The 66,365-nt window shown below is 36.8% G+C and overlaps 2 protein-coding genes and 1 pseudogene across 2 annotated transcripts; 2 read left to right on the plus strand and 1 right to left on the minus strand.

Annotated features, from left to right (window-relative positions):
• Positions 1 to 39,737: 39,737 nt before the first annotated feature.
• LOC123467651 lies at positions 39,738 to 41,225 on the plus strand. The gene has a single exon (XM_045167509.1). The coding sequence runs from the start codon at positions 39,738 to 39,740 to the stop codon at positions 41,223 to 41,225; it is 1,488 nt and encodes a 495-aa protein (XP_045023444.1).
• Positions 41,226 to 41,377: 152 nt separating this feature from the next.
• Positions 41,378 to 41,968, plus strand: LOC123467652 (secreted RxLR effector protein 161-like). Its single transcript, XM_045167510.1, has one exon. It carries the CDS (start codon positions 41,378 to 41,380, stop codon positions 41,966 to 41,968), a length of 591 nt encoding a protein of 196 aa, XP_045023445.1.
• Positions 41,969 to 63,806: 21,838 nt separating this feature from the next.
• Positions 63,807 to 64,439, minus strand: LOC123467653 (annotated as a pseudogene).
• Between the last annotated feature and the right edge of the window lie 1,926 nt (positions 64,440 to 66,365).

Raw genomic sequence — 66,365 nt, forward strand, 5'->3', positions numbered from 1 at the left:
AAAAGCCCGAATGAATTTTCTGTAGTAGCTGGCTAGACCTAAAAATGAACTCAATTCTTTTACGTTTTTGGGAGCGGGATATTTAATAATCGCATCTAACTTTTTTGTACTTGGTGTTATTCCTTTCCCGGATACGATGTATCCTAAATAATCTAATTCTTCTTTAAAAAATTCGCACTTCTTCCTTTTCAACTTTAAACCCGCTTGTTTAAGGAGTCTAAAAACTGCTTCCAAGTGTGTAACATGACCAGTAATTGAATTACTGAACACTATGATGTCATCTAGGTAAACCAATGCGAATTTGTACAATACCGTTTTCAAGATGTTATTCATTGCTCTTTGAAAAGTGCTGGGGGCATTTGTTAAACCAAATGGCATTCGATTAAATTCGTATGGGCCAAATTCACAAATAAAAGCTGTTTTGTGTTTATCACTTTCTTCTATTTCTATCTGCCAGTAGCCGCTCAGTAATTCCAATGTTGAAAAATAAACTGATCCGCACAACGCGTCAATTGTGTCATCTATCCTAGGTAGAGGGTACTTATCCTTAACAGTAATTTTGTTCAAAGCTCTGTAATCGATGCACATTCGCATCTCTCCATCTTTCTTAGGTACCATTACTATGGCTGCAGCAAAAGGACTGTGGCTTTCTCTTATTATTTTGTTACTTAGCATTACCTCTATTTTAGTCTTAACAACAAGTTTTAGGGATTCGGCTGTTCTTCGTAGTCTTTGATTAATGGGAGCGTTATGGCCTATGTTGATGTGATGTTTCACTTGTGTAGCTAGACCCAAGTCGGATTCTTGGTCTGCGAAAAGATCTTCGTGTTTCTTTAGTAAAATTTCAATTTTAGTTTGTATGTCGTCTGATACCTTGAGTGCTTGTTCTTCTTTTTCAACAATCTTAGCTATCTGCTTAGTTTTATTATTAAAGTCTAATTGAGTGAAGGATTGTAAATTACGATAATCTTGTTGTGTAAGATCTTCGTCTTCTCTATCAATCGGGATTAGTGGTATATGGATGCATGCTTTGGAAAATGTTACGCTATAAATGGGCATGGTATTACTTCCAAAATTATGTTCCACTCCAAAGTGATCATAACATATTTGACGATTTCTAGTGTTAATCTTCACATTATTGTTAGATAAGAAATCTAATCCTAAGATGCATTGTTCATTTAAGTTGTTCATAACATAAAAGTGATGGTTAATAATAAGATTATCATTGATAATAACTGAAAATTCAAATTTCCCTATCGATTTAAGTTCTTGTCCCGACACCGTTCTAAAAATAGGATGATTCGCATTTTCTACTTGTTTTAAGTTCTCATTACATTCTAGAGTATTGTCACGTGGTCAATGACCACGTTATGGGATCCGGTATGCAATGCTACCGGACGTGTGACGTCAGTGTTTCCCCCCCATATATAGTCCCCCGTGGTCGTGTATCGGGCCCCCAGTCTTAGTCTTGTGAACCGTCAATACAACTTACTGTTATATGGTGGAGATGCAGAACCTCTGGTAAGTCTCTTTTTTGGTTGTGTTTCTGTTCGATTCTGTGCTGCGGAGGCGGTGGCTGTCAAGGACCCCTGAGAGTCGACGACCCAACTGGTCTTAGCACCTTAAATTGTTGGGGTACGGGGTCACGGCTCCGACCGTAGGGCAATCGGGGGAAGCATAACGAAGGAGAGACGCCGGGGGTAAAACGGTGGAAAGGGCTAAGGCGGGGCAGACGGGTACATTGAGGGAACGTGGATAGCGGAAACCGTGAGCCGAAGTGGTCGGCAAGAATCGGGGCAGTGAACCGTGAGCCGAAGAATTCGGCAAGAAGCGGAGAAGTAACCGTGATCCGAAGTATTCGGCAAGAATCGGGGCAGTGAACCGTGAGCCGAAGAGTTCGGCAAGAAGCGGAGAAGTGACCGTGAGCCGAAGTGTTCGGCAAGAATCGGGGCAGTGAACCGTGAGCCGAAGAGTTCGGCAAGAAGCGGAGAAGTAACCGTGAGCCGAAGTGTTCGGCAAGAATCGGGGAAGTGAACCGTGAGCCGAAGTTTACGGCAAGAAGCGGGGAAGTGAACCGGGAGCCGAAAAGTTCGGCAAGAAACAAGCGGTGCGAGGATTGCGGGAAGTAGATGATAGGAGAGGAGGACGTAAGGAGCGGGGAGAGAATCCGAGACGCTCAGGGACGGTTCGTGGCACGTGGTAGTTGGGGGATACCCGAGATCGGGAGTGCATCCCAGGGGCGGGCGAGGACGCGCAGTCGACCGCTGAGGGAAAGCGGAACGGAAGAGCGAGGAGAAATAGAGGAAGGGGCTAACGAACCCCAACAGGGGCAGCGACCGGCATCCGTTCGGCAGGAGTATCATCTAACATTCAGTGAGGAGGAAACTGAGCGGTGGGAGGACGCCGAAGAGGAAGAAGGATCGGGAGAACACGAAGAAGAGCAGCCAGAGTGGGATTTCACGGATTTGAGAAGAAGATCATCGAATATCAGTAGCTACATCCGGGGATTCAGAGCAGCTCAACAGCAAGTGGGCGCAAGGCACGCGATGGCCGCACAGATAAAATTCCAATCCCCACCCACCTTCGGGGGGAAGGACGGGGAAGACGTCGTGCAGTGGATGCATCGATACGAAAGAATCGGGAGATATAATCGATGGGGAGATGAAGAACTTCGCGACCACGTGGAGCTGTCGCTGTCCGGGGCAGCGCAGAAGTGGTACTCATACAAAGAGGCCGCGGAACAACTAGCAGCCTAATGGGAGGATGTTGCAGGACCGCCAATTGAACCAGGAGTTAAAACACAGCTGTTGGAGCAATTCAAGCCAGTCAATCAGAATCGATTCAATGAAGCGAATCTGAGAGAACGCAAACAAGGAATCGAGGAATCCACGATCGAGTATTTTTACGACATCCTGGATTTATGCCGCAGAGTAGACCCGAATATGACCGAAGCTACGAAATTGGCGCACCTATGGAGAGGACTCAAGCCAAGTTTACTAGAGAAGCTCTGGAGTTTGAAACCCAACTCGTGTGACGAATTCCTTCAAGAAATTAAGCGGTATCAGGAAATGACGTCCCGAGCAAGACACGAGGAATGGGCGATGGGCGTGGTCGGAAAACAAACACCAACGACGGGAGATGAGAGAATGGATCGAATGGAAAAATTGCTAGAGGGACTAATGGGAGCCGTTGCATCAAGGAACGCATCAGGGGCAGCCGCACAGCAAGGAGAAAGAGCGGAGAGTCAACAGTATCGGTCGGATAACCGATCGATACTGAAATGGACTTCGGATGGGAAACCTATCTGCAGCAGATGTAAGACGGAGGGGCACATCGGGAGAGAGTGTCCAACAAGAGAAAACGGTCAGGGAGGCCTGAGGGGTCGGACGCAGGACGGAAAGGTCGTGTGCTACGGGTGTGAAGGGATAGGACACATACGTCGCGACTGCCCGAGCTCCCAGCGAGGAGGGGGGCACCACAACAAAAACAGCATCAGCAGGTGCGATTCGCTGGAGAGGGTAAGCAAGTAATTGGTCTAGTAGGGACAGAGCATGGAGACCCGGAGGTGCTAGCATGGCCAATTCTGAAGATCGACATCCAGAGGATGGTAGTACTGGATGTGTTGTGCTGGGGAAAACGGGTGGCTGCCGTGATAGACACAGGGGCGGTAGTGTCCGTGTGTTCGCCCAAATTAGTGAGGGAACTAGGGATAACAGTGACACCATGGCGCGCAAATCGTCTAGTATCAGTTGACGGCAAGGATATTCAACCGGGAGGAGCCGCAAGGCTGTTAGTATCGGATGGGAAGATGACCGTCGAGGGGGAGGCTTTGGTTCTGGACGGCGACATCGACTTACTTCTGGGGAAGGACATGTTGGAGAAACTTGGAACGCGGATGAAGATTGGGGCGCTACCGGAGATCTTCATTGGAGACATTGCTCTCGGAGCACTGGGGGAGGAGATGATGGAGGAAGCACCGAAACTAGTAGTCCAGAAAGGATGCTGGGTCCCACCCCGATCGATGAAAGTGGTCGCAACTCAACCACTAGATTTGAAAGGGTTTGGCGAAAGTGCACTGGTGGAACCATCCCAAGCATTGCAGAGGACGAAAAGGGTGTCGACGGGAAAGGTCCTGGTTAGCGGCATGGGAACAATCGGACAGATGGCGATAACCAACTTATCGGATCACCAACAATGGATCGAAGAGGGGACGGTGTTGGAATAATCGAGCCAGTGACCGAAATCAAGGAGGGAGACTCGCCAGTAGCCGTCGCGACAGCAGGGGCAGAGAAGAAAGCATTTCGGGAGCACGAATTTGAAAGCAGGATTGGAGAAGGGGTAACGCCGACAGACAGAGAAAAGATCCGAGAAATGTTAGTGGAATATGGCAACTGTTTTTCGTGGCCCGGAGACCAACTAGGACTGTGTACGGCAGCAGAGCATACAATAGATACCGGGGAAGCAAAACCAATTCGACAATCACCCCATGCTCGGGCATGGAAGGAGAGAATCATTATAGACGCTCAGTGCAAGGAAATGGAGAAAGCAGGAGTTATCGAACCCTCGAACAGCCCATGGGGAGCGGCAGTGGTCCTGGTCAGAAAGAAGGACGGGACGTGGAGATTTTGTGTTGATTACCGGCGCCTAAATGCAGTGACGATAAGTGATGTGTATCCGCTGCCGAGGATAGAGGAGACTCTGGCACGATTGGAGGGTGCGGCGTTCTTTTCAATCATGGATTTGCAGTCAGGATACTGGCAAGTGCCCATTAAGGAAGGTGACCGTCCGAAAACGGCGTTCGTCACAGCGGATGGGCTATACCAATTTAAGGTGATGGCAATGGGGCTGTGTTCAGCACCCGGAACTTTTCAAAGAATGATGGACGTGGTATTAAGTGGTCTCAGATGGACAACGTGTCTAGTTTATCTGGACGATATTGTAGTGTACTCTCGGTCGTTGGACGAACACGTGCAAGGACTGCGCGGGGTATTGGGACGTCTGAGAGGGGCAAATCTAAAAGTGAAGTTGGAAAAATGTACGTTCGCCCAGCCACAACTACGGGCGTTGGGACATATCGTGGATAAAAATGGGGTGTTACCGGATCCGAAGCAAGTGCAGGCAGTGAGAGACTTCCCGCACCCTCCGGTGGATGGTTCCAGAGCGGCAAAAGTGAAGAACATAAGGGCGTTCCTAGGCATGTGTTCGTACTATAGAAGATTTATCGACGGATTCGCGAAAATCGCCAGACCGCTACACGATCTTGTGGGCGAAAAAAAAACATTTGCCTGGGGAGCGAAGGCCATGGAAAGCTTCGAGGCTCTAAAGAACGCGCTAATGGGAGCTGCGCAGTTGGCGTACCCGGATAACACAAAGCCCTTCGAAATCCATCCCGACGCTTGCGAATACGGGATCGGGGCGGCCTTAGTACAGAAGGGGGAGACAGGGGAGAGGCCAGTTGCCTTTGCCAGCAGGCTATTATCCCGAACAGAGCAGAATTATTCCATTACGGAGAAGGAGTGCTTAGCCCTGGTTTGGGCGGTGAAGAAATTCCACAGCTACATCTGGGGGACAAAGGTGAAAGTGGTGACGGACCACCACGCCCTTTGTTGGTTAACAACAAAGAAAGATTTGGCGGGCAGATTTGCACGGTGGGCATTGTCCATACAGAACTATCAGCCCGAAATTGTGTATAAAAGTGGGCGGCTCCATGAGGACGATGATGCACTATCTCGGTATCCGATGGATGGGATAGAAGACAATGACGACGAAGAGGACCTGCTACCGGTATACACGACAGCATGGGAGGAGGAGCGTCGTTGGACGAGAGAAATGCAAGGGGCAGTCCCGGGATGGGTGGAGGTACGAAGGCAACTGGAAAGGAGTACAGCCGTGGCCTACAAAAATTTCGTGCTGATTGATGGACTACTGCATCGCCGAACCTTGGGTAAACAAGGAATGAGGTTGCGTCTATGCGTACCCCCGGATCAACGGTTGGAGATTTTAGACGCGTACCATGGCGATCGTTGGGCTGCGCACTTAGGAGTGAAGAGGACGCTAGGGCGGATAGAGGAAAGATACTACTGGCCACGCTTACGACAGCAGGTACTAAACTACGTGCGGGCATGTCCGCAGTGTCAGGCAAGAAAAAGTCCGCCAGTAGAACCTCAGGGACACATGGAAATCATCCGCGTGGAGAGACCTTTCGAAAAAGTTGGGATGGACATATTGGGGCCTTTTCCCGTGTCGGTGGGGGGCAAGAAGAATATCATCGTTGCGGTGGATTATCTCACCAAGTGGGCAGAGACGAGGGCTGTTCCAACTGCGACGGCCCGGGACGCAGCTGAGTTCTTCGTCGAGGAGATTGTCTTACGGCATGGGGCGTCGGAGGGTGTGGTTACCGACTGTGGAAAGTGTTTCGTCGCGGAGTTCACGAAGGAAGTCATGCGTCTAATGGAGGTGGACCATAGAACGACAACTCCTTATCATCCCCAGGCCAACGGCCTGGTAGAAAGACTAAACCACAGGCTGGGGGACATGCTATCGATGTATATAAACAGCACACACACTAACTGGGATGACATTCTGCCCTATATTACATTCGCGTACAACTCTAGTGTTCAGGAATCGACCGGAAAGACACCTTTTTACCTTCTCTACGGCAGAGAAGCGCGGTTGCCGGCGGATGTAGTGATGGGAGTACGCGTGACGCCTCTTGCAGAGGATCCTGATGCACTGGCCCGGAATTTGGAAGCCGCGAGAAAGATGGTGAAAGATCGATTGGTACAGGTACAAGAACGACAGAAGCGGTACTATGACGCGACTCGAAGAGCTACACCGCAATTCAGCCCAGGGGAAGAAGTACTGGTGTACAAGCCGTTCCGGAAGGTGGGGAGAGCCGAGAAGTTACTTCACCGGTGGCTGGGACCATTCGTGGTGGTACACCGGGCGTCGGCATTAAATTACGAAGTAAAGAGACCAAGTGGTCGACAGACAGAACTGGTGCAAGTGGTGAAAATGAAAAAATTCGTCAGAGGGGCCGAATGGACAGTGGTAGACAAAGAAAGTACGGGAGCAGAACCGAGAAGAATAAAGCCGCAATGCAGCAACCTAATTGCCGGGGGAAAGGACATCCGTGACCGAGAGGCCGAAACTAGAGAGACTACACCCCGGTACGAGGAGGTGCGAGAAGCCCGAAATGAAAGGATTGACGATCAGGTGCGGCGATCGACACGAGCCCGGATGCCACCGGTACGATACGGACAAATGCCGCAGGAGGCAGTGGGGGCTCTTCTCCTTCTGCTAGGACTACTGGGACCGCTGATGGGGGTACAACCCAGTCAAGGACATTCCCAAGAGGCTTTTGTGAGGGATGGAGTAATATTCCAATTACAAGGGGAGGTCTTCTTTAGTGACTCGGAGTGGGTAGTAGTAACCGATGTCTCGTTCAGTCCCATAGAAAACGCCCTGAACAAACTGCACCTTTGGTTCAAAGACTCGGCCAAGAAGAAAGAATCGCAGGCGGAGGAAACAAGATGGAGTGCACGGTTACGGGCGCAGATGGTGGAAAGGGCGACGGACGGGTTGGAGCTATTGGGACTTGTACGTGAACGGTACGACACGCTGCGGGAGGCGGTGGTAGGAGGGCCCAGGAGGGCCAAGAGAGGTATTATCGACGTCGGCGGTACCGCACTGCACTGGCTGTTTGGGGTGGCGACAAGTCAAGATCTAGAAGGACTTATTGGACAGCTGCAGGCCTTGGGAGGAGAAACGTCGGGGATAGTGAGTGCGGTGGCTCATCAAGCAACGTTAGTGAATGAGACATTACGAGAACTCGGGGAACATGTACTGGCCATGCAGCAGCTGGACAGAGCGCACCAATCACTGGAGAAGGAATTCAACAAATGGAGACAGAATGTGGTGAGTGCCGTGAACGCCCTAGAAAGTCAAGTGATTATGACGGCGAGGATGGACGAAGCCTTTCGAGCTGCTCAGAGAGTTCTAGACTGGGCCAGCATGACATTGGAGGACATCGGCATTGGTCTCGCCCTGTTGGCAACCGGCAACTTACCCCCGGAACTTTTCCCAACTACTCAACTGCGATCGGTTCTTAAAGAAATTCGAGCTTCTTTGGCGAGGGGTTGGGCACTGACACCTGCTTTGCAGAATGGTGACCTGTGGAGGGCATACCAGGAAGCCCGGGTCGTCGTAGCGGCCACAACAAACGGGCTTCGGCTATTCATTCATCTGCCAATAATTGAGATTACTAAGACATTTGAGTTATATCGAACATTTGTGTTGCCAGTGTTTAGTGCTGCAGGTAACGTGGGTCTTCATTACGCACCCATTCCCGCATTTCTGGCGGTAGGGCGGGATCGGCAAACATTTATTGAACTGACGGAAGCCGAGGTACGCTCTTGCCAGGGAAAGGCGAGTTCGGTATGTCCGCCCAGTAAAGCTATCTACCGAAAAAATTTTAAGAAGACTTGTGTGATGGCGCTGTTCCTGCAGGACACTGACAAAAGAAAACGGAGTGCGATCATGTTGTAGTAGAATGGAGAGGACCTGAAGCCATTTACCTGGGCCACCGGAGATGGGCAGTATCAATGAATAATCCCCGCTCTCTGGTAATGGAGTGTCCCCAACAGACAGATTCGAGGGATTCTTCGAGAGCAGAGCTGCCGTTGGTCGGTATTGTCAAAATCCCGCACGGTTGCTCCATTCAAACTGATGAGTGGATTTTGCAGGCCAGTAGGCAACACTCGTTATCATCCACTAGGAAGGGGAACGACTTTGTGCCACGTCTGAAAGGGGTGAGCTGGGCTGTAGCTACAGATGCCCAACAACAAGGAAGCATGACGAGCGGGAAATCTACGAACTCATCGCTGCAGGCTTCATTAGAAGCGTCCTTGAAACGGATCGGCGGCAGTCTGACGAACGCAGCTAGTTTTGGTAAAACTATCCGTGCTTTGGAAGTAGACGATTCGGAAAGGGGAAAACGAGCGGCGGAACATCATACATATCCATTCGAGCTATGGGGTGTGGGAGCAGCGTTGTTTATGGCCAGTGTGGCTGTGTGCAGCATCCAGTGGTGCCGAGGGAGAAAAGGAGACGTTAATATGGCCGACCTTCGGGAACGCCTACGAGTGGTGGAGGAGTTCGTCGAGGAAGAAGCTAAGAAGCGACGTGCGCGGCGGTGGAGTACCATGCATTGCCTTACGGAAATAGACAACCGTATGGCAGCGCATGAAGAGACTTGCTTGACGACGCTGCGCGAGCTGGAGTCGTCCATTGAGCATCTGGCATAGGGATGATGTTTTTTTTTTTTGGGGGGGGTATGTCATGTGGACTGTATCATGTAGCAATGTTCCCGGTTTTCTTTCGGTTTATATTTTTTTGTGTTGTTTGTTTTAGTAATGCATTCGGGGACGAATGCAGCTAGAGGGGGGGATGTCACGTGGTCAATGACCACGTTATGTGATCCGGTATGCAATGCTACCGGACGTGTGACGTCAGTGTTTCCCCCATATATAGTCCCCCGTGGTCGTGTATCGGGCCCCCAGTCTTAGTCTTGTGAACCGTCAATACAACTTACTGTTACAGTATCTAATATTTTACTGGATACTAAACTAGCGGCTGCGCCTGTGTCCACTAAAGCTATGATTTCCTTATTAAAAATTCTAACGGGAATACGTATCAGTTTTGGAATTTCTACTTCTACATCTGATCCTAAATTGTATGTTAGTTGGGAGTTACTGATTGGTTTTATAGTGTTTATCGGGGACCTTGGTTGTTGGTACGTGCCATATCTGTCCAACATTCTCTTGCAATATGTCCTCTTCGGTTACACTTGTAGCAGGTTATTTCTCGATTTTCAGTGGTTCGAGGGTTGTTGCTAGTGTGTTGTTGCTGCTGTGGATGTTGGTTGCTGTTATAACGTGCTTGTTGTCTGTAGTTGTTTGGTCCGCTGTAGTTTCCTTGTCGGTTGGGGTAGTCGTTCCGATATGAGGGACGTTGGTGAGATGGAAATCTGGTTTGCCTGTATCCTGAAGGATTATAATTTCTTCGTCCTGACGAATTGTAATCTCTGCGGTAGGGGCTGTTGTCTCTGTTTCTACTTAGACTTCTTTCTCGACTTGATTCTCGGCTGTTATGACCGTCAGCAAATCGCACTCGCGAATCACGTGATCTTGAGTAACGTTCACTTGGACGTAATCTTCTGTTTTCGTATTGGTCAGTTGCATCTATGGTAACGTCGTTTTCCTGTGAGGATTTACGTTTCGTATTAGTACATTTTAATTCTGACAGAGCTTCTGATAATTTTTGCTCAAGTAGTTGGATTTTATCGTCTTGTTGTTTTTCGTGATGCGTTATCCCTGCTATAACAGCTGACATCTCCTTGTCGTCTTTACTTTCTTTTGTGTGTAGAATTTTTTCAGAAATGAAAAGTTGTTTACATAATGCGTCAAAGTCTTCTGTGTTTTCTGGCATTCGTAGATAAAGTTCTGCTTTATACTTTGGTAGTAATCCTTGTAGCAGGATTTTGCTTTTTCTGTGATCCCTCATCTTTTTCACTTTGTTTAGTAATTGTCCTTCAATAATAGTTTGGTTATGGTCAGCCCTTTTTTCTTTACCAGCGATGGTATCGTAAAGATTATTTAACCTTGACACAAAAGCTCTGCAGTTTTCTTCTGGTTTTTGAGTTAATTTTGAAAGTTTTTTCTCCAGCGTAGCTAAGTCGTAGGTGTCTTGAAATCTTGTTATTAGTGCTTCTTTCCAATCCTGGTAATTTAGATCATCGCCTTCTTCCTCAGCGTAGTTTTCATGCCATTCGAAGGCTTCGCCTTTCAATCGATCAGAAAAGAAACGTATCTTTTGATTGTAGTCCCATTCATTGTTTCGTGCTACGTGTTCGGCGCCACGTAGCCACTCTGATATTAATTTATCAGTGCTTTTTCCTTTAAAGATTGGAATTGCCTTTTTGTCTTCTCTGGAGAATAGCTCTCCTAAGGCCTTCACTATTGGCTGAGTGAAGTACCTGTTCACTTTCTTTGCGTCTTCGTCGTCCTGCTCAGTTGCTGGAATATCGTCATCCTTGGGATTTTTCTTGCGGGTATTCGCAAACGTTTTTTCCGAAGTGTCCTCGTCGTCGTGTGTTACGCCCATGTCAACCTTCTTTTTAAGCTGTTGATTTTCTTGCTCCAAATAGATGATTGTTTTGTTTAAGTGTTCTATTTGTGTTTTGAGGTTTTCTATTGTTTGTTCAAAATCGTTCGTTTGTTCTATTTCCAGCTCGTAGTAGAGTGATTTGTCTCCACTGTCTGTCGGCAAGGTCAGTTCGTTTATATCTCCCACTAGTTTGGTTATTTCTCCTAGTTCGTCCTCGTCTAGCCTTGAGTCGTTGGAGTCTTCAGTCTCGATGAATTTAACTTGAAATTTTTTGTATTCTTTCACCCGGGTTTCTAGAAATATTATTTGATTTTATTGTCCTCGTACCCGATCTTGTAGTTCTTGAAGGTCTTTTTCAAGGTTCTTGTTCATCGAAGTAAAATCTAGCAAGTTTTTCTTTAAATTGATTTTCTCTGTTAAAGCCTTGTCGAGTCTGTCTGCCAAAACTTTTATCTCTTTCTGGAGCTGCTCTGCTGTTTCTGATACTTGTTTTATCTGGTTTCCCGCACTGCTGAGTTTCTGGATTAGTCTGGTCTTCTCACCTTCAAGTTTGTTAATTATTTCTTGCCCTTCAGTCTCGACAGCTGCATTGTTTTCCTCTTTTCTTTTGAGAAGATTCTGCAATTGGCTCTTGGTTGCTAAGGTGGCTTCAAGGTTTTGTTCTAGGTCGGCGATTCGGGAATTGGCTTTTTCAAGGGAGTTTTTCAGAGCCTCGTTGTTTTCTTGAAGTTGCTCTAACGAACTGCTTAAAGTGTATTTGGAACTCTTTGTCTTCTTTTTGTTACTCTCCAATTGTTTTTGGCGTTTGAAAGTTCAAATTTTAGCGTAGATATCTGCTTCTTATCTTCAATTAGTGCAATTACTGACTCTTTCTGCAATACACTGATGGTACCGAACAAAAATTCTTTTTCTTTTCCGTGCAATGTGTGTAGCTGTTGGAGTAAACTATCGAGTGTTCTGGTGTTCCCACCTTGTGCGACTATATCGTCTTTGAGTGTTTTAGTAGCATTAGCAATGGTTTCTGCTGTTACACCATCTGTTACTTTTAAAGTTTGTTCTAGAAGGTAAAAAGAGTAAAAATGCAGCGAATTTTGCGTCGCCTGACTTGCTTCTTGTTTCTGTGTTTGTAACTGTTGGATATTTTCAGTTGTTGAGGTTGTCTGGTATGCTTTACTTCTTTCTAAGTCTTGCTTAAATTCTAAGTCTATTAAGGTCTTCCAATGGTCCAAAAATTGTTCTCGATGGTGACTTAGGTTTGGGTCTTGGTCGGTTAAATCAGATTCTTGTAGTACGGGGTATAAAGGTAGTAGTGTGTTCTCGTTGAGAGCAGTCTTTTGTACAGGTAAATCAAACGGCATTCGCTTACCTCGATGATGTTCCGATGTCGGTTGCTTGAAGACTTGGTGATAGAAGTGTTGAATACTTGCAGCTAGCAAATGAAGCACAGATCAGAAACTTTTCTTCCAGAGTCTCGTTGTTATTCTTGCTGTCTCGTTGGGACCTCCAAATGTAATAGTTTCTAGACTGTGTATTTGCCAGTAAACTAACTCTACTTAAGACGATACAACCATGCGCTTATATACCAAAAGATTGAAGGTTAAGAAGGGAGGGGTTTACAATAAATTTTACTTTTATCATTAACTATTATCCACAGGGAAGGTTACATTCGTAACGACCTTCTTGCTGGGTGGGGCTGCTGTTGCTGGGAGGAGCGCTGCATTACACAGTGTATTCACATTGAATACAAGTATATTTGATGCTGTTTACATATAGAAGTAAAAACTCATGGTATAACAGTGTATTCACATTGAATACAAGTATATTCCATGCAGTTTACATATAGAAGTAAAAAATCATGGTATAACAGTGTATTCACATTGAATACAAGTATATTTGATGCTGTTTACATATAGAAGTAAAAACTCATGGTATAACAGTGTATTCACATTGAATACAAGTATATTCCATGCAGTTTACATATAGAAGTAAAAACTCATGGTATAACAGTGTATTCACATTGAATACAAGTATATTTGATGCTGTTTACATATAGAAGTAAAAACTCATGGTATAACAGTGTATTCACATTGAATACAAGTATATTTGATGCTGTTTACATATAGAAGTAAAAACTCATGGTATAACAGTGTATTCACATTGAATACAAGTATATTTGATGCTGTTTACATATGAGAGTAAAAACTAATGGTATAACAGTGTATTCACATTGAATACAAGTATATTCCATGCAGTTTACATATTGAATTAAAAACCCATGGTATAACAGTGTATTCACATTGAATACAAGTATATTCCATGCAGTTTACATATAGAAGTAAAAACTCATGGTATAAAAGTGTATTCACATTGAATACAAGTATATTTGATGCTGTTTACATATAGAAGTAAAAACTCATGGTATAACAGTGTATTCACATTGAATACAAGTATATTCCATGCAAGTTACATATAGAAGTAAAAACTCATGGTATAACAGAGTATTCACATTGAATACAAGTATATTCCATGCAGTTTACATATAGAAGTAAAAACTCATGGTATAACAGTGTATTCACATTGAATACAAGTATATTTGATGCTGTTTACATATCGAAGTAAAAACTCATACTATAACCATGTATTCACATCGAATACAAGTATATTTGATGCTGTTTACATATAGAAGTAAAAACTCATGGTATAACAGTGTATTCACATTGAATACAAGTATATTCCATGCAGTTTACATATAGAAGTAAAAACTCATGGTATAACAGTGTATTCACATTGAATACAAGTATATTTAATGCTGTTTACATATAGAAGTAAAAACTCATGGTATAACAGTGTATTCACATTGAATACAAGTATATTTGATGCTGTTTAAATATAGAAGTAAAAACTCATGGTATAACAGTGTATTCACATTGAATGCATGTATATTCCATGCAGTTTACATATAGAAGTAAAAACTCATGGTATAACAGTGTATTCATATTGAATACAAGTATATTTGATGCTGTTTACATATAGAAGTAAAAACTCATGGTATAACAGTGTATTCACATTGAATACAAGAATATTCCATGCAGTTTACATATAGAAGTAAAAATTCATGGTATAACAGTGTATTCACATTGAATACAAGTATATTCCATGCAGTTTACATATAGAAGTAAAAACTCATGGTATAACAGAGTATTCACATTGAATACAAGTATATTTGATGCTGTTTACATATAGAAGTAAAAACGAATGGTATAACAGTGTATTCACATTGAATACAAGAATATTCCATGCAGTTTACATATAGAAGTAAAAACTCATGGTATAACCGAGTATTCACATTGAATACAAGTATATTTGATACTGTTTACATATAGAAGTAAAAACTCATGGTATAACAGTGTATTCACATTGAATACAAGTATATTCCATGCAGTTTACATATAGAAGTAAAAACTCATGGTATAACAGTGTATTCACATTGAATACAAGAATATTTGATGCTGTTTACATATCGAAGTAAAAACTCATGGTATAACCATGTATTCACATGGAATACAAGTATATTTGATGCTGTTTACATATAGAAGTAAAAAGTCATGGTACAACAGTGTATTCACATTGAATACAAGTATATTCCATGCAGTTTACATATAGAAGTAAAAACTCATGGTATAACAGTGTATTCACATTGAATTCAAGTATATTTAATGCTGTTTACATATAGAAGTAAAAACTCATGGTAGAACAGTTTATTCACATTGAATACAAGTATATTCCATGCAGTTTACATATAGAAGTAAAAACTCATGGTATAACAGAGTATTCACATTGAATACAAGTATATTTGATGCTGTTTACATATAGAAGTAAAAACTCATGGTATAACAGTGTATTCACATTGAATGCAAGTATATTCCATGCAGTTTACATATAGAAGTAAAAACTCATGGTATAACAGTGTATTCACATTGAATACAAGTATATTTGATGCTGTTTACATATAGAAGTAAAAACTCATGGTATAACAGTGTATTCACATTGAATACAAGTATATTCCATGCAGTTTACATATAGAAGTAAAAATTCATGGTATAACAGTGTATTCACATTGAATACAAGTATATTTGATGCTGTTTACATATAGAAGTAAAAACTCATGGTATAACAGTGTATTCACATTGAATACAAGAATATTCCATGCAGTTTACATATAGAAGTAAAACCTCATGGTATAACAGTGTATTCACATTGAATACAAGTATATTCCATGCAGTTTACATATAGAAGTAAAAACTCATGGTATAACAGAGTATTAACATTGAATACAAGTATATTTGATGCTGTTTACATATAGAAGTAAAAACTCATGGTATAACAGTGTATTCACATTGAATACAAGTATATTCCATGCAGTTTACATATAGAAGTAAAAACTCATGGTATAACAGTGTATTCACATTGAATACAAGTATATTTGATGCTGTTTACATATCGAAGTAAAAACTCATGGTATAACCATGTATTCACATCGAATACAAGTATATTTGATGCTGTTTACATATAGAAGTAAAAACTCGTGGTATAACAGTGTATTCACATTGAATACAAGTATATTCCATGCAGTTTACATATAGAAGTAAAAACTCATGGTATAACAGAGTATTCACATTGAATACAAGTATATTTGATGCTGTTTACATATAGAAGTAAAAACTCATGGTATAACAGTGTATTCACATTGAATACAAGTATATTCCATGCAGTTTACATATAGAAGTAAAAACTCATGGTATAACAGTGTATTCACATTGAATACAAGTATATTTAATTCTGTTTACATATTGAAGTAAAAACTCATGGTATAACAGTGTATTCACATTGAATACAAGTATATTTGATGCTGTTTACATATAGAAGTAAAAACTCATGGTATAACAGTGTATTCACATTGAATACAAGTATATTTGATGCTGTTTACATATAGAAGTAAAAACTCATGGTATAACAGTGTATTCACATTGAATACAAGTATATTCCATGCAGTTTACATATAGAAGTAAAAACTCATGGTATAACAGTGTATTCACATTGAATACAAGTATATTCCATGCAGTTTACATATAGAAGTAAAAACTCATGGTATAACAGTGCATTCACATTGAATACAAGTATATTTGATGCTCTTTACATATAGAAGTAAAAACTCATGGTATAACAGTGTATTCACATTGAATACAAGTATATTCCATGCAGTTTACATATAGAAGTAAAAACTCATGGTATAACAGTGTATTCACATTGAATACAAGAATATTCCATGCAGTTTACATATAGAAGTAAAAACTCATGGTATAACAGTGTATTCACATTGAATACAAGTATATTTGATGCTGTTTACATATTGATGTAAAAACTCATGGTATAACAGTGTATTCACATTGAATACAAGTATATTCCATGCAGTTTACATATAGAAGTAAAAACTCATGGTATAACAGTGTATTCACATTGAATACAAGTATATTTAATTCTGTTTACATATTTAAGTAAAAACTCATGGTATAACAGTGTATTCACATTGAATGCAAGTATATTCCATGCAGTTTACATATAGAAGTAAAAACTCATGGTATAACAGTGTATTCACATTGAATACAAGTATATTTGATGCTGTTTACATATAGAAGTAAAAACTCATGGTATAACAGTGTATTCACATTGAATGCAAGTATATTCCATGCAGTTTACATATAGAAGTAAAAACTCATGGTATAACAGTGTATTCACATTGAATACAAGTATATTTGATGCTGTTTACATATAGAAGTAAAAACTCATGGTATAACAGTGTATTCACATTGAATACAAGAATATTCCATGCAGTTTACATATAGAAGTAAAAACTCATGGTATAACAGTGTATTCACATTGAATACAAGTATATTCCATGCAGTTTACATATAGAAGTAAAAACTCATGGTATAACAGAGTATTAACATTGAATACAAGTATATTTGATGCTGTTTACATATAGAAGTAAAAACTCATGGTATAACAGTGTATTCACATTGAATACAAGTATATTTGATGCTGTTTACATATAGAAGTAAAAACTCATGGTATAACAGTGTATTCACATTGAATACAAGAATATTCCATGCAGTTTACATATAGAAGTAAAAACTCATGGTATAACAGTGTATTCACATTGAATACAAGTATATTCCATGCAGTTTACATATAGAAGTAAAAACTCATGGTATAACAGAGTATTAACATTGAATACAAGTATATTTGATGCTGTTTACATATAGAAGTAAAAACTCATGGTATAACAGTGTATTCACATTGAATACAAGTATATTCCATGCAGTTTACTTATAGAAGTAAAAACTCATGGTATAACAGTGTATTCACATTGAATACAAGTATATTTGATGCTGTTTACATATAGAAGTAAAAACTCATGGTATAACAGTGTATTCACATTGAATACAAGAATATTCCATGCAGTTTACATATAGAAGTAAAAACTCATGGTATAACAGTGTATTCACATTGAATACAAGTATATTCCATGCAGTTTACATATAGAAGTAAAAACTCATGGTATAACAGTGTATTCACATTGAATACAAGTATATTTGATGCTGTTTACATATAGAAGTAAAAACTCATGGTATAACAGTGTATTCACATTGAATACAAGTATATTCCATGCAGTTTACATATAGAAGTAAAAACTCATGGTATAACAGTGTATTCACATTGAATACAAGTATATTTAATGCTGTTTACATATCGAAGTAAACACTCATGGTATAACCATGTATTCACATCGAATACAAGTATATTTGATGCTGTTTACATATAGAAGTAAAAACTCGTGGTATAACAGTGTATTCACATTGAATACAAGTATATTCCATGCAGTTTACATATAGAAGTAAAAACTCATGGTATAACAGAGTATTCACATTGAATACAAGTATATTTGATGCTGTTTACATATAGAAGTAAAAACTCATGGTATAACAGTGTATTCACATTGAATAGAAGTATATTCCATGCAGTTTACATATAGAAGTAAAAACACATGGTATAACAGTGTATTCACATTGAATACAAGTATATTTAATTCTGTTTACATATTGAAGTAAAAACTCATGGTATAACAGTGTATTCACATTGAATACAAGTATATTTGATGCTGTTTACATATAGAAGTAAAAACTCATGGTATAACAGTGTATTCACATTGAATACAAGTATATTTGATGCTGTTTACATATAGAAGTAAAAACTCATGGTATAACAGTGTATTCACATTGAATACAAGTATATTCCATGCAGTTTACATATAGAAGTAAAAACTCATGGTATAACAGTGTATTCACATTGAATACAAGTATATTCCATGCAGTTTACATATAGAAGTAAAAACTCATGGTATAACAGTGTATTCACATTGAATACAAGTATATTTGATGCTCTTTACATATAGAAGTAAAAACTCATGGTATAACAGTGTATTCACATTGAATACAAGTATATTCCATGCAGTTTACATATAGAAGTAAAAACTCATGGTATAACAGTGTATTCACATTGAATACAAGTATATTTGATGCTGTTTACATATCGAAGTAAAAACTCATGGTATAACCATGTATTCACATGGAATACAAGTATATTTGATGCTGTTTACATATAGAAGTAAAACGTCATGGTACAACAGTGTATTCACATTGAATACAAGTATATTCCATGCAGTTTACATATAGAAGTAAAAACTCATGGTATAACAGTGTATTCACATTGAATTCAAGTATATTTAATGCTGTTTACATATAGAAGTAAAAACTCATGGTAGAACAGTGTATTCACATTGAATACAAGTATATTCCATGCAGTTTACATATAGAAGTAAAAACTCATGGTATAACAGAGTATTCACATTGAATACAAGTATATTTGATGCTGTTTACATATAGAAGTAAAAACTCATGGTATAACAGTGTATTCACATTGAATGCAAGTATATTCCATGCAGTTTACATATAGAAGTAAAAACTCATGGTATAACAGTGTATTCACATTGAATACAAGTATATTTGATGCTGTTTACATATAGAAGTAAAAACTCATGGTATAACAGTGTATTCACATTGAATACAAGTATATTCCATGCAGTTTACATATAGAAGTAAAAACTCATGGTATAACAGTGTATTCACATTGAATACAAGTATATTTGATGCTGTTTACATATAGAAGTAAAAACTCATGGTATAACAGTGTATTCACATTGAATACAAGAATATTCCATGCAGTTTACATATAGAAGTAAAAACTCATGGTATAACAGTGTATTCACATTGAATACAAGTATATTCCATGCAGTTTACATATAGAAGTAAAAACTCATGGTATAACAGAGTATTAACATTGAATACAAGTATATTTGATGCTGTTTACATATAGAAGTAAAAACTCATGGTATAACAGTGTATTCACATTGAATACAAGTATATTCCATGCAGTTTACATATAGAAGTAAAAACTCATGGTATAACAGTGTATTCACATTGAATACAAGTATATTTGATGCTGTTTACATATCGAAGTAAAAACTCATGGTATAACCATGTATTCACATCGAATACAAGTATATTTGATGCTGTTTACATATAGAAGTAAAAACTCGTGGTATAACAGTGTATTCACATTGAATACAAGTATATTCCATGCAGTTTACATATAAGTAAAAACTCATGGTATAACAGTGTATTCACATTGAATACAAGAATATTCCATGCAGTTTACATATAGAAGTAAAAACTCATGGTATAACAGTGTATTCACATTGAATACAAGTATATTTAATTCTGTTTACATATTGAAGTAAAAACTCATGGTATAACAGTGTATTCACATTGAATGCAAGTATATTCCATGCAGTTTACATATAGAAGTAAAAACTCATGGTATAACAGTGTATTCACATTGAATACAAGTATATTTGATGCTGTTTACATATAGAAGTAAAAACTCATGGTATAACAGTGTATTCACATTGAATACAAGAATATTCCATGCAGTTTACATATAGAAGTAAAAACTCATGGTATAACAGTGTATTCACATTGAATACAAGTATATTCCATGCAGTTTACATATAGAAGTAAAAACTCATGGTATAACATAGTATTAACATTGAATACAAGTATATTTGATGCTGTTTACATATAGAAGTAAAAACTCATGGTATAACAGTGTATTCACATTGAATACAAGTATATTCCATGCAGTTTACATATAGAAGTAAAAACTCATGGTATAACAGTGTATTCACATTGAATACAAGTATATTTGATGCTGTTTACATATCGAAGTAAAAACTCATGGTATAACCATGTATTCACCTCGAATACAAGTATATTTGATGCTGTTTACATATAGAAGTAAAAACTCGTGGTATAACAGTGTATTCACATTGAATACAATTATATTCCATGCAGTTTACATATAGAAGTAAAAACTCATGGTATAACAGAGTATTCACATTGAATACAAGTATATTTGATGCTGTTTACATATAGAAGTAAAAACTCATGGTATAACAGTGTATTCACATTGAATACAAGTATATTCCATGCAGTTTACATATAGAAGTAAAAACACATGGTATAACAGTGTATTCACATTGAATACAAGTATATTCCATGCAGTTTACATATAGAAGTAAAAACTCATGGTATAACAGTGTATTCACATTGAATACAAGTATATTTGATGCTGTTTACATATAGAAGTAAAAACTCATGGTATAACAGTGTATTCACATTGAATACAAGTATATTTGATGCTGTTTACATATAGAAGTAAAAACTCATGGTATAACAGTGTATTCACATTGAATACAAGTATATTCCATGCAGTTTACATATAGAAGTAAAAACTCATGGTATAACAGTGTATTCACATTGAATACAAGTATATTCCATGCAGTTTACATATAGAAGTAAAAACTCATGGTATAACAGTGTATTCACATTGAATACAAGTATATTTGATGCTCTTTACATATAGAAGTAAAAACTCATGGTATAACAGTGTATTCACATTGAATACAAGTATATTCCATGCAGTTTACATATAGAAGTAAAAACTCATGGTATAACAGTGTATTCACATTGAATACAAGAATATTCCATGCAGTTTACATATAGAAGTAAAAACTCATGGTATAACAGTGTATTCACATTGAATACAAGTATATTTGATGCTGTTTACATATTGATGTAAAAACTCATGGTATAACAGTGTATTCACATTGAATACAAGTATATTCCATGCAGTTTACATATAGAAGTAAAAACTCATGGTATAACAGTGTATTCACATTGAATACAAGTATATTTAATTCTGTTTACATATTGAAGTAAAAACTCATGGTATAACAGTGTATTCACATTGAATGCAAGTATATTCCATGCAGTTTACATATAGAAGTAAAAACTCATGGTATAACAGTGTATTCACATTGAATACAAGTATATTTGATGCTGTTTACATATAGAAGTAAAAACTCATGGTATAACAGTGTATTCACATTGAATACAAGAATATTCCATGCAGTTTACATATAGAAGTAAAAACTCATGGTATAACAGTGTATTCACATTGAATACAAGTATATTCCATGCAGTTTACATATAGAAGTAAAAACTCATGGTATAACAGAGTATTAACATTGAATACAAGTATATTTGATGCTGTTTACATATAGAAGTAAAAACTCATGGTATAACAGTGTATTCACATTGAATACAAGTATATTCCATGCAGTTTACATATAGAAGTAAAAACTCATGGTATAACAGTGTATTCACATTGAATACAAGTATATTTGATGCTGTTTACATATAGAAGTAAAAACTCATGGTATAACAGTGTATTCACATTGAATACAAGTATATTCCATGCAGTTTACATATAGAAGTAAAAACTCATGATATAACAGTGTATTCACATTGAATACAAGTATATTCCATGCAGTTTACATATAGAAGTAAAAAGTCATGGTATAACAGTGTATTCACATTGAATACAAGTATTTTTGATGCTGTTTTTATATAGAAGTAAAAACTAATGGTATAACAGTGTATTCACATTGAATACAAGAATATTCCATGCAGTTTACATATAGAAGTAAAAACCCATGGTATAACAGTGTATTCACATTGAATACAAGTATATTCCATGCAGTTTACATATAGAAGTAAAAACTCATGGTATAACAGTGTATTCACATTGAATACAAGTATATTCCATGCAGTTTACATATAGAAGAAAAAACTCATGGTATAACAGTGTATTCACATTGAATACAAGTATATTTAATGCTGTTTACATATAGAAGTAAAAACTCATGGTATAACAGTGTATTCACATTGAATACAAGTATATTCCATGCAGTTTACATATTGAAGTAAAAACTCATGGTATAACAGTGTATTCACATTGAATACAAGTATATTTGATGCTGTTTACATATGGAAGTAAAAACTAATGGTATAACAGTGTATTCACATTGAATACAAGTATATTTGATGCTGTTTACATATAGAAGTAAAAACTCATGGTATAACAGTGTGTTCACATTGAATACAAGTATATTCCATGCAGTTTACATATAGAAGTAAAAACTCATGGTATAACAGTGTATTCACATTGAATACAAGTATTTTTAATGCTGTTTATATGTAGAAGTTAAAACTCATGGTATAACAGTGTATTCACATTGAATACAAGAATATTCCATGCAGTTTACATATAGAAGTAAAAACTCATGGTATAACAGAGTATTTACATTGAATACAAGTATATTTGATGCTGTTTACATATAGAAGTAAAAACTCATGGTATAACAGTGTATTCACATTGAATACAAGTATATTCCATGCAGTTAACATTTAGAAGTAAAAACTCATGGTATAACAGAGTATTTACATCGAATACAAGTATATTTGATGCTGTTTACATATAGAAGTAAAAACTCATGGTATAACAGTGTATTCACATTGAATACAAGTATATTCCATGCAGTTACATATAGAAGTAAAAACTCATGGTATAACAGTGTATTTACATCGAATACAAGTATATTTGATGCTGTTTACATATAGAAGTAAAAACTCATGGTATAACAGTGTATTCACATTGAATCCAAGTATATTTGATGCTGTTTACATATAGAAGTAAAAATTCATGGTATAACAGTGTATTCACATTGAATACAAGTATATTTGATGCTGTTTACATATAGAAGTAAAAACTCATGGTATAACAGTGTATTCAAATTGAATACAAGTATATTCCATGCAGTTTACATATAGAAGTAAAAACTCATGGTATAACAGTGTATTCACATTGAATACAAGTATATTTGATGCTGTTTACATATAGAAGTAAAAACTCATGGTATAACAGTGTATTCACATTGAATACAAGAATATTCCATGCAGTTTACATATAGAAGTAAAAGCTCATGGTATAACAGTGTATTCACATCGAATACAAGTATATTTGATGCTGTTTACATATAGAAGTAAAAACTCATGGTATAACAGTGTATTCACATTGAATACAAGTATATTTGATGCTGTTTACATATAGAAGTAAAAATTCATGGTATAACAGTGTATTCACATTGAATACAAGTATATTTGATGCTGTTTACATATAGAAGTATAAACTCATGGTATAACAGTGTATTCAAATTGAATACAAGTATATTCCATGCAGTTTACATATAGAAGTAAAAACTCATGGTATAACAGTGTATTCACATTGAATACAAGTATATTTGATGCTGTTTACATATAGAAGTACAAACTCATGGTATAACAGTGTATTCACATTGAATACAAGAATATTCCATGCAGTTTACATATAGAAGTAAAAGCTCATGGTATAACAGTGTATTCACATTGAATACAAGTATATTCCATGCAGTTTACATATAGAAGTAAAAACTCATGGTATAACAGTGTATTCACATTGAATACAAGTATATTTGATCCTGTTTACATATAGAAGTAAAAAGTTATGGTATCACAATGTATTCACATTGAATACAAGTATATTTGATTCTGTTTACATGTAGAAGTATAAACTCATAATATAACACAGTATTCACATTGAATACAAGTATATTTGATTCTGTTTACATGTAGAAGTATAAACTCATAATATAAAAGTGTATTCACATTGAATACAAGTATATTTGATCCTGTTTACATAAAGAAGTAAAAACTCATGGTATCACAGTGTATTAACATTGGATACAAGTATATTTGATTCGGTTTACATGTAGAAGTATAAACTGAAGATATAACAGTGTATTCACATTGAATACAAGTATATTTGAACCTGGTTACATATAGAAGTAAAAACCCATAATATAACAGTGTATTCACATTGAATACAAGTATATTTGATCCTGTTTACATATAGAAGTAAAAAGTTATGGTATCACAATGTATTCACATTGAATACAAGTATATTTGATTCTGTTTACATGTAGAAGTATAAACTCATAATATAACAGGGTATTCACATTGAATACAAGTATATTTGATTCTGTTTACATGTAGAAGTATAAACTCATAATATAAAAGTGTATTCACATTGAATACAAGTATATTTGATCCTGTTTACATATAGAAGTAAAAACTCATGGTATCACAGTGTATTCACATTGGATACAAGTATATTTGATTCTGTTTACATGTAGAAGTATAAACTCATAATATAACAGGGTATTCACATTGAATACAAGTATATTTGATTCTGTTTACATATAGAAGTTAAAACTCATGGTGTCACAGTGTATTTACATTGAATACAAGTATATTTGATTCTGTTTACATGTAGATGTATAAACTCAAAATTCATAACAGGGTTTTCACATTAAATACAAGTATATTTGATTATGTTTACATGTAGAAGTATAAACTAATAATATAGCAGTGTATTAACATTGAATACAAGTCTATTTGATCCTGTTTACATATAGAAGTCAAAACTTATAATATAACAGTGTATTCACATTGAATACAAGTATATTTGAACCTGTTTACATATAGAAGTAAAAACCCATAATATAACAGTGTATTCACATTGAATACAAGTATATTTGATCCTGTTTACATATAGAAGTTAAAAGTTATGGTATCACAATGTATTCACATTGAATACAAGTATATTTGATTCTGTTTACATGTAGAAGTATATACTCATAATATAACAGTGTATTCACATTGAGTACAAGTATATTTGATCCTGTTTACATATAGAAGTAAAAACTCATGGTATCACAGTGTATTCACATTGGATACAAGTATATTTGATTCTGTTTACATGTAGAAGTATAAACTCATAATATAACAGTGTATTCACATTGAATAAAAGTATATTTGATTCTGTTTACATGTAGAAGTATAAACTTATAATATAACAGTGTATTCACATTGAATACAAGTATATTTGATCCTGTTTACATTTAGCAGTATAAAGGCATGGTATCACAGTGTATTCACATTTATTACAAGTATATTTGATTCTGTTTACATGTAGAAGTATAAACTTATAATATAACAGTGTATTCACATTGAATACAAATATATTTGATTCTGTTTACATATAGAAGTAAACATTCATGGAATCACAGTGTATTAACATTGAATACCAGTATATTTGATTCGGTTTAAATGTAGAAGTATAAACTCATAATATAACAGTGTATTCACATTGAATACAAGTATATTTGATTCTGTTTACATGTTGAAGTATAAACTAAAAATCTAACAGTGTATTCACATTGAATACAAGTATATTTGATCCTGTTTAAATATAGAAGTAAAAACTCATGGTATCACAGTGTATTCACAATTAATACTAGTATATTTGATTCTGTTTACATGTAGAAGTATAAACTCAAAATCTAACAGTGTATTCACATTGAATACAAGTATATTTGATTCTGTTTACATGTAGAAGTATAAACTCATAATATAACAGTGTATTCACATTGAATACAAGTATATTTCATCCTGTTTACATATAGAAGTAAAAACTCATGGTATCACAGTGTATTTACATTGAATACAAGTATATTTGATCCTGTTCACATATAAAAGTAAAAACTCATGGTATCACAGTGTATTCACATTGAATACAAGTATATTTGATCCTGTTTACATATAGAAGTAAAAACTCATGGTATCACAGTGTAGTCACATTGAATACAATTATATTTGATCCTGTTCACATATAAAAGTAAAAACTCATTTTATCACAGTGTATTCACATTGAATACAAGTATATTTGATTATGTTTATATGTTGAATTATAAACTCATAATATAACAGTGTATTCACATTGTATACAATTATATTTGATCTTGTTTACATATAGAAGTAAAAACTCATTTTATCACAGTGTATTCACATTGAATACAAGTATATTTGATTATGTTTATATGTTGAATTATAAACTCATAATATAACAGTGTATTCACATTGTATACAAGTACATTTCATTCTGTTTAAAAGTAGAAGTATAAACACATAATATAACAGTGTATTCACATTGAATACAAGTATATTTGATCCTGTTTACATATAGAAGTAAAAACTCATGGTATCACAGTGTATTCAAATTGAATACAAGTATATTTGATCCTGTTTACATATAGAAGTAAAAACTCATGGTATGACAGTGTATTCACATTGAATACAAGTACATTTGATCCTGTTTACATATAGAAGTAAAAACTCATGGTATCACAGTGTATTCACATTGAATACAAGTATATTTGATTCTGTTTACATGGATAAGTATAAACTCATAATATAACAGTGTATTCACATTGAATACAAGAATATTTGATCCAGTTTATATATAGAAGTTAAAACTCATGGTATCACAGTGTATTCACATTGAATACAAGTATATTTGATCCTGTTTACATATAGAAGTAAAAACTCATGGTATCACAGTGTATTCACATTGAATACAAGTATATTTGAACCTGTTTACATATAGAAGTAAAAACTCATGGTATCACAGTGTATTCACATTGAATACAAGTATATTTGATCCTGTTTACATATAGAAGTAAAAACTCATGGTATCACAGTGTATTCACATTGGATACAAGTATATTTGATTCTGTTTACATGTAGAAGTATAAACTTATAATGTAACAATGTATTCACATTGAATACAAGTATATTTGATTCTGTTTACATGTAGAAGTATAAACTAAAAATCTAACAGTGTATTCACATTGAATACAAGTATATTTGATCCTATTTAAATATAGAAGTTAAAACTCATGGTGTCACAGTGTATTCACATTGAATACAAGTATATTTACCCCTGTTTACATATAGAAGTTAAAACTCATGGTATCACAGTGTATTCACATTGAATACAAGTATATTTGATTCTCTTTACATATAGAAGTATAAACTCATAATATAACAGTGTATTCACATTGTTTACAAGTATATTTGATTCTGTTTAAAAGTAGAAGTATAAATACATAATATAACAGTGTATTACATTGAATACAAGTATATTTGATTCTGTTTACATGTAGAAGTATAAACTCATAATATAACAGTGTATTCACATTGAATACAAGTATATTTGATCCTGTTTACATATAGAAGTAAAAACTCATGGTGTCACAGTGTATTCACATTGAATACAAGTATATTTGGTTCTGCTTACATGTAGAAGTATAAACTCATAATATAACAGTGTATTGACATTGAATACAAGAATATTTGATCCTGTTTACATATAGAAGTAAAAACTCATGGTATCACAATTTATTCACATTGAATACAAGTATATTTGATTCTCTTTTCATGTAGAAGTATAAACTCATAATATAACAGTGTATTCACATTGAATACAAAAATATTTGATTCTGTTTACATGTAGAAGTTTAAACTCATAATATAACAGTGTATTCACATTGAATACAAGTATATTTGATTCTGTTTACATGGATAAGTATAAACTCATAATATAACAGTGTATTCACATTGAATAAAAGTATACTTGATCCTGTTTACATATAGAAGTAAAAACTCATGGTATCACAGTGTATTCACATTGAATACAAGTATATTTGATCCTGTTTACATATGGAAGTAAAAACTCATGGTATCACAGTGTATTCCCATTGAATACAAGTATATTTGATGCTGTTTACATGTAGAAGTATAAACTCATAATATAACAGTGTATTTACATTGTGTACAAGTATATTTGATTCTGTTTAAAAGTAGAATTATAAACACATAATATAACAGTGTATTCACATTGAATACAAGTATATTTGATTCTGTTTACATGTAGAAGTATAAACTCATAATATAACAGTGTATTCACATTGAATACAAGTATAATTGATTCTGTTTACATGTAGAAGTATAAACTCATAATATAACTGTGTATTCACATTGTATACAAGTATATTTGATCCTCTTTACATATAGAAGTTAAAACTCATGGTATCACAGTGTATTCACATTGAATACAAGTATATTTGATTCTGTTTACATGTAGAAGTATAAACTTATGGTATCACAGTGTATTCACATTGAATACAAGTATATTTGATTCTGTTTACATGTAGAAGTATAAACTTATAATATAACAGTGTATTCACATTGAATACAAGTATATTTGATCCTGTTTACATATGGAAGTAAAAACTCATGGTATCACAGTGTATTCCCATTGAATACAAGTATATTTGATGCTGTTTACATGTAGAAGTATAAACTCATAATATAACAGTGTATTTACATTGTATACAAGTATATTTGATTCTGTTTAAAAGTAGAATTATAAACACATAATATAACAGTGTATTCACATTGAATAGAAGTATAATTGATTCTGTTTACATGTAGAAGTATAAACTCATAATATAACTGTGTATTCACATTGTATACAAGTATATTTGATCCTCTTTACATTTAGAAGTTAAGACTCATGGTATCACAGTGTATTCACATTGAATACAAGTATATTTGATTCTGCTTACATGTAGAAATATAAACTCATTATATAACAGTGTATTCACATTGAATACAAGTATATTTGGTTCTGTTTACATATAGAAGTAAAAACTCATGGTATCACAGTGTATTCACATTGAATACAAGTATATTTGGTTCTGTTTACATGTAGAAGTATAAACTCATAATATAACAGTGTATTCACATTGAACACAAGTATATTTGATTCTGTTTACATGTAGAAGTATAAACTCATAATTTTACAGTGTATTCACATTGAATACAAGTATATTTGATCCTGTTTACATATAGAAGTAAAAACTCACGGTATCGCAGTGTATTCACATTGAATACAATTATATTTGATTTTGTTTAAATGTAGAAGTATAAACTCATAATATAACAGTGTATTCACATTGAATACAAGTATATTTGATCCTGTTTACATATAGAAGTATAAATTCATAATTTAACAGTGTATTAACATTGAATATCAGTATATTTGATCCTGTTTACATATAGATGTAAAAACTCATGTTATCACAGTGTATTCACATTGAATACAAGTATATTTGATTCTGTTTACATATAGAAGTATAAACTCAAAATCTAACAGTGTATTCACATTGAATACAAGTATATTTGATTCTGTTTACATGGATAAGTATAAACTCATAATATAACAGTGTATTCACATTGAATACAAGTATATTTGATCCTGTTTACATATAGAAGTAAAAACTCACGGTATCGCAGTGTATTCACATTGAATACAATATATTTGATCCTGTTTACATATAGAAGTAAAAGCTCATGGTATCACAGTGTATTCACATTGAATACAAGTATATTTGATTTTGTTTAAATGTAGAAGTATAAACTCATAATATAACAGTGTATTGACATTGAATACAAGTATATTTGATCCTGTTTACATATAGAAGTAAAAACTTATGGTATCACAGTGTATTCACATTGAATACAAGTATATTTGATCCTGTTTACATATAGAAGTAAAAACTCATGGTATCACAGTGTATTCACATTGAATACAAGAATATTTGATTCTGTTTACATGTAGAAGTATAAACTCATAATATGACAGTGTATTCAAATTGAATACAAGTATATTTGATTCTGTTTACATGTAGAAGTATAAACTCATAATATAACAGTGTATTCACATTGAATACAAGTATATTTGGTTCTGTTTACATGTAGAAGTATAAACTCATAATATAACATTGTATTCACATTGAATACAAGTAAATTTGATTCTGTTTACATGTAGAAGTATAAACTCATAATTTAACAGTGTATCCACATTGAATACAAGTATATTTGATCTTGTTTACATATTGAAGTAAAATCTCATGGTATCACAGTGTATTCACATTGAATACAAGTATAATTGATCCTGTTTAAATATAGTAGTAAAAACTCATGGTATCAAAGTGTATTCACATTGAATACAAGTATATTTTATTCTGTTAACATGTAGAAGTATAAACTCATAATATAACAGTGTATTCACATTAAATACAAGTATATTTGGTTCTGTTTACATGTAGAAGTATAAATTCATAATTTAACAGTGTTTTTTACATTGAATACTAGTATATTTGATCCCGTTTGCATATAGAAGTAAAAACTTATGGTATTGTAGTGTACTCACATTGAATACAAGTATATTTGATCCTGTTTACATATAGAAGTAAAAGCTCATGGTATCACAGTGTATTCACATTTCATATAAGTATATTTGATTTTGTTTAAATGTAGAAGTATAAACTCATAATATAACAGTGTATTCACATTGAATACAAGTATATTTGATCCTGTTTACATATAGAAGTAAAAACTTATGGTATCAAAGTGTATTCACATAGAATACAAATATATTTGATCCTGTTTACATATAGAAGTAAAAACTCATGGTATCACAGTGTATTCACATTGAATACAAGTATATTTGATTCTGTTTACATGTAGAAGTATAAACTCATAATATAACAGTGTATTCACATTGAATACAAGTATATTTGATTCTCTTTACATGTTGAAGTATAAACTCATAATATAACAGTGAATTCACATTGAATACAAGTATATTTGATCCTGTTTACATATAGAAGTAAAAACTCATGGTATCACAGTGTATTCCAATTGAATACAAGTATATTTGATTCTGTTTACATGTAGAAGTATAAACTCATAATATAACAGTGTATTCACATTGAATACAAGTATATTTGGTTCTGTTTACATGTAGAAGTATAAACTCATAATATAACAGTGTATTCACATTGAATACAAGTATATTTGATACTGTTTACATGTAGAAGTATAAACTCATAATTTAACAGTGTATCCACATTGAATAACAGTATATTTGATCCTGTTTACATATAGAAGTAAAAACTCATGGTATCACACTCTAGTGGAATTTTTTGGTGTGGATCTGGTGTGGTGTAAAACACTTATTTCAAACCCTTCATTTATGGTTCAAATTGGGTGTGTTTCACGCAACCAAGGAATTTCAAATGAAAAGCCTCGTTTAACGTATTTCTGAATTTGCGATGTGAAAGCTGCATTTGATACTCTTCGGATCCTCGTGTTACGAAACTATTTTGCCTAATTTTTACTTAGAGTAAAGGTAATTTTTGTAAACCAGATTCAAGAGCATTCCTAACGGGTGCAGGACACTCCTTAATGATATTTTCCCCTCTAGTTGATGGCATTTTTCGGAGGGTGTCTGACACCAATATGAACTTTAGGTAGAATTAGACTGAAGCACCATAAAAATTCATCTAGTTGGTGTTGGGGATTTATTCGGGGAATATTGGTTTCATAATAGTGTCACACACTTACATTTTTTTGTGGTTTCTGCGCCTTTTTAAGTGTGTGTGACACCAGTTTGAAACCGTGGGTAGGCTAGTTAACGAAACAGCATATTGGTTTACTTTTTCTGCGATAAGGACTTAGAAATATTCATCAAAGTGGTTGTATAGCATATAGCTTTTAAAATTACATCTATATGCATTTCATATTGGTTTGCCACACTCATATTTTTTATTTCAATTTGTTACCACAGTTTGTAAGGAACATATTGGTTTGACACTGCAATGAAACGCGTCTACATCTTGTTTCATAAATATAGTTTTCCATCCAATGTTTACTGCGTTTCAAACGCTCACTTTACAATATTGTAAAACACAAGTGGGAATGCAGACGACGACATATTGTGGTAGCCATGGATACCAGCAGTAAGAATGCTTTTGCTGTCGCTTATCAATCGTCTTTTGTTATTTGACTTTCCATACCTTTAGAATTCTCCAAGCTGCAAAAGAGCAGACGAACTTGGAAAAAAGACATATCGCGTGGTGATCGCATTTAGTGGTGAATAACGCCGATGGTAAAACTAAGCTTATTAATTTAATATTTTCCGACTAATGTTTAATTATTCCTCGTGCATGTCAGTTGGGAATTCCTGTTGGCGAGTTTGTGTGAATTTGTTACTTCAAGCATTAGTTAACTGTTTTAGTCTTTAATTTGGTTTGTCGTTGGTATACTAAGAAGATTCCAATGTTAGGTTTTTACATTGTGACAATTTTTATTTAACGTTTCATGGTTATTAGACCTTCTGGACTGCATCAGTCAATCAATTACTTGTTTTGTGCCCTAATGTCATGCTTTTTCATTCAGCAGTACAATAGAAATAAAATACGTGGCAGTAAAAAGCACTTGTCTGTTTACTGAAAATGTCTAGCTTGTTTGCACTCGTGAAAGAGACGGACCAAGATTGTAACTGTGAAAACTGGTATGTTTGAAGGGTTCAAAACCAGTGCGATGCACCAAAAAAATGCAATAGGGTAACACTAGTGTGATCTACCAACAAATTGCATGAGATTAAAACTGGAGAAAATCACCAGTACATGTAAAGGGTTTGATACGGGTTTATGCACCAACAAATATTTCAGCTGGAGAAGTGCACCAGTTACATATTAGTGTATTACACCGGTTAATATAGTAGGGATAATCAGAGAAGTACACTGGGACAAATTTGAGCTTTATACGGGAATATTTAACTAGAACAATTCCTTTGGAAAATAACTATACAATTTGCGGGTAAAGCTTTATAACTTACACCGGTGTTAAACCCGCCCTATCACGCGAACAAGAGGTGTAACACCAGTGTGTTTCACCAGTGTCACACTTCACACGGGTGAAGCACACTGGTTCAACACGGGATCCGACCCGACAAACTCCGCTAGGGCAGTGTATTCACATTGAATACAAGTATATTTGATCCTGTTTACATATACAAGTAAAAACTCATGGTATGACAGTGTATTCACATTGAATACAAGTATATTTGATTCTGTTTACATGTAGAAGTATAAAATCATAATATAACAGTGTATTCACATTGAATACAAGTATATTTGATTCTGTTTACATGTAGAAGTATAAACTCATAATTTAATAGTTTATTCACATTGAATACAAGTATATTTGATCCTGTTTACATATAGAAGTATAAACTCAAAATATAACTTTGTATTCTCACTCAATACAAGTATATTTGATCCTGTTTACATATACAAGTAAAAACTCAATTTTATCACGGTGTATTCACATTAAATACAAGTATATTTGATTCTGTTTACATGTAGAAGTATAAACTCATAATATAACAGTGTATTCACATTGAATACAAGTATATTGAATCCTGTTTACATGTAGAAGTATAAACTCATAATATAACAGTGTATTCCCATTCAATACAAGCATATTTGATCCTGTTTACATATAGAAGTAAAAACTCGTGGTATTACAGTGTATTCACATTGAATACAAGTATATTTGATCCTGTTTACATATAGAAGTAAAAACTCATGGTATCATAGTGTATTCACATTGAATACAAGTATATTTGATCCTGTTTACATGTAGAAGTATAAACTCATCGTATCACAGTGTATTTACATTGACTACAATGCAAAATCGTTTACCTAAATTGCAAAATCATGCGTTTTGTTGGCCTTTCATTTACCATGTGGCTAGAAAAGAAACACATCTGTACTGACTTCTGGGGTTGGAAAACTCCAAGCCAATCAAGGGTGCCATAAGAAGCCAATGCACACGAGGTTGAGAAGATGCGGAATTCCCGGTTATACCATGGCAAAAGTATGGACTAGTTAGAAAACATAAATTGGTCCATTTGAACGTATTCCAAACCTGCAGGGTACCAAGAAGTTACTTTAGAAACTAAATGCGCAAATTGCACGATAAGTTGATCCATCGACGAAATGCCAGGAGGAATAAACGGATCCATTTCTCACAACCTAGTGACCATTGTTTGGAAAGAATCGTTAAGAGAAGTGCAACAGTGTAAATTAAGACTTGAGGGAACAGGTATCGCTAAACGTTATTTGACAAATAATAGTGGAATAGAAATGATTCGACGTCGGACATCAACTGGACTTTGTTTACAAAACAACTTACAAGAAATATTGTAATTCATCAGAAAAAACCTACAAACAAGTAATCGGTATGGAAAAAGTTGTCTTACATTTACACTCATTAACGGATCACGATGCTCATCCGAGTAAACCATTGGAAGAAGACATCGAAAATTTCCAACATTATCCAAGCTGAAATCAGTAGAGCAGCACATTCACAGTACGCTTGAGACCGAACAATCGATGAAATAAATGGAGTGGCTCGAGAAATGCGTTCTCTACAGTGTGAAAATCGGGTGCTGGCTCACAAAACTGCTATCGTCATTTCACAACATAGTGGATGGCTTGCTGTTAGTTACCCTTATTTCCCCACATGTAGCAAATTGATTGCCAATGGTGAATCGATCAGCGTCTATCAATGCTTCCCACAAAATTGAAAAATCACCACTGAAATCACAAGCTTTGGTCCTCAGCTCAAACTCGGTGTCTACAATTTAGACCCTCAAGAATAAGATTTAACGCCTTACAACCCCTGTTACTGACATAAAAATTTCGCCAACATTAACGGCCGAGCACACTTCTACGAAAACAGTTCTTGGCATCCAATTTTCCCCGGTGTAATAATCCAAGAACATAGTTTGATCAACACCTTGCCGTACGAAATTGATAAGTTACTAGCAATAAGTTTACACCCCACGCTAACCCACCACCCGATAAGCACTGCAGCTGCAATCGCCGAGATATTTGCTGCTGCTAAAGAAGAACACAGCATCAACCTTGGAAATCCTTTTCACATGAGCACTCTTCTTTCCCCACTCTATAAAGAAAGGAACGTTTCCCTGTCGTCCCAAAATTATTAATTGGTCAAGTAGTATTTGTAGTCTTCTTGGAATGACATTCATCGGATTCATTATTTTTCGTTTTTGTGGAATAGGCTCCATTATAGCAAAACCCATTCCTTGTTGTTCTTTCCTAAGTGTAACCCTCTCACTCGTATCAGCAAACATTCTAACAATGATATAGAAGTTGGCCACCCTTCATTATTAAACTCTCCAAATCAATTTCCGCCCATTACTATTGTAAACTTACCCACCTCTAATCAACAACCCGCCACGGAATTTTTCGCCCCATCAGCCCTTTTTCTAAAAGGAGAGTCTTAACGGAACAAATTCCACCGGGACACAGTGAGAGAAGTACATCGACAATCCGCTGTTCTTTTGAGTTGATTAATGTTTTATTCTTTAGGCTTACTTTCTACTCCGTTTTTTTTTAACTTTGACCTTGATAGATTGCGAGACGCAATCTTTTGGAACCAAATAGCTATTTAAAGAACCAAAACAATTTTGTATATTTTTATTGTCCGGCATTCATTCTTATGCAACCATCGTTTTCTATACGCCCCACTTTTCTTTATAATTTTTTCTTTAGACTTTAACTTTCCCTAAAAACGTATTTACCCTTCAACGAACGTTTCACATATTTTTCATTGTAGTTGAACCTCAAGAACTAAGTATAAAAGTCTTTTTTCTTAAACACGTAGAGTTCAGTTGAGGGAATTCAGTTCAGTTGGATCTAAGATCAGTTCAGTCCTTTAATGTTGTTATCCCAAATTTTTTGTTTTGTTTGAAATACAAAATCTCACTCTAAACAAAAACACAAAGAAGGAAATTCTACTTAATTTATTAAGTAGCTTACAAAATGAAAAAGAATTGATACTGCTTGTAGATCTGATATATTAGATTTAGCTTATTGTGCACATGAAATTTGGTCCTCTTTCAATACAAAAGAATAAATACTGCTTGTAGACCTGGTATATTAGATGTAGCACATGGCGCACAGGAATTTCATATGAGATTCAAAATAAAAACACGTACATTTGATCCTGTTTCAATGCCAAAGAATAGATACTGCTTGTAGACCTGGTATGTAAGATGTAGCATATTCCATGATAAAAATCATGATATAGCGGTATATTCACATTGAAAACATGTATATTTGATCGTGTTTCAATCTAAATTATAGGTACTGCTTGTAGACCTGGTATTTCAGATGTAGCGCATTGCGCTCATGAAAATCATGTTAGATTCAGAATAAAAACACGTATATTTGACCCTTTTTTAATGAAAAAGTTTAGATACTGCTTTTAGACCTGGTATATTAGATACAGAATATTGTGCACAGGGAAATCATGATTATTTGGTATTTATATGTACATTGGAAATACGTATATTTTATCCTGTTTCAATGCAAAAGTATAGATACTGCTTGTAGACCTGGTATATTAGATGTAGCGCATTGGGCACATGATTAACATATTAAATTCAGATTAAAAACACGTATATTTGAACATGTTTGAATAAAAAAGAATAGACACGCCTTGTAAACCTGGTATTTTACATGTAGTGCATTTTATGATGAAAATCATAATATAGTGGTATATTCACATTTAAAACACGAATATTTGATTCTGTTTCAATACAAAAGTATAGATACTGCTTGTAAACCTGGTATATTAGATGTAACATATTATATATGTTGCGCCTTGCGCACATGAAAATCATGTTAGATTCAGAAAAAAATACGTATATAATATCCTGTTTCAATGCAAAAGAATAGATACGCCTTGTAAACCTGGTATTTTAGATGCAGCGCATTCCATCATCCAAATCTTGATAAAGCGGTATATTCACATTGAAAACACGTATATTTGATCCTGTTTTAATTCAAAGTATAGATACTGCTTGTAGATATGGTATATTAGATTTAGCTTATTGTGTTCTAATGAAACACTTTAACAGAATATTGGGTTAGAGCACTTGTATTGTACTGATGGTAAAAGTACACTCCTGCGCTGAGCATGGAATCGCAGCGCTTTAAAGGGCCATTCGTAGGCCACTGTATTTAGACATGGCTTTCTACTGGAGTAGAAAGTCTGATGTGAAACATACATAATTATAATGGGTACAATCCATTACACTCCTCACCCTTTAGAAGACTGCTGCTTATTACTAAAAAGGATAGTTAAACATATGTATGTTAATGGAATGAATATGATAAAGAATTATTGATAAAAATAGGTAAGTACCTTCACCATGTTGAGTACAAATTTTATGAACGTGTATGTATGGGTATTCCCTCCACCTTTACAAGAATAAGGAATCATGTATAACAATAATTAATGCATATATAGATATTCCCTCCACATGTAAAGAATATTGTATAGGGCTGTTTGACATATTTTTTCGCATTGGATTTTATCGCGCAACGCAGCATTCGAAAGTTGATTCTGTCTGCTATTACTGTATTTTGTTATTGTTGGAAATATGAAATAATTTAAAAGTTTCACTGAAAAGTTAGTGTTTCGTTTCACGTTATTCGTTATATTTTTTTTTGTGTTAGTGTAAAACTATGTCGTGTTCCGACTATGCCATTGGATTCGTAACTAAAATAGGCCTTTCAAAAAGGGCCCTTGGTGAAGGGCTTCCAAGTGGTTTTCATAACTTTTGGTTTCGACCAAATAGATGAATATGTCTGGGGGAGAAATTTTGGGAAATATTGGGCAATAATCTAATTCGTGTTTCTACATAGAATTGGGAATTGAATGGGGACACTCACTATTTAACAATTTTAACTTATCTAAGTAACGAGTTTTCGCATCACTTACAGGTCCATTTGCATAGTTGGAACACGATATAGTTTTATGCTAACACAAAAAAACAAAACGATGAATAACGTGAAACGAAACAATAACTTTTTCAGAGAAACATTTAAATTTATTCATATTTCGCACAATAACAAAATACAGTCAATACATGTGATAAAAAGTTTAATAGCTTGAACCTTCGGTGTTTTTTTTTGTTCTAGTAGACTGCTTTCCTCCTCGGCTTAAGGGTTTAATTGCTTTTACCTCTCTCAGTTTAGTCTGATCTTCTGTTATCTTCACAATGGCTTCGAAAGTCTTTTGTTTCATTCAGGATTTTGTTGATCCTTATTTTCTTTATGTTATACAAGACCATGTGTCTCAGTCCTCTATTCTATTCTCCATTGCTATTATACGCAACTCAAGCAAGTAATAATACGTGTCCGTGTCTCTAAACATTTCTTTATTATTAGAGTAACTTATAAGGTAACAGTTCGTATTTGTCATAATCATATACAAATTCCGCCTAGTATAAGGTACTAAGCTATAATGCCTTAACAGGTTATGGGCCCAGGTTTCACGTAATGTCTAATGCAATAGTTACAAACAGTTTTAAGGACGTGAGCCATTTACCAAAATTAAATGGCCTGAACTTCACGGAATGGAAATATGAATTTCAAAACATGATGGAACAACTCGGCCTTAAGGCCTTGCTTGAAGCACCTCCCGGTGGTGTACTAGATGCTATCCCTTTGGAGGTAAATTCATGATTTTTTTTCTTACGTGTGTTCACACTTTTTATACATTGATTCATAATTAGTGGATTATTTCGCAATTTGTTCAATCAAGAAACTTTAAAATCTGTACAAATTTGATAGTGATATCAGCATTTTAAATTCTTGATTGTGCATACATCATACCGTACTGTATATATATAACCCCAAACCACTCTATTGGAGGGGTGCTCCACTAACATGTGGGGATTAGTGTAATGAAAGTTATACATCATCGTAAAGATTTTGTTTCAAATGTCTACTACGCACCCAATATGCTGGTCAGCATAAATACTTGTGATTTATTATTATTATTTTTTTCCTTTGAAGTGTCATCACACTTTAACGAGAATTTTGCATCTCAATTAAAGGGTGTTCTCACACTCAGTTTATCCTCAAAAATCCAAATTCTCATTACTGTCTATTTTACTAGATAAGAGTTGATAACGCGGTTACTAATCAAGTGGACATCAACGCATGGAGAATGAGAGATATCACATGCAGAAACTAAATCTTGGCCACCACAGATCAAAGTCAGAAGATCTTTCTCTGTCCATGCGTTACCGCAAGAGAAATGTGGGTTAAATTGACCTCTCAGCATTCCGCTAGAGCAGATTACACCATTCATCAGAGATGGCAGGAACTCTACAATTTCAAGTACGATTCTGAAAAAAACGTTACATCCTACATTAACGGGATTTTGTCCATCGCCAACCAACTAAGAGAAATGAATGAGCCAGTTCCTGAGAGGCAAATTCTTAACAAAATCCTAGCCTCTCTTCCACCAAACTTTAGAATGGTGCGTTCCGCATCTACAGTCGTACCAGTCAACGAGAGAACTATCGATAATCTCACTCGGAGATTAGTGGCAGAAGAGAGTGTGATTGCATCATATGAGTCTGAATCAAAGAACGAGACGTCCAGGGCCTTCCGCGCTTATAACCATTCGTCCATCCGACGATCAAGAGGCGGTCACCAAGCTGGAAGAGGTGGATATCCCGGTCTTCGAGGAAACTTGCAAAATGCCAGGAGAGGAGCAGCTAATCGCTACAATACTGCATATCACCACGACCAAGGGGAGCGATCAAAATTTCAAAATCAAGAATTTGAATGTGATCTCTGTGAGGTAGACACCCACAAAACGGCAGACTGTTGGAAACTGGCAAGAGCACGAGCGATCCTAAAGGCAGGTAAGGGAGACAACTTCCCTAACATGAAAAATCAAGACTCAGCCTTTCCAGCCTCCACATCTAAAGATCAAGACCCACCACCCTCTGATCAAGAAATGTATGAAGAACAATCCAGCACCACAAAGTCATCGCATAATCAAGACTCAGCATTCCCGGCAGCAGCATCCTTTGCTGCTAGGAGCATCTTGGATTGGTTCGCTGACTCAGGAGCAACGCAATACATGACATACCACAAGTCACTATTGAAAAACTACAGGCCGGTTTCTCCAGGATCATGGACGGTGTCAGGTATTGGTGAAAAATTACTTGATGTACATGGAGTTGGAGACGCTGAAGTAATAGTAAGCGTAAATGGTGAAGAAAAAGTAGTGGTAATTCAGAAGATTTTATACTTGCCAAGGCTAGGCACCAACCTTTTCTCTATCGGGAATGCCACTGAAGATGGAATGGAGGCAGTGTTCATAGACAGCCAGGTCTATTTTTTCCGAAACGGTGAAGTAGAAATCACCGGTAAGCGCACCGGTAGGACCTTATATCATCTAAACATCAAGTCCCAACTTAATTCCAACGACACAGCCTACTCCGCTACCAAAGGAACACCTATAGATATATGGCACCAGAGGCTGGCCCATGTCAACACAAGAACCATCCGAAGAATGTTCTCTCATAATCTGGTCGATGGACTCGACCTGAATCAAAAGTGTGAAGTAAAGTCATCACCATGCTGGTGGTGTGCAAAAAGTAAAATGCACCGTGCCGTCTTCATAAGGATCCTTGTGTTTACTACCGTAACCAGCCTGGTGGTGAATTCACCATCGTCATTATATATGTTGACGATGGTCTTATCTGTAGCAATGTACCGGGCACGATAAATGGCATTTTGGAATACCTCAGCAGCCACTTTAGTGTCCGCTCACTCCCAGCCAACAGGTTCGTTGGATTAGACATATCAAGGGACAGAATCAACTGGAAAATAAACGTTAACCAGCCAGACTTCGTGAATAAAATCTTTCGACGATAAAACATGAGCGAAAGCAATCCAGTCAGCATCCCAAGCGATTCCAACTCGAGACTAACATCACAGGCTAGCAACTCAAATACCTTAGACGGGCCATATAGAGAAGCGGTAGGATCCCTGATGTACTTGATGGCCATGACTCGACCGGACATCTGCTTAGCAGTCAATCAAGTAGCACAATTTGTACAAAAACCAGAAGCAAGTCACTGGGAAGCTGTCAAGAGAATCTTCGCCTACCTCGTTAAAACTCCGAACCACGGCATATGTTTTGGAAAAGATGGAGGACCACAATTAAGTGGATACACAGACGCTGATTTTGCAGGAGACGTGACAACACGTATATCGACCACTGGATTTGTCTTTATGCTTCATGGAGGACCGGTTAGTTGGGCCAGCAGACGTCAGCGCTCAATAGCTCTATCGACAACAGATGCGGAATTCTTTGCCGTCTCAGAAGGTGCCAGAGAAGCGACATGGCTGAAACGTCTTCTAGAAGAAATAGGCATCGTAGTAAGCAAGGTGCCAATTCGGTTTGACAGCAAATGCGCGATCCAGTTGGTGTATAACCCGGAAAACACCAAAGAACTAAGCACATAGACGTAAAATATTTCTATGTGCGAGAACAACAAGAAAAGGGAGTTCTGGATATCTCCTACATTCGCACTGACGAACAACTCGTGGATATGTTCACTAAATCACTACCAAGACCACGTTTTGAAAAATTGAGAGACTTCATTGGTGTAACAATACCCATAAAATAATTATAATAAAAATCTTTTTTTTTGCCAGGCACTCAAAATTCTGTGTAGCGGTTTAATGCTTTTAGCAGTCAATCGATGCACTTAGAGCTAGAAGTTAATATTGAATCAGACCAGGCACCTTATCGACCGCATATTAGACAAGAAGATCCCACTCAATATTTCATTTATTTATTTGTTGTATTTCATCAATTCATTGTGTTTCGTCCTCTCTCTCTCCTTTTTGTGTGTGTGATTGCCAAAGTCGTTTTGTACTTATGATAAAGCTCAACCATCACTATTAGTTGTGACCAGGTGTCAAAGTGCGCTTCTCCTCAGCAACTAAAGTAAAGTTTGCGTAAACCTATACGTACATATTCATTCTTTTGTTTCATACAGGATTCTGTTTATCCTTATTTTCCTTATGTTATATAAGACCGTGTCAATGTGTCTCAGTCCTCTATTCTATTCTCATCTGCTATTACACGCAACTCAAGCAAGTAATAATACGTGTCCGTGTCTCTAAACATCTCTTTATTATTAGAGTAACTTATAAGGTAACAGTTCGTATTTGTCATAGTCATATACAAATTCCGCCTAGTATAAGGTACTAAGCTATAATGCCTTAACAGTGCCATCCTCAATTATTTTCTCAGCTGAGGAATGGTCTTATTTTAACGAGTATTTTTTTTTGTTTTACGTCACTTTTCTGTTTTATTTGCTTAATCTTTTAGGAAATATCCTGATATTGCGCGTTTCTGTCGAGCTTATTCTTGTCTCGATTCGCGTATTTTCTTGTTTGTTTCTACTGGTTTTGAAATATATTTTTCCTTCTGTTGGCATTGTGGATATTCGACCTGAAGTTCTTGCAAATACTTCTTATTTTCACCGTTCTTCACGTCGCCTTCAGTACCAATTATCAGCTGAAATCCGGTTGGCTGTTTATCTCGCTTAGGCATAATAGGCCTGATAAGACGTATTTGATGTAGTGGATCCATGACATTGTGTCCCACACGTTTGATTTTGTTTGCGTGTCGAGCATGATGTCTGAAAGGGATTCTCCGTTTGATTCTTGAATTTTCTTTATTATTTCAGCCAACACATTTAGTTGTTAGGTTTGGTTACAGGTTTTAGTTTGGTTAGGCTGCGACAAAATCTCATTCATTTTGTAGGATCTCATTAAATCTTTGATAATATGTAGCTTTTTCATGCGTAGTGCTTGGTAAACACTTGTTCTGCACGAATGAATAGGTGTTCCTGTTTATGTATACAAACTTTTCATTCAAAAGCATTCTGACAACGGGTGCAATGACCAGCCGTCTTTTCCTATGGTGTAGCTTTTATTGTCTTGTCCGGTTCGAAGGCACATCTTGTCTCTTTTGCTTCTACGGTGATTAGTTCTTCTTTACATTTTTGTAGAATTAGAGTTAGCCCGTAGCTCTCTATTCTGCTACATGGTCCCATTTCGAGTCTTCTGGCTTCAAGTAACCCGCTTGTTTGAGCAATAGGAATGCCTGTATTCTTGCTGGGTTAGTGACCTTACAAAAGACTTAACTAATTTCTTCTGCCAGTACATTAATTTGATCGTTCAATTTGTCGGTCACGTATTCCTTGTGTTCGGCTTTTAAGATTTCCAGTTTTTGACCTGTTATGTTCGTGGAAATGTGAAATTTATTCGTTTGGTTCTCTTTTTTCTCTGTCTGGGATTTTTCTATCTTCTGAACTGTTGCCACAAGGTTGTGTTGCTAGCCTTTTGTTGAAAGCATCATTCCAGTTTGTTAATTATTCTAATTGAAGAAGTTTTACGTCTGATATTGTTTTTTTCTCCCTTTATTTTCGTTGTGAACTCCCATTCTTGCGTTTTTTCTTTTGGTATACAAGGTTCCAGCGTTGTTTCGTGACTCGTTAAATTTCCCGCTAGGCAGTAATTATTGTGGTTTGGGTAAACTATATTCATTATGAGATAGTCGTATAGCGCGTTCTAGGTATCTTTAGTTATCCTTTATTAATGTAATAAAGTTCCGTTAGAGTTTCATTGATATAGAAATGGTTATACAGTTTTCGTATCGCTCATGTTTGTAATACTGTGAAGTCCTGTGTTCTGGTATCGGATGCAGATTCGTTAGTTCGCTGGTCTTCTGTAAAACATCAATGATATTCGGTCTGTTGCCGTATGTCATCAACCAATATTTTTAATTTGCTTTAAATTTAGATTGGCCTTAGTGGGTGATGGGTAAGAAGTCTACAGTGTGTCTGAAAGAGTTAAATTCTTCTGCTTGGATCGCCTCGGGGTTTTCTCTTTTCTTCTATTTCCAAAGTCCAGATGGACTTCAATTTCGATAAACGTGTCTTCCAGTCCCTGTATCCTGTAGTGTTATCTTCTGTTGCATAGTCTTCTTACAGTACCCACCAAACGATTAGGTACACCCCCGTTTTTTTAGTGCATTCTTATGGCGCTACGTGTCTTAGGAAAACTTAAATATATTTTTACTGGTAAGGACAAATTTTTTTTCTTTTTTCCTCTATCAGAAGAGAAAGGGCTTTAAAAGTTATTTATACATGACAAAATTGTAGGAGTTACACCCAGGGTGCTAAAGTATCGTTCAGATGATTAGGTACACCACCTTTCTCCCCATAAACGCCATATTAATACCGGCGTTTTCAAAAATATAAATAAAATACTTAAATTCATCCTTAAATTAATTTTTTTATGCCGAACGACGCGTTTTTCTTTACTCTTTTAGAATATAGTGCATGTTTTTGAATTACTTTAACTAAAAAAATAAGGTTGTATCTAGTTTGTTCATTGTATGCTTTGTTTTCCTTTTTCTTTTGTTTTGCTTTCTTTGGTCTTCCTCTCCTTTTTGTCTATTGCCTTCGGCATTTGCATTTTATTTTCGAATTTCTTTTCTTCTTCTGTCGTTTCCAATTTGTCTCTCTTTGTAGCTTGCGGCGTTTTTTCGTCTGGGATTTTCAATAGATCCTCCCCTTTTTCGCGTGTCGTTACAGGAGTGGGGATGGTGATCTCTCTTCCCCCTGTTTTCGTGGCGTGCTATCATTTTCTTTGGTTTCTTTGTTTTATTCGTTTTGCTGGCTTTTCTTTCTTGTGTCGTCTCATTCTTTTGTCGCCATCTTCCTAATTCTGTTTACGTGCACGACGAAACTGGTGTTGCCTGCTCCTTCCGTTCTAAGTAGTTTAAGTGTTATATTTTGTCTTTGACTACCAATGGGCCATCCCATCGCAAGTAGAATTTTCCTGTTTGTGGTTTCATTTCTTTTAACAGTACTTTGTCGTTAGTTTCAAATGCGCAGTGTTTAATGTTTTTATAATAATTTTCCTTGTATTTGTTTTGAGCTAGGATTAAGTGTGCTCTTGCTAGATCTTGCGCTTTGTGCCATTGCTGTGAAAAAAGGTTATTTTCATCCTCAAAGCTTCGGTAGAGCTTCGACGGGGTTACATCCGTTGGTTCCAATGGGTCTCTGCCTTTTAGGAAATAAAAAGGTGTTTCTTTCGTACTTATATGTTCCGATCGATAATAGCATACTGTGCAATAATCTAACTAGAGATCCCATTTTTGTGGCTCTTCGAAGACATGGGCTGTGAGCATGCCACCAAGAGTTTTGTTAAATTTTTCTACTGCTCTATCTGTTTGCGTGTGATATGCAGTGGTTCTTAATAGCTTAATTCCTAATTGAGTGCATAGTTCCTTTAAAGATCCTGATTGAAAGTTTTTACCTTGATCCGATAAGATCTCCGTTAGAACTACATGCTTAATAAATTTTCTCATGACAGTATTGGCTGTCATGTCTTTCATTGCTGTTGCAATTACCAATCTTGTGGAATATCCCATGATTACCAAAATGCATTTCTTTTGGTTATCACTTTCTGGCAATGGACCCATAATGTCCATAGCGACTCTTTTCCAAATTAAGTCGCTTACTGGAATCATTTTTAGTAGTGCCTTGCAGCTACCGTGCGTTTTTCGTTTTGCGCAAATTAGACCATTGGTATTGTATGTCCTTATATATCTAGTCATTTTGGGTAAATAGGATCTTGTTTTTATTTGAGACGTCGTCTTTGCCATTCCTAGATGACCTTTAAGTTTATGGCCGTGGTAGCGTAGTATGATTTCTTCTTGAAACTTTACCGGGACTACGGTAAGTCCCTTTTGCCGTGATCAACAGGTTTTGGTTTGAATTTTTGAAGTCATCCTCTTCTTCAATTTAGCATGTAGTGTTTTTGTTGTGTTCGGTGGCTTTCAACTCTATTAGGCCTAGCACTGTTTTACAGAAGGTATCTTCCTTTTCTGCTTGCTCCTAATCGTCTAAAAAAAACGCTCTAGTGTTTATCAGGTCTATTTCCCCTGCTAAGGCAGTCGGCATTTCGATTGTCTTTTCCGGGTCCATAGCAGATTTTTGCGTCGAAAAATTGTAAGAGCATCGTTCACCGTGCTATTGGGTTCTTTTTTGAAAATGAATGCTCCAGGGGACATCACGGTGGTCTGTCACCTTAGTGAATTTTTTTCCGTAGAGATAATGGTAAAAAGTTTAAATAGCGTGGATTATTGCATATGCTCAGTGATGCGAACGTCATTTAGTGACTTACGTCAAATTTTGACGTAACGTCGTACGTTACGTCTTTTTTGACGTTTACGTTGACTTGACGTATCTGTATTTTTTTTTTTTTACGTATACGTTTGACTCATACAATTTTTTCCTGCCTTTTCAAACACGCAATTTTTTATTTGGCAACTATGTTGTCCGAGGCTGAAAATTCGTCTGTAGACTTCAGTACTCATCAACACTGTCTATAGTGTGTTGTTTTACTACTCTACATCCTTTTTTCAAAACTAATTGCATTGAAGACTCAAAGAAAAAAGAACACGTCGTCACCAAGATGAAGCTGTTGTTAAGTGATGATGAGTCACCACTCTCTGAAAAAAGTGCCAGTTCCACCGAAGACTTTTTAAGCTTCGCAATAAAAAAATAAAACAATTAAACCAAATGAGGTAGATTATTTTTTAGCTGATAAAGATGTGAGCATGGAGATGCTTAATAGGTATCCCCAAATTAAAAATATTTTTATTAAATACAATACTGCCATACAAAATAGTGCTCCTGTGGAGCGTCTTTTCAGTCAAGCTGCTTCAATTCATACTGTTCAACGGAACAAACTGTCTGATAATTTTCTTGAAATTTTGATTCTTTTAAAAATTTCCCTTGGTGTATAGTTATGGGTATTTCGCTCGGTGCATAGTAAATCTGTTGTCAATAAAAGTTTTGATGTACAGTGCCGGTCCAGTTATAGAACCGGCCTGTGCGCGGTTCTATAACTGAACGGTTCTATAACCAAGCATCCGATCTTAGTGCCACCTATCGTTGGTTCTTTCATCCCTCAAACTTTGACGGTCTTAGAATGTAAGGGCACATAGCAGAGTGGTAATGCTGTTCGCCATGGATCTATAGTCCCGTGTTCGAACCGCTGCTATGACTAACTTAAAAAGATTTTTAATATATGTGTAATATAGTCTATGGCTATGAATGGTGAGATACTAGTGTATCTTCATTGGTGGGGGACCATCCACAGAGGAAGTGGTTTGATGAACTAGAAGAACTGTTGTCATACCAGAAGGAAAAAGAAATTAGAGTTGGTAGAAGGACTGGAATGGAACAAGGTGCTAGAAGATAAGAATGAATAGGGAAACTATTGTATTCTGTTGTATTTGGTATGAATAACTTTACCGCCTATTATTATTGTATTTGGTATGAATAACTTTACCGCCTATTATTATTAGTTGGGTCATTGAACCAATGTACAACATTGCCTAAAAAGATAAAACCCATTACAGTACTATTTTTTGCATGTTTTAAAAGGCAAAACCCATTCATTTCCGCCATAGAAAATCGATATAGTACATAATACGGCCAACGGTGGCGCTGAAACACGGCAAAGAAAAAATCAGTTCGATAACCGAGCCGGTTCCATAGCTAGGCGGTTCTATAACTGTATCACGTTTAATTGTTTTAAAGTGTTCGTGATTTACGATATACTATAATAATCACGATAAACCGAGGATTGTTTTCACATGGGTATCTTTTATCGGACTCCTCTGTGGCACTTTGGTTGGGCAACCTACTTTGCATCTGTGATATCATCGCGCCTACTCCGTATCCTGACGCATCCGTGTTAATGATGAATTTTCGCGAGGAATTTTTTAATGCCAGGGTTGTTGCAGCGGCGAGGCTTTTCTTTGTGCTTTCGAAAGCGCTTACTTCAGTTGCTCGCCATCGCCATGCTACATTCTTTTTGGTCAGGTGGGTAAGAGCAGAGGCTTTGTTGGCAAAGTTTTCAACAAAACGATGGTAATAGTTGGCTAATCCTAAAAATGATCTCACTTGCTTCATGTTTGCTGGTGTTGGAAATTTTAAACAGGTGTTGATGACCGGCAAAAACTGCTCTAATACATGAATTTTTATGGTCACCAAAGATCTCATTTTAGCGTTCACTGGGACGACTTTTTGCTCTATAAAAAAACCAACACTAAAAAAATTATTCTGTCATCGGATTCGAACACGGGTCTCCCGCTTGACAGTCGAGTAGTCTATCATCGGGTCCTGAAAGACTTTCTTACCCAACTGGACACGAAGTGTAGGAAGTTCCTAGGCCTTATTTGCAACCTTCCCAATCACGCAACGGTCCCGTTTTTCTACGCGGACCGGCGGGTTGGGGGCCTAGGAACATACCGCCTCACTGATGATGCCGATATCTGGACCATCACCAGGGCTGCTCAGCTCCTCACTTGTAGAGAACCTACAGTGAGGAACATATGCCGAGAGCAGCTCCATCACACCATCCGGCGAGGGTTCAGAAACGAGCATCCAGGATTGTTGCCAGTTGGGGAATATCTTTCGGGATCCGTGGATGGGGGGCTCTACAGACTGAGGTAAGCGGAGGTAGGGTCCAATCTTTGGACTCTTGCCCGCCAAGCTGTAAAACGAATGTGTGCGGATTGATGTATCCGGCGACGAAAATCTAAGAATTGTCGCCGATGACGTCTCCGTAAGCCCAGTCAAGGCAGTCCGTGGACTTCGGAAAGTAGCTCGGCAGAGCTATACCAGGGACCTAATTTCCGACAAGAGCCACCAGGGAGTAGTTGCAACTGGCCTCTCCCTGGAAGATAAGTCTAAAGACATGGCTCGCCTGGTATCCTGCCGTACGCCTCTCTCCTTCCGAGACTGGAGATATCTTCACAGGGCCCGGCTCGACATCCTTCTTCTTCGGGGGCACTCGTGGTTTTTCTCACAGGAGCAAGATACGAGTTTCCGCCGATGCGGAAAGGAAAACCAGACCGGGTTTCATGTGCTTAACCACTGTGAAGAAGGTCTCCAGCTCGCAACGAAGAGGCACAACACCATCCAAGATCCCTTGGAGTCGCTGCTAGTGAAGCAGGGACACGAGTCACGATCAACAATGCCATCCATGGGCAAAGGTTAAGACTGGATGTTGAATTTCAACTATCCGGTTCTCGGGTGATGGTCGACGTCTTGGTCTGCTATGACCAACCAGGGAGTATGGAGAATCCTACCAGCGGAAATATGATAAATATTCTTCGCGTGGGAGGATTCTCCCCCTGGTTGTCGGGTCTCTTGGATCATGGTACCCCAGAAACGACGAAATCCCTTCGATTCTTGGAATCAACGGAAGATCCTGGGGTGCCTTCTGATTCAAGGCCCGATTGGCAGCGATCCAGGGATCAATGGATATGGTGCGTGCCCATTTCCATCATGGTGCATCAAACCCCGAAGCTGAGGGTATCCCCCTCTTCCCGTAGAAACTCCATACCCAGCAGATTAGTAGACTCTTTCCTATTTATTTTATTTATGTTATTTTAGTAATATGTTTAAATGCACCCACCACATACATGTTTATTCCCCTTCCGGAAACCCCTCCATAAACTATCATTTACACAACATTCATTCATGTTATAGGTATTTTTAGACTGACAAAATTATACAGTGAAATTATTTTGGCTTCCATAATTAAGAAATGCATTTTTAAATAAAATTTGGTGTTTAATAAATCGACACTTCGCGCTCTTTGACCAAAATACCAGAAGAGAAACATAATTGTTATGAGTTTCGATCATTGGACTCCCGCATCATAGACTGAGCTTCTTCTTCTTAACCAATTACTACGTATTGAAAAAGCAATTCTAGATTATTATTTGATGTGGTGTACGTAATTCTTACAAATTTGAAACCCAACGCTACACTGTGAATTGTGGCAACGTGGCTTTTAAAGAAATTGATCAAAATACGACGTTTTCTGAGGGACGTGATTTATTTTTAAAAAGGGCCGTGGCTTAAGCACGTCTTTATAACGTCCTTTGGCGGTCCAGAACTGCACGTCCTAGTAAGACAGATTTAGGATGAGTTGCTGCATTAAATTGTTATGTGGGTTGTAGTATTGTTTAATGTTTTTGGTTATTCTAGGTTATTCTAATTTGTTTTTAGTCGTCTGTTGGCTGTTTTTCCCTTGGTAGTTCTTTTGGGTTGTTGTCTGCTGGTTTTAGTTTAGACGATGATTTTCTTTTAGGGATTCGTGTTCTCTAATTAGTTTTTCGATTGTCTTTTCTAGGTAGCCGGTGAAATAGGACCGAAACGAAATAGGACTGGAGAAATAGGACTGGGATAATTAGGGCAAATTTCTTAAAATCTTTGAAGAAGTCCTATTTATCCTTTTGCCAGTCCTCTTTCTCCTTAGAGTTAGGCCTAATTTCTTCATCCTACTCTTATATATCATCCTCCAGATATTTCTGGACAATGAGCCTCCAAACCGGTAGGCAAGATGGGAGGAAATGCAGGGAATAAGCGGATTGGCTTATATCCTTAAGTCCTTAAAAATTACCGTTGACAAAATTTCAGCGCTTAATTCACTTGCAGCTTAAGAACTCCGTGTTGGTTTCTCGCTTGGGTTTCTATTAGGTTTTTATTAAATGTTTGCTGGAGTTTTTCTATCGAGTGGTCTAGTGCACTAAATTGCGCTACTTGGTCTTAAAAACTTGTTATTTTGTTATCTGCTTCGTTGTTTTCATTTGTTACCCTTTCTACTTCATTGACGTACGATGATATCTTTGCCTATTCGGAGTTTGTTCTTTGTATTGCAACTTCTGAGTCTGCTTCAAGGTTTTGAATTTTCTTATTAGCCGAATCTATTTCCGATCTTAATTGTTGGATGTGTATGTCCGCTTGTTTTTTGCATCTTCGCAGTTTTTTAGTCTACGTTTTGTATTTTTGTTTTTAAATGGTAAACTTTTGTTTTCTTCACTTCGTTGATTGAAATCACTTGTGGAAGCATTTAAATTGTCTATTGTCTCTTGTTGTTATGCCTCTATTTGTCTAGTTAACTTTCTAATCTGGTCCTGTACCGAGCTTTAAAGCCGTACCAATGGCACCGCTGCGACGAGTTCATTCAGTTGATGTTCCAATCCAATCCCTTGAAAAAGAAGTACTTCTCTTTTTCCGCTTTATTTCGTTTGTCTCCCGTCGATGTCCGTAGACCGTTTCATTCCTTTTCTTTTGGCTCTCTATCAACTCTTAGAAAAGTTCGTTATTATCATGTATTTGTTCAGCGTGGGGAAATTTGCTCACTCCCTTTTACGACAGAGTTAACGTTTCACTAACTAGATGGCTAAATCAATAAATTTTGTAAGCAGTTTCTATTATTTTTTTGAATCATTTTTTATTTGCTATTTTTATTATCCTTCTTGCTGTAGATTTCTTATTGTTTATTGGTAATTTATAGAAATTTTTTTACTTGACTGTTCATCAAACAGTGCTTGGCAACGTTTACGCTCATTCCGGACTTGGATTTAGCGTCTGTGTTCTGTCTCGTGTGAGAAAGCTGGAAAAGAGTATCTCCAATTCTTGCTTCAGTTAATGGATATTTTTACTCAACAATGTATTATTTTTAAGTTTTAAAAACTAATCAGCGGGAGATGCTAGACATGCTAACTTCGCTGTTGAAAAACCGTGCTCCATCCCAACCGGACTTACCTTCCATTACGGAATTGTTTCAGTTGCCAATGAAGGATTTTGATGATGCGAGAAACTTGGAAAAGTTACTTCGAGTTCAAAAGAATAAATAAAAAATGGTGAATTATAAAAGTTCCTTTAACTAGTAATGTAACTCACCATCTTTTTTATTGTAGAGGACATTCGTCATTGGGATAGGGGGAACTACGAATACCATCGTTGGAAGGGTCATGAAATCAATCATGACCTATGAGTGTGGAAGTTGTTTCTGCTACGTAGGCCTCAATGAGGATAAAGTTGCTTTTAGAATTTCTACTATTTGTGATATTTTAATTGGTGAGTTAATTGCATGCTTCAAATGCATTTTTCTTTTAGCTTTCATTCGACCAAATTTCAACAGTTTTTATATTTTTACAATTTCTGAAGATTTGTGAAGTGCACAAATCCATGACAAGAAATGCAAAAATAAATGGGAAGACGAGCTCCGAAAAGATGATAGCGACTACTAATTGCTGACTAAATTATCATTTTCTACGCAAAGTGCGATTGTTAATGCACTGATTAAGTTCCCTATTTTGAGTTTCATATTGTACCTGATCAGTTAAACTATTTTGAGTTTCATATTGTAATTTATTAATTTGATTATTTTGAGTGTCTTATTGTACCTGAAGAAATAAAATAAATTTTAGTTTTTGGAGATAAATTACTGAGTCTCTTTATTTTATGGAAAATAGCGGGATTGCCGCCAATTCATCAATATATGCAGCGGAAAAATTGAGAACGAATGAGGATACTATTCGTATACAAGACGTTTATTACGCATATCACTTGTTCCATTGACATCCCAATTCCGTCCGAATGACGTCCAAGGTCTATCCAATGGAACGAGATAGGTACGAGTATGGGATCTCAGCGAAGCGGACATTTTCCATACGTAAAAGACGTCAAAGGAATGTAAACTTGGAAATCTGGTATGTTCCAAGTACATCTCAGACGTCTTAAAATGACGTGTTTGGGACGTCTCTGGGACGGCACTGTGTTATCTGGGTAGATTTATTACCGTTAAATTGGATTCGTAGTGTAACCTATTAAACGCTTCTTGATTTATCTCAAGGATTTGTGATTATTGTTTTATTTGAAATTTGTACTGGTTTTTTAGGTTAGTAATTGAGCCTTCGTCATGTTCAGTGTATGGCTTTTTGCTAGTTCTATTGTCACTTTGGCGGTTGCTTCTAATAGCTGCCCTCGATTTTAAAGGTCTGATAAGGCAAATTCTGCTCCTATTTGCTGTTTTTCTATTTTCTTTGTTCGTCTTCTTTCAGTCGGATTTTCTCTTTTAATTTTAAGATTTGGTCTTTTGTATCTTCGTTTTGTTGATACTTTTTTGGCGGTGGAATTCAGCTTTTTATTCTGCTAGTCTTGTTACTGTTGTTACTAGTGTGGTTTCTAGAAATTCTAAATGATCTGTAATTTGCCTCTTCTGTTCTTTGGATAGTTCTGATATTGTTGTGTCTAGGTCTAATTCATTTGCTAGCGTTGTTTCTGACGGCATTGATCTTTCTTTTCATTTTATTCAGACCGGCGTTGTGTCTTTGTGTATAACTGTTGGTCTTGTTATGTTCTCTTGCGTTTTACTTATTGTAATAACCTCTTAGCTACTGATTGCTACTACGTTGTAATCAGTTGGTTCTAGATTTCTTACTTCTGCTGCTTGGGCCAATGGTGCTGGTTTTGCTAATTTTGGTGGTTTTAAAATAGGTGGGTCATTTTCTTCTATTGCAAGTAACTCTTTAGATTTTACTTCATTTGCGTCTAATAAGGATTGTGACATTCAAGTTTCTTGCCTTGTTTGGTCGGAAGTTAGGGTTCCTCGTTTGATGTCGCTCTGCTTCTGATGTTTGGAGTGCGTTGCAGCTGCTGTTTATTCTCTGTTGTGTTTCACTGAAGTTCTTAATTAATGTTATCTGGCATGTTCACCAAATGTAATGGAATACTAAAACACATAATTGGGTTTAGAGCACTTGTATTGTACGGATGTTAAAACTACACTCGCAACTTGAGTCGCAGTGCTTTATAGGGCCATAATTAGGCCACTGTATTGAGACAAGACTTTCAACTAAGTCTGATGTGAAATATACGTAATTTTAATGGGTACAATTGATTGCAATGCACAGGAAAATCACGATATAATGGAATATTCACATTAAAAATACGTATATTTGAGCCTCTTTCAATGCAAAAGTATAAATACTGCTTGTAGACCTGGTATATAAGATGTAGCAAATTGTGCACATGAAAATCATGATATAGCGGTATATTCCCAACAAAAACACTGATATTTGATCCTTTTTCAATTCAAAAGTATAGTTACTCCCTGACTACCTTGTAAATTTCATGTAGCGCATTGCGCACATGAAAATCATGAAATAATGTTATATTGGTATATTCAAATTGAATATACGTATATTTGATCCTGTTTCATTGCAAATTTATGTTGCACAAGACTCCCGAATGACCGGGAAGACACGGCAGCACAACTGGCTGCTGGAGGAAACCCGGCTACGCCTGCAGTACCCGGTCTGCGTTCGGTGTTTTGAAAGAATTTCAGCCAGATAACTACGGTCTTTTTCAAGAAACCAGACTCAGAAGTAGAATCCAAGAAGTAGATGAGCCAACTATTAGGTACTACTACGAAATTCTTAACCTTTGCAGACTGGTCGACCCGAACATGTCAGAAACGCACCGATTGGAACATCTTTTTCGGAATTCGATCACGCTTTTCAGAAAAATTTATCTGCTAAAGCCAAAAATATGCGAAGAATTTTGGCGCTAGCAAAATCCTATATAAAGGCATCACTCATGTCAGACACACGATTATGAAATACGACAGCGGAGTCGCAGAAGCCTCACGAGAAGTTGCCAAACCTTTCTGTGGTCTATCCAGACCAGCAAGCCGATTTTATGAAGACAACGCGTGAATTAGTTCAAGAGACTTGCCAGAAGCAAATTTCAAAAGAGAAAAACGAGCAACTGAAATCAAACGGACCTTTTAAACCAAAAAGTCGCACTGTAAACGGTAATCCCTACCTGTAACCTGAATCCTACAAGATTAATCAAGGAAGCAGTGAAGTGTGGAAAAGTAACTGCAAACAGCACTAATCAGTACTGGAGCTGCAGTCACAGTAATTTCGCCCGAATTACTAGAGAAAACGGAATTTGTGAGAAAACCTCTTTTATTGACCAAAGATTCGTCTCGTAAACGGCCATATCTGTCACCACAGAGTACAGCAGATATATTAGTAACCGACAGAGGCAAAACTATAAAAGGAAACGCAATAGTTATGCCAATAACAGGTTTTGAACTACTGTTAAGAAATGATTTCCTACAACAATTTCGAGCTTTTCACATTGACTACGAATCAGAAGAGTCATCATTTACGACGGGGAAATCGCCGCTTGCAGAAATCACTTCTCTCCACGAAGAACAATCACAAGAAAGCCGGCTGGTTTCAAGAGATCGTCAAGAAATTCCAGCATACACGGTCAAGCGAATTCCAGCAATTATTTTCCACAAAATCAGAGGTTCGTGAATCGTGACACATCAGGTTCACTGTTAGCGACAACAAGCCTGTCTACTGGTCACGCGCTCGTACAAACCGATTTGGAAAGTATTCCAGTAGCCAATCTATTTCCGAACACAGTATGGCTAGAAAAAGGAGTACCATTGGGAATCCCTGAAAAAAACGCCGAAACTAGATAGATGGAAGAAACTTAACAAATTTTAACAATGAATGCTTCGGTGAACGACCAAGATTCAAACGCAGAAAAAAAGAATTGTTGAAACCTCTCGAAGGAAGATTTGGGGAAAAACTAACAGAAGAAGAAAAAGACGATAGCATATTCGGGCAATTCATTTATTGCTTTGCGTTAAACGAGGATGATTTGGGATACTATTCAGTAGTCAAACATAACATTAATACCGCTAATGCTCCCCGAATCCATCAACTTCCCTTACTAGAGTGCCTGGAAAGAACGAGCTGTTATTCAAAATCAAGTGGAAGGAATGCTGCGTCGAGGAGTCATCGAACCTTCTGATAGCCCTTGGTCTTCCCCAGTGGTTTAGTCAAGAGAAAAATGACACTTGGCGTTTTTGCGTGGACTACCGCAAGCTTAACGCAGTAACTGTAAAGGATTCATTTCCCCTACCACGTATTGTCAATACATTGAGTCAGCTAAAAGGCATTCTTCCCTAGGGGCGCTAGTGTGCTGTAAGGTGACAAAAGAAAACGCGCAGAAATCAATGTCGGGATTCTTATAGAAAAACGCCATTAACAAATATAAAATATATTGATTTCTTGTTGATTGATTGGAATTTTTCCTTGACTTTGGACTAGCTGATAGCACGGCGCACCTAAAAGAAAAATCCTGTAACAGCAAGAGGTAGCAGAAAGATAGAAAAATCAAGCATCCAGACCTAAAAATAAAGCAGCAAAAGAATTACCAGCAGAATGCAGTCTTTCCCTAAAAGGAATGGAGAACGCGGCAGATCGATTAACATACATAAAAAGCCCTGCTTGCAAACCAAAAAAGTCGCTGAAGTCTCGTCGATGGGGGAGAAACCATCCTTATATGGCTTTTTGGGGTGTCGACCCAGAAAGATTTGGAAGAACTGAACAATCAAATACAACTTCTCTCCAGAAATTAACGAGAAGTAATCCACATTGTTGAAAAGCAAGCAACCGTCTTCAATGAAGCACTGTGGGAAACAAGAACTAACGCAAAATTAAATAGAGAGCTACGAGACCAATACTCCATGCTGAAAAATGTCACCACAAACATAATGGGAAAAATTACTGACATGGAAGACCTAGAACTGAATCACTTCGAATATTTTTTCCAACTGGATGAAACATTTGAAGCAATGAATCAAATCCTGCTGTGACTACAACAACTGGCTGATAGTCTCGACGTCGGTTTTAGTCTTCCAGCCAATGGGCATTTGGCCCCTCAAATCGTCTCTCCAGCTAAATTCAACAAAGTCATCAAAACAATTAATGGTAAATTACCAAGAGGGATGGTCTATTTCTAGCGACGAACTATTGGTCGCCTACCGAGAATCTACTGTCTCAGTTGTAGCCATGGAAAATTCATTCCGCCTCTTCATACACGTTCCTATTTTTTACCACGCCCAGCAATACAAACTCTTCCAGATCATCAACCTGCCAGGAGCAACAGATAATGGAACTCATGGCGTCTTGTTCGGAAATTTGCCAGATTACCTTGCTGTGTCAGTAAATCTCGAAACTTTTTTGGAACTTTCCAAAGATGATGTTCAAGACTGTAGCAAGATAGGGAACCGCACCCTCTCTGCAAGTTCCGCACCGGTATCAGCAATAGAACCGCTCGAAAGTCCTAAGCAATAGCCGTGTTCCTGAACGATACACCAAGAATTAACACATAATGCAGAAAGAAATTTACGGAATGGCGCGGTCTTGAAGTCGTTTACATAGGAGCCAACCAATGGGTTTACTCAGCAACAGAGCAGCGTGAAATTGTATTTCTCTGTCCATCTGGTGGTGAGCAGCCACCACTAAGAACAACAACGCTACCGCCAGTAGGAATGTTTGAAATTCCTTTGGGATGCACTGCTCGTACTGAAGAATGGGTTTTCCCAGCTAGTATGGAAGGCAATATAATGGCACCAAAATTACAAGCAGTTGTCCTACCATCAGTAAAAATTTTCTCTCGAGATGTGAACACCACTGTTAGCAAAAAAACATACCTTCGTGGAACTTCCGTGAGAAAACACATCGTCAGTAGACCTCATCAGTCAACTCTTACATCGAAAAGCTCAAGCCAGGCTTTCCACGGAAATGACAGGAGAGCAAATCCACAATCTCATCATTGAAACTGAAAAACAAAAAGAAACGTTTTCTATACGTTACCCTTACGGTCTTTTCCAGTTGAAAAAGTGTATTTTAAAATTCACAAAAAAAAAAAAATGTGGATCACTCTTCGTTTAACTGATCTTCTACAAAATCGAGAAGAGAAGCTAAACTATGGGAAAACTCCCCTAGTAAGTGAAAATCGTTTGGCCCCGGATTTTTTCACGTTGAACGACGTCAAAACGTCGTCGGTGCAAGGTTCCCGAACGAGTGGATGGCAAATCCCAAACTGCCGGAAGAAATGCGATTGCAGCGCCTCATCCTTGGCTGAAGACAGGTGGTTTTTTTAGGAAGAAAAAATGCTAGACTATCCGGGAAATACAAGAAACATTTGAACAAGTAAGCGCAACCGGGAGGAGTACAAACGACGAAGTAAAAGTTCCTTATGTGCCAAGAGGACGCAAGCTGATTTTTAGTTTTTAGTGTCATCAACCTTCGTGGATCGAAGAAGATTAGTACAGTCGGGTCGCCTGTCTTGAAGGAGGGGGACCTGTCGCGGGTGAAAAGAGAGATTGGTTATCTCTTCGCATTGATGAGTCATCCACTCCCTGGAAAACGCTGCCATCACGGTGAAGAAATTATCAGGAGAAGTCCGCTCTATGGAAGATACGAAGATACGCAGTCTGGAAGGGGAGTAATTCGTACGACGGTATAAAAACGCTGCCCCAAATCTGCGTTAGATGAGTTCCCTGGTTTTCCTAGAGGTCTTCGGACGCTTCTCTGACTTTTGGTAGATGGTTATCCCCTTTGTTTAAGTAAAAACATTGTTTAGATTTAAGTCATCACTTGTTGTATTCATTCATGCTTGATAAAATACAAACCCGTATGACAATATGATTTTCTCAGACAATAAATATGTATTTGAACGCGAGCCAGAAATTTAAGGTTAAACCAGATGTGTATTAATTGGAATTGAACAAGTTATGCTAATTGTTTTTTAAAATTTTTAAACTTCGGCATGATTTATTCAGTTTAAAGTAGATATCCATTATTTGAAATTAAAAGCCTATTTTAAGTATGCTTCCTTCGAATATTATGAAATGCCGAATAATATATATTTTCTTTGCTCCATTATTTTATAGCTTAAATTAATTTCCAGTGGCTTGGTTCCTGTGAGCCAAATGGCAAGACTGCGAAAACAAACTCACGGCTTACATATATTTTATTCATTGTTTTGTAATAGATTTGAAAATAAACCATCCCGGTAAATAGATAACTAACTCTTTATTTTTTAATATTTATCGTAGTAAATGTGGACTTAAAATAAAAATACGTTCTAGGGCAAAATTTTGCCTAGAAAAGCGCAATTTTCCAAAAAGTCAGGTTTTTCTAAAATTAATTAAAAACTCCCAGTTGGCCCCTATCTTCAATCTTTTGGTCCTTAAAAATCGGGAATGAAATGACGCTTCAATTAATTCACTTTTCCTAACATATTTACGATTAACTACAGGGTTCTTTCCTATCTCCCTGAGAGGCAACCAGCCTAACTTACTAGCGAACCTGGCGGAAATCTCTGAACCCCATACTAAACACCCGCCATCCCCCCAGCGACAGCGATAGGACGATCGCGTACCTTTCCTATTATATCGTGATAAAACTTCTATTTTTTTAACATACTACTTTTTTTCTTTTAACAACTCAATTGCCATATTACTGTAAAAAAAAGCACACTTTTCACTTCAAAAGCTTGAATTCCTTTTCTGTATATATCTGCATTGATGTGTTTATGTAACTATAACAAGTGTAATTTCCCGATAGGGATTCTATCAAAATGACCTCATGTGTACTACACTGTTCTACACCACCGATGCCCATTTTCCCGACATTTTTCTCAATAGATGGCGTTTTCTGTAATAGGGATTTTAACACAGGTTTGACGGTAGTTCAGATTCGTGTTATACGTTTTCTCGTTTGTCGTGCTGCCGCTTCCTCACTAACGTTTTTGCGAAGCTGAGATAACGGCTGACTGGTTGGTCATGTTTTTGCGATATTTGGGTTTGTTAGTTACGCAGGAAATTCAATTCAATTAAATTTAGGTTTTTTTCCATCGTTAGATGGCGTTGCTTTTATTTTAAAGGCTTGATTTTGTGTTGCCAGGTGGCGTTTCGCTTGAAAAAATGAAGAAAGCAATTCTTTAATTTAAATTTGGTAGCTTCATTTGTTCAATAATTTTTGAATAGTTTTATATTTGTTTTATAGGATACCAGAATTGTCATTAAAATTTGGTACCTTCATTTTGTGCAACAACGTTTTATTGGTTGTGTATTTATTTGATAGGAAACCAGAATTGTTGGTGAGAATCATCACGAAACAAATTGTATCGTAATTCGTAAAGTACCGTGTCAAAATAAAGAAATACGCACTAATTTTTTCTTACTACTTGTCGTTTAACAATTTTTCAATTAAGAAAATTTTCGCTTAACCCTATCGGGAACTGCGCGAACACCGAGAGCCCTTGAGTAGTTAATTTCGGGGGGGTTTCAACGAGGTAACAGTTGCGAACGCCAGATGTTGTCGTCGTAGACATTGTTTTTTTAATCTGATTGGCTCTCACTAGATAACGCCTACCCGTCATCAGGTATTCAAGGTTTACAGGCCTTAACCATTAAGTAGGCCTTGGCTTTTCCTGTTCTTCGATTTCTCTCAGTGAAGGCACAGACAACTAAGTCAAAGACTGCGATCAGCCCCATAAGACTGAGAGGTTGCCCCTGGGTGACGCTCGTAACTGCCACCAGGTTTGCGTCGTGTGTTTTGACAAGTTTTTAAATGAATTTTTTATTTCCCTACTGATCAGATTCTTCACACACCTGGGTTTGTGCGAAAAACTTGCATAAATTTTTTTATTTTTATTTCTTAATTAAGTGAAGCCCTTCTTTGTATCCCTTGAATTATTTTAAAATGTTTGTACAACTTATAGGTTACTAATTAAATTCATGTTCAATTCTTCGTTCAATTTCTTTCCCTCCTATTTCAGGAGGGGAAAGAAGATTGGAAGAAGGAAGATTGCCCATTTTCTATTCCACAACAAATGTGGGTAGTGGAAGCCGTTGTTATCGAAAAACTGTGCCCTTCGTTATAATAATTAATTAATTAATTATAATGGGCAATCTATTTCACATTTAACTAGTTTTTCTACATACTGTCGTTTGTCTTTTTCATCAAGTCCCTGTGCATAGTCACTTAATTCACAGATTGTTCTTATGGGCTCCGTCTGCAAAAAAATTTATAATTAATAAAGTACAGCCTATATCGAGGTCAAATAAAAATTACAAGATTACTTGATAACGAAGGAATTTCATAATCCAATTATGAATGGAACAGAAGATAATTCCAATGGAAAAATTTAAACTAAAACTACAACGGGCGAAATTCGTAAGCCGCCCTGCAAGAACTGTTACTAGTTCGTGTCCAATTTTTTTCACAATTTTATCGAACTGGCAACTTCGGACGTTAGCCAACTCTATACATTGTAGTAATATACCTTTACTATACTAAACTCAGTGTTGGGCATCGATCACCAAATGGCGATCGATGATCTCGATCTCGATCCCACCAAATTTTTGATCGAAATGATCGAAATCGATCGCGATTCTTTTGATCGAATTGATCGAATCGATCTCGATCTCGATCAATTTTCAAAAACAGTTTATTTCCGGTTTGTTACACAATGTAAAAAACAGATTTATAATTCAGGGCATTAAACGGTAATATTACGGTTCAATCTCATGTTTTCAAACTTAATTCTTCATCGGCACAGTTTTTTTTTAGTTTTCGAAGGATTTGCTGACCAATCCCGGCAGCAGACGACATTTAGTTTTAAAAAAACCAGCATTCCGAAATTTGGGTCGGAAGCGGTTGCATCGCTTTGGTGTAAATATCAAGCCGGCCGTACTGAATAGCCGCTCACACGCGGCTGATGATGGTAAACCAGTGTTGTACTCTCTATGAGAAAAGAATTATGAAATTAATCCTCGTTCAATGAATAATTTTAACTAAAGCCACCCTACTGAAAAATTCTTTTAACGGTGGGAAAAATATTCAACAATGTGATATCCCCGTTCACATCGGCAAAATAACTGTCGACCTCGTCAATTTCCAAAGGATTATTGATTCTGTATCCATCCAAAAATCGCGGTTTCTTCTTTGGCGACGCATTATCGTTAACTTCAATTACTGATCTGAAATATATAAATTTATTGATTAGCAGTCAGTTTATGGGCCAACGCAATAAAATACTTTGAACTGTGAGATATGAATGATAAGATTCATGGTAATGGGCAAGACTTACTCAGAGACAATTGAGTTTGACTTCAACTTCAATCGTCGTGCCACTCCTTTCAGTAGGGTTATATTATCATTTAAGTCTTCCTGTTCGACCCATACTAATTTAAAATGGGTCTGACATAGCGGCAATTTTAAGCTTGTTATCTTGCATCATGTGAGAATCTTTCAAGCCATTTAAAACAGCATAAACCAGAGGTGGCAGTGGATAATGGTATTATCACTGGAAAACTTCTTCATTGTTTTTTTAAGAGATTGATTGTTGGTAGGACGCAGCCGATATTTATCTTTTCTTCGTTTTGCAGTACATCCAACGCTTGGGTGAAAGGATCCATAATTCTTGCAAATTCAGCAAATAATCCTTCTTCTCGATTGGTCAGCGGGATAACTTTGAAATGTTTGAATACATCACTCGACCAATTCACTGTTTTTTGTCGCTATTAAACGATTGATGCATTTCATGGCGTCATAGTATGAATTCCATCATGGTTGTGTAGAATGAAGAGGATATCTAGTTTGTCTTTGATGTAGTCTGATGCTTGGGCACTTCTGGCTTGTTTGTTCCAAATCTTTTTAAATTTAGAATCGACTATCTTTTTCATCCGTTTGTTCAACACATTTTCTATGTTGTGGACGTCAGTTGTTGCAATAAGATTGAGAATATGACAAGGACACCTCATGTGAGGTGGTAATTTGATCTTATATCCTTGATTTTCATTGATGTTGATATCTTCAGATAAGTCCGACTCGTTTTCAATATCTTCTGAATGTAGTCTGGTCATGGCTCAAAAGAATTTCGTCAATATCGATGTAAATAAACGAGTCGTCCTCTTCGCAGAATTCTTCTACGCAATCTTCTGAATTTTTCGGATAGTTCTTGCTCATTCGTAGTCGGCCCCAATGACTCTGAACGCCTTGAGAAAATTGGACCCATTGTCGGTTATTGTAACGCTTACTTTCTTTGAAATGTTGAATTCAGAATGAATGTCGTTGATTGCTTTTGCAATTACGTCATAAGTGTGAGATCCTTTTAAACGGCGGATTGCCAGACAAGCGCTTCTTCGATTAAGATCATCACCCAACCAGTGTACTGTCATGCCAATAAAACTTCGATGGGCGTGACCACCACATATCTGCAGTGGTACATACATACAAAGCATTTTGAAGGGCCATCATGAGAGCTGTCTTTGTGTTGAGTACTTCTTTTCAGTTTTTCTGTAAAAATTTTCTTTTTCAACTGAAGAGTCCGAACAAGACCACTCAAAAGTTTAACAAATCCTCCTTTTCTACCCACTCAAAGGAAGTGTATTTTGAATGATATAGTCCTAAAACAAAGAAAATGAATTAATAGTCCAAGACTGACAAAAAGAAAGCAACCTTTCGATGTTTCATGATTAGACTACTCCCTAAGTCCCTAGTGCCTACGCTGCCTTGTGCCTACGCATTGTGGTCATCGAGTTGAGACTGCGTAACAATTGGTGTAATTGCAGATGGAGAATCGTTGAAATTCACCAACTGTGGTTATCAATTGTAGCCACGAGCAACTGTTTGCCATCAACATTGGAAGATTGTCTTCCAGCAGTGAATGAAGCGTTAAACTCATCCAATAATACATTGTGGAATGTCTGTTCTTAAAAAAAAGAGTTAGTATTTCGCAATAATGGTAGTAGTGTTGTACACTCACAGAACCATGTCTTCTGGCATTGTTCAAAGTGCTGTTGAACACAGTCACAATTTTATTGTGACATCCCATTAGGCATTTATATGTTGTAGATTTTGAAGTCACTACTTCTTTTTGAAAGTACTTGGGGAGGTACATACACAACAATATGGAGTTGCATCCTTTCTTCTGGATTCCGTGGCAGATTGTTTGCCAGCACTAGCTTTTTTCATAACGATTGGCTAGCACTGGAGTACCTGCAGCAGCATCTTCATCACTGATATAGAATTTTATTATTTAGCTAATGAGGGAATTAAGCTAAACATTTAAGATTAATGTACTCACACATTTATTTCTTCGCAGTGTTCTTCTGAGTTTGATGAAGCTACACCACCATCGACAGAAGCCATCTGATTCTCGGACTGGTCGCAGAATGCAAAAAAATAAAACTATCGAAAATGTAGCGGTAGCGACGCATAAACGTCAGCCACTGCAACACCAGCCACAGTTGCTTAACAAAATGCCCTTCCGCACCACCAGGAATGTCAGCGGTAGCGACGCAAAACGTCAGCCACTGCAACACTAATTGCCGTTGGATTAACGATAAATAAAAATAAATAAACGGGAACAATAGTCCCACACACAACCAGCAGGGATGTCAGCGATAGCGACGCAAAACGTCAGCCCCTGCAACACCAGCCGCTGTTGCTTAACAAAATGCCCTTCTGCACAACCAGCAGGGATGTCAGCGGTAGCGACGACATAAACGTCAGCCACTGTCCAACGCTACCAGCCGCTATTTCACACACAAAGAAAAAGGGCGCTTCAAAATACCCCACACAACACAAAGCCTAAAAATAAAAATTAAAATTAAAAAAAATAAATAAATAAGTAAAAACACAAAAAAAAGGCTGAAATTTACTTGGAACCGTCACTCTCCGACGAATTACTAGCAGCAATTGAAAAACACAAAAAAAAATGCCAACAAATGTCTATTCACCGATCCGCCATGTTGGTTTGGCGCCGCCGCTGAGCCTCTCCGTACGTGGTCGTCGCCAAGGATGGGAAGGAATCCGCCACAAAATCCAGCGAATCGGGATGAAATTCACCCAAACACCCAAATGCCACGTTCCGCGACAAGATTTTCTTCCGGAGAATGTCGATGGATGTTGAAATCTGCCTCAGCAAGCTGGATGGTTTCTGATAAAGCCGGATGATCAGTTTGTAGCAAGGGGTCACCACGCCGTCGCAGCCACGGGAAGCGAGCACTCGATATCACTTGACACCAAATGTCGCCGGATAGGCCACTGCTGACACAATAAGGTGGAAGACGCATTAACCTGGAACGTTGGGGGACTCTGCTACTCCTGACTTCTCTCCTGCTCCACGTATCGCGCCCAACTGCCTGTCTCTTCTTCCCCAACGAGTCTCGATGATTCGCCACCTAGCGGTCGGGATTGAAACTATCCGTACCGCTACCAAAAAGATAAGAGCTTCGATTGCGACTAGCAGTGACGCCACAGTCGAATTGATTCTCGATCCCAGCCCTTTCGATCTCGATCTTGATCCCATCTTTTCGGAGTGATCGATGATCTCGATCTCGATCGCGAAAAAGTGATCGATCGATCAATCGATCTCTGATCTTCAAATCGATCAGGTAACAACTCTGACTTATACTGCACAAAAAATCTAGTGACCAAATGAATTTAAATATACAAATGTAGTAAATGAGGTAGCTTAGTGGTAAAGCACTGGATTGCTGGAGAGAGACCAAGGTTCAAATCTAATATTATCATGTTTATCATGTATCCATTTTTATTTTTACATCCATTATAAATTCAGCTCACATAATTTAATGGTGTTAAACTTAAAATTTTGTATCGTACAATAGTTTAGTACCCTCATTTTGTTGGGGTGGAATAAATGGATGAGTACATTAGTTATTTCTGTACACTTTACTATGTTTGTTATCAATCTTTCAATTAGTTTAGATTAATTTTACAATTAATAACATGTAAGATAATACAATAGTTATATTTACATCGGTCAATATAGATAGTTTCTCCATAGTTGTTTTGAGATCAAAAACAGATGTTGGTAGATCTTTGTCTAAAGCTAATATAATTTTTTATGATACAAATTGCAAATCAAAGATTTAAGTAAAATTTATTTGGTTTTTAAGAAAGTTACCGTTGTAGTTTTCCCATTTCTTCTTCTACGTACTTTAGTTTAGAATTTGATTGTTACAGAGATAATTTTAAGTTTTCATTTTCATTTGTAATTTGCCACATAGTTTTCAATATTTTGGACCAGTCAATTTTTTTTTTTAAACGATT

Source organism: Daphnia magna, unplaced genomic scaffold (genome assembly GCF_020631705.1).
Source record: "Daphnia magna isolate NIES unplaced genomic scaffold, ASM2063170v1.1 Dm_contigs213, whole genome shotgun sequence".
In the NCBI taxonomy this organism is placed as follows: Eukaryota; Metazoa; Arthropoda; class Branchiopoda; order Diplostraca; family Daphniidae; genus Daphnia; species Daphnia magna.

What these genes read in the sequence shown, in the direction of transcription:
- LOC123467651 (XM_045167509.1), top strand. Translation starts at nt 39,738, where the DNA reads ATGTGGGTTAAATTGACCTCTCAGCATTCCGCTAGAGCAGATTACACC.
- LOC123467652 (XM_045167510.1), top strand. Translation starts at nt 41,378, where the DNA reads ATGAGCGAAAGCAATCCAGTCAGCATCCCAAGCGATTCCAACTCGAGA.